This window comes from Motacilla alba, chromosome 4, assembly GCF_015832195.1.
Source record: "Motacilla alba alba isolate MOTALB_02 chromosome 4, Motacilla_alba_V1.0_pri, whole genome shotgun sequence".
Classification (NCBI taxonomy): domain Eukaryota; kingdom Metazoa; phylum Chordata; class Aves; order Passeriformes; family Motacillidae; genus Motacilla; species Motacilla alba.
In genome coordinates, this window is record NC_052019.1 from 26,965,266 (window position 1) to 27,037,354 (window position 72,089).

The 72,089-nt window shown below is 42.4% G+C and overlaps 1 protein-coding gene across 1 annotated transcript; it reads right to left on the reverse strand.

The window, feature by feature from the left end:
- Window positions 1-12,763: 12,763 nt before the first annotated feature.
- Window positions 12,764-43,379, reverse strand: KDR (kinase insert domain receptor). The gene is made up of 30 exons (XM_038136062.1): window positions 43,141-43,379; window positions 41,782-41,872; window positions 41,080-41,276; window positions 39,808-39,932; window positions 39,350-39,518; window positions 37,964-38,103; window positions 37,587-37,755; window positions 36,078-36,189; window positions 35,822-35,985; window positions 34,860-35,016; window positions 33,632-33,752; window positions 32,924-33,032; window positions 31,816-32,160; window positions 30,760-30,906; window positions 30,483-30,614; window positions 28,691-28,797; window positions 28,126-28,261; window positions 27,758-27,862; window positions 27,016-27,129; window positions 25,703-25,791; window positions 23,827-23,983; window positions 22,252-22,352; window positions 20,851-20,973; window positions 20,599-20,710; window positions 20,124-20,223; window positions 19,905-20,010; window positions 18,670-18,821; window positions 15,366-15,462; window positions 15,180-15,268; window positions 12,764-14,305 (listed from the first exon to the last, which is right to left on the reverse strand). The coding sequence occupies exons 1-30, from the start codon at window positions 43,190-43,192 to the stop codon at window positions 14,101-14,103; spliced, it is 4,023 nt and encodes a 1,340-aa protein (XP_037991990.1). The 5' UTR covers window positions 43,193-43,379; the 3' UTR covers window positions 12,764-14,100.
- Between the last annotated feature and the right edge of the window lie 28,710 nt (window positions 43,380-72,089).

Consider the following 72,089-nt stretch of genomic DNA (forward strand, 5'->3'; position numbering starts at 1 on the left):
TTCCAGTATATAAAGATAGATAATATGAGATACTTGCTGAGCAGCAGGCTTAACCTTTGAGGTTAGAAAGTTCAAACCAATTTGTTGAGAAAAGCTAAAGGCTTATATTAACAAGTCTTAGAAAAGGTCTGGACAAGGAGAGGAACCTGAACTAACAGTGATTTGGAAACTCCTGCAATCAAGACCAGTATTTAGGGTATACTGACCTTAGCATTTTGTTCTTTTTTTAAAGGAGCATTTTGAAAGCAAATCTTCCTCTCCTGCCCATTCTGAATTCTTTGATACCATTATAGCACGTGTAAAGCAGGATCCCTTCAGATGATGCCAGACAAAAGGGTGAGATCGAGAAACACAACAGACATGTCCCAGCCACTTACAGCCATTCAGGCTCCGAGTCAGATTAGAAATGGTTCAAAGCAACCTCCTCACCCCACATACAGTTTGGTCACCAAGTCCTTGGTACCAGCTGATGAATCATGCTACAGAGTTGCATTGATGCTAATGCTGACATAGTTTTAGAGACAATTCCTGTTGGTCAGCAAATCCAAGAGTACTTATTTACAAGAAATTACCCAGGTACAATGGCAAAAAACCAAGAGATACTCTCCAGGATGACAAAAGGCTTACCCATCTTCTAATAGATTAAATTTGAGCCTGCACCTTTCCTTATGCATCATTGGCATTTGCAAAGGAGGATATTTCCCACATAGCAGAATGTTTCCCAATGGGCCTGTCCTTCCTCTGCAAAAAGGCTCTCAGAAAAATCTTGAGCCAAATAAAACCAGGTATGCCTTTTCCATGGATCATAACTGCGTGGGGAAGCCCTAGCACTTCAAAGTGTTTAGGCACGTTTTCTGAGCTTTCCAAGGAGCTACATATGAAATTACATGTACTGGTCTCCTCCCCAGTACCTGAAAGGCAATAGGGTCTGTGTAATGGGGTAATGCAAGTAAGGATGTAACAGTGACTCTGGCTGGGCTGGCTGCTGCTTTCTACATTGACTAAAGCAGAAAGCTCTCAAAAGTCAGTGCAGAGTCCAAACAGACTCCAAAGGTAGAAAATCCAAGAATAAGCATTGTTGGTATGAGTGGGTGATGAATAATCCAGCATTAATTTCTAAAATGTTACAGTCATCTATGGATGGAAAGAGGAATTTACCCCCTGGCACATGGTGTGACTCTTTGGGATGGTCCTGCACATGGCCAGAATTTGGACTCAATGATCCTTGTGGGACCCTTCCAAGTCAGCATAGTCTGTGATTCTGTGATACAGACATTTTACACTTGGGTTGTGAATAGCTATATACCTCCTTCCTCAGGACATCCCAGTTGTTTCCCAGTTATTCCTGCTGTAGATATTTAGGCATATGTAAGCGTATTTCCTGTTGTGTGGATTGAGGCATCTAGCTAGCTTTTAGGTTTTAGTATTGAATCCTCTCTAAATGAAAGGATCATCTCCTTTGAGTCAACATATCACCTGGACAGGAGCAACAGAAACTTAAGAGTCAGGTGTCATCTGTAGTTTGATCCTTTAAGCTTGCTGCTTGATGTCTCTTAATCATCATAGCTAGAGCCTTCATTTCTCATCTTGTATCATATAGACATATTGAATAGAAAATGTAAGAAACCCCTGTGGTAGCCCCCAGAAGATATCACAGGGCTGAAGACCAACCACCTCAAAATATTTTCTTGGCTTTCAGGGGTTAAAGGATTGAAATGACTCTGGTCCCTCAAGAAGTTGTAGCTACAGTCCACTGAGATGCAAGGTTCCCTCTATATGATCTTTGAAAAGTCAGAGAAACTGGGAGAGGCTTCTTTCTAGTGACTGGAGAAAAGCAAATACTACAGACACATGGTCAAAACAGACCAAAAAGGGCAATCCAGTGCACTGCAGTCAGTCAGTCTCACTTTGATCCATGGGAAAATTTTGAAACAAGTACTCTCGGAAGATGTTTTTGGGCATATAAAGGAATCAAGGTGATTGGTATCAGTTTGCATGGACTTAAGAGTGGTAAGTCATGCCTTATCAACCTGATTTCTCCTGTGATAAAATAACTGGCTTTGCAGGTGAGGCTTTTGAGGCTGAGACTCACAATGATCTTGTATTCCATGTTAGAACTCTACAGTCTGGATGAGTGGATAACTAGAGGGCTGAAATTTGGTTGGATAATCAGGTTTTGAGGGTTAATGGGTCATCCTCCACCTAGAAGCTGGTAACAAGGCAGGTACCACAGGTGTTCTTCTTGTAAACTCTTGTTGTGTTTAACATCTTCATCGATGTCTCAAAGAGGGTGGTGAAGTCCACTTTCATCTAATCTCAGAGCTGGCCATGCTTCAGCAGGAGGCTAAAGGAGAGACCTTCTGTAGTGCCTTCAAACCCCAGTTATCCCAAGATCCTGTGAGAAGATATTAAATGCAATTCAGGCTGTTCTTTCAGAGAGTATTAACGTTTAAAATATAGCATGCATCAGCATTCTTTGCACTTCATCACAGTGCCTGCTGCAGGCAATTTCCCTTTCTGTTTTTCCATGTTCTGGGTATGTCCATCACAGTAGACCATGGTGGGTCAAATGGCTTTGTTGCTTACAGTTCACATGCTGAAGCTGTGGTTTGGTTTTCTCTCAGACTTTACTCATGCAATGAATGTCAGTACTCAGCTATCACTACATATATTCTAGCTCTCACTATGATTTCAAATCAGCACAAGGTTTTCCACTAAAGGGTTAAAAAGAGAAGCAATATTCCAGCACTAATGAGTCAAATACTATAGCTGAAAAAGGACTGTGTGTCCTGAAATAGATTGGAGAGGATCAGTGCTGTAACCAAGTTTCCGTGTGAACCTCTGACTTTTATAAATACCAGAGACTCTTTCCTTTCAGATCCCAAGTTTACCTTCCTCATCTGGCTTGTTGCTTCCTTTAGCTGCATTGGGAGGGGACTGCTGTTTTGCAGGGAGAAGCCTGGGTTATTGTTGTCTAATTGGCCTTGTTTTTTTCCACAGATACTGTCCCATGAGCTTCAGAAACTGTGAGGCCAGTGAAAGGTGATTTTTCGATGCACAGCTCTTGCCGAGACAGCAATACTTAAAATATTGGCTGGTTTAAAATCCAAGGTGAAACACTCTTGGGTTTCAATGAGGACAAATTTCCACACAGTCCTACCTGCAGGATGATGTTCCTCACAAGGAGGAGGTTTACATGAGGGCAAAACTCCTGTGAACTTCAGGGAAAACTGGTTCCCTGGACTCTCTAAAAAAATGTATTCAGTCGTTGTGGTATAATATGTATGGCATTTAACTTTTTGCATAACATCACTCCAATGGCTCTTGCGGACCCTGGGCAGGAAGTCACTCTAATGTGATCACACTGTCTGGCTGTCCTCCCTTCCTGCCCCCTGCAGTAACCTTTTAAGTCAACTTGAGTCTACTCATTTTCCATTTTAGTATTTTATATATAGTCTAGTGCAGGAGAAAGACTTCAGATGGAGTTTGTGACTTAGTAGGCACAACAAAATCTGACGGCAAGAGCAGGAGCCACATGCTAGTTCAACTTTACTGTTCTAGACTCAGGGGGCAGATCTGTCTGCTTTCCCCTTTTTTTTCCAGTCTCAGGTAATATTAGCATATTCTTTTTCTAATGAGTTTTATTTCAACATGTCCTTGTCTGCAGAGAGCTGAGTTGAGAGAAAATCAGATGTGACTGGAGTTTTCTCTACTGCTTTTCTAGCAGAACAGCAAATGTTTGCTCCCAGGGGCTGGTTAGTTCCTGCTTTGACAATGCCAGTCACAGCCTTGCTTGCATCTCCATCTATTCCCAACAATAACTAAGGAAAGCTATACCAGGTTTCCAGAGTCTTGCTCTAAAGCTAGCTAAGAGGATGACTGAAATGTTAAGGTGTCAGAGTGTATGTGAAACAAGGGAATAAGGAAGAAAAAACCTATTTGAGTAGTTAACACCTATGGTCTAATCCTAAAGTTTTAAGGTAGAGTATATTTAAGGGAGAGTAAAGTAAGTTGTGTCTGAAATTTCCTGTGGCACCACACCAGATTTACAGTGATATTTGCAGAAGAAACTTGTTTACAAGCTCATATCATACCTCTCACATGGGAGAAGACTTAAAACGAGCCAGTGACTTGCTGGAAAAGGACACTGGATCTTAGTGACCCAGCAGAAACAAGGAGCTGAGTTTCCCAGAGGGCAGCTTTATCAGGCTGTCTGTTCTGTTCCTTCCCTGCCATTTCTCCCCTTCTTCAGCCTTATGGGAAAGGCTTGGAAGTCAGACAGGCTAACTGCTGTATTACAGCCTTGTGAAGGCATCTTACCTGTACCTGCAGGACATGGTTTGTACAGCCCATGGATGCAGATCTCTCACATACCTGCTGTGCATGGGCTGACAGAGCTGTAGCAGCACTGCCAGATATTTGGTGCTTGTCTGCACTAAATACCAAGCTGCAAATCTGACAGGTTGTTTCTGCTCAGGCTCATATTCAGGGCAGTTATTCATTTGTTTGCAGAGAGGCTGTGGATGCACAAGTCCCACCAGCTGTAGGACTGAGCTCAGTGTATCCAGCTACGTTTTCTCACCGGGGATTTTCCCAATATTGACTATCTCTTAAAGGTTGATGCCACAGGGCAACATCCAAAGACACCAAAGTAAACAGCCTTTCCATGTCATGGACTTTCAGCAGTTGTTTGGAATTTCCATGTTTTAGCCTCGAGGAAATTTTTCCTTGTAAAATTACTAACTACGCAGGTATCCCAATGGTGTCAATGAGCTTTCCCTCTCTGTGCATTGCTGAGCACGGTGTCGTGTTGTGTTCAGTGAACTTTGAGCTAGAAACATGGAGTGATAACAAAAATGTGATTTAGTTTTTCCTTTATGAATTACCAATTTACATTCACCTTTTGGTTTTTTTCCATCTTAAAAAAAAAATGGTAAACAGGTTGACTTCTTCACCAAGATTGTGTGGAAATACAGGATATATATATTTAGCACCAGTCAATCTGTTCTGAATGAGTAGGAAACCCATCAGTTCCTGAGGCTGTAATAGATTTCCTCTGCACAACATGTCAGCAGCCTGATGGAGCTGAGGATATTCTGCCTGTGTACTTGAAATGTCAGGAATGCAGTGTTTATTTGCAGCAAAAAGGCTGAAAATCAGGGCCTTAAGTCTCTCACCCAGAGGTTACATGACTCTTCAACAAGCTGCTGAGAGAGATACAAGCTGTGCAGCTGGTACTTGGTGGCGATGAAGCATCACTGAAATCAAGCTGCAGGCTGCAGCCACCCGTGTGAGGTGCCTGTGACAGTGTCTGGTCCACTGCCCTTCACCCTCTCTATAGACACATTCATTTTCCAAGGGCTTGGAACCACTTACAGCAATTTTAGCAGAATTTGTTTTACCCATGTATACGGCGCTCTTGGCAGAGCACTTTAAGCATGTGTTGGAAAACACACATTTGTCATCTTTTATGTGCAGCTCAAAAACTGTAACTCTTGCATAGAATTGGTGTCAAGACACTGTTTTAGTTAACAATAAGAGCTTACAAGTTCACTTATAAAAGCTTCAGGGGGTCATATTGCAGTGCACCAAAGCACCCTTCTAGGAGCTTTAGCAGTCGACAGTGGAATCCAAACTAACAGTAAATCAGCAGGATAAGCACATAGAAAACTTCTCCCAAACACCCTGTCTCAGTTTCCTATGATTTGCAGCTCAGAGATTTACTGAACTTGTGATGTGTTTTATATATTTACTACCTCTGAATGCTTTCTTCTTCCATTAATTTGCTTAACAGTTTGCTCAACTGATGTAAATTTTTGCAACCTGTGGAAAATAATTTTACAAATTTACTGAGCACAGATGAAAGCTATATTAATGTATTTGCAGCTGATGCCCGCTAGTTCTTATGCCGGAAGAGACAGAAAAACAGTTCTTCCCTACAACTCTATTTCTGTAAGACATAACCTCTGTGAGGCGTGAGCAAAGTATTATCTGTTCTCTGTATTATCTTGTAACACAAGTAAAAGAAATGCAGAGAACTCTTTTGATGAAGACTTTTACACATCTGAAGGAATATATTCAGGTTTACTTGAAGTTCCTTCAGCTACTGAAGAAAACACAAGAACAGAGTGGACGGAGGCAAATGTCTTTCTTACCGTTTCAGAAAATGCCTCAGAATGAAGCAGTGGGTGACTCTCCCCCATTTGCAGCTCACAGTCACATTGACACACTGTGCTACATCTGAAAAAGGTTACAGTGGTTTTAGTTTCACAAGCAGTGTTAGCTGGAGGAAGGACTGAAGCTGTGCCTCCACTGCTGCCAGCGTCCACAGCTTTCCCTCCTGCAGCTGCCACATCCCTTTTTAGAGCTGTGATGCTCAGTAAACTGTGTCCTAGGAGCTGAGCTCAAAATAACCTGAGAAAACCAATCAACCAACCAAACAACCCCACTCCAATTTGTTTTTCAGTCATCTCTATCCTCTGCTGGCACAAAAAAATCCCTCAGAACGTGGGGTAAGGGTTAAGCCCAAGAGTCCTAAGCCAAAGTTAGGGAGTTTCTTCTGATGAAGGAACTGCCCAACTCTGACACTTAATGTCAGAGTAAGTGCCAGAGCAATGCTGGGTTGAGCTGTACTGAAAGTATATGCACTGCAAGTACAGCCTGGGAAACAAGGGCTGCCTGAGATGTACCTTGCATTTTTTTACCATGATATTTAAGCTCTGATGAACTCTAATATGCCCAAACCTAGGAATATGCTCTTAAAAGAGAAAAAGCATCATATAATAAAAAATAAAAAGCACTTCATGAACTCAGATGAGAAATCTATTACAGACACTTATGTGGCAAAGTGTCTTCATTAGCTAGTGATTTTTTTGATTAATTGACAAATATGTTTATGGCATGGTGAATCAAATATACATGTTTAGATTAATATATTGATTCCTTGAAAGCTACGTAGTGGTCAGAAATTTTAATGATATTTAGGAGTCAGAAGGGGAAAAATGTTTTTAAACATACGGAAATGTTTTTCTACAGTCTGCTTGTTAAACTGTTAATTGAATGCAAAGATTTAAGACTGTGGACAGATTTTGCAACCTTTTCTTCAATGTCTAAAACATCTATCTCATCATGCAAAGCCCAGTTGTAGCAGAATTATAAAGATTCCTCTTTATTTGATTTCAAAGCTGGCCCCATAACAGATTCTACAAACTACAGCTATTAAGGGACTCTACATGATACAATATTGATTTCTCTAATAGCTATATAATTATACTGAGAAGCAAATTGCTAATAAAACTCAATAATCCTCCTGAAAAATTAGCAACATTAGCCCGGGAGCAGGCTTGAAATGACTAAAGCCATTGTTCTGATAGCTTTAGCAAACAGACATTAATAATTGTATTGCTTTAGCTGCACACTCCCTGCTGTTTTAGTATTTAACTAAACTGAAATGCTAAATAGTTGTTGCCAGTTTAAGAAGTTTATCAGACAATATAAAGATGTCTTTGTGATTGTAATACAAAACTACACATAAGTGCACCTAAAAAGTTCTGCTGGTGAAGTTATCTGCTAAGAGCTCCGTTTATGGGTATTACCCAGAGTTTAAAGAGAGCTTTTATACCCCTGAGTCTTAACTCAGTAAGTAACTGATAAGATAGGCCTGGCTTTCCCTCTCTTTGGCTGGTTCACGGTGCTGCTGTTTGTGCTGCATTTCAGTTATCCAGCCCCTGCCTTCTGCCTCTTATCCCTGCCCGCAGCCAGCCAGGAGCCAGCACAAACAGCCTGGGAACAGGGCAACACTGCACACGGGAGACAAATCCAGCCCAGCCCCTTTCACCAGCCAAAAATAGCAGTGCTGAGAAGATGCCTGCAAAGTCGGGTCTTGACATTGACTGATGCTCGCCAACGCTGTGGGCCATCTGTCACGCAAAGCGCTCGACAAAACACGGTCCTCTGCTGCCTGTCCCACACCTTCCTTCGTCCCCACGGAAGCTGGGTATCTTGTGGAGACCTGCTTGGGAATCATGCCAGGAAGATGTCACCTTCTCACCAAGAGGCCCTGTTTACAGGTTTGGGGAGATGCAAACACATTTTTCAGGAATACTCTGACTTCAAAGGGAAAGACTGGGGGATAGCTGTCCATAAAATCCATGATGAAACTGAGTAGGGAAAACTTGATCAATGTGCTGGAAAATAGCTTGGGCTGTCAAGTGAAAATCTGCATGCAAACAGCTCTTGCTGTGGGATGTTGCAGATGTTATGGGTTACACACGAGTTCAAAAAGGGGAAAATCCATCAACAGATATTAAACATAAGGGTCTGTTGCTGGTTCAGTTGCCTTGCCCAACTGATCAGCTCTTAAACCATAGCCTGAACATGGTGAACAGAGAAATAAATGGAGCAGGTCTACAAGTGAAAACCCGGAAAACTTCAGGAATTATCCTTCCTAGGAATAAAGGAGTATATTTCCGTGTGAAATATGCACTATGAAGCAGCCTCTAAATAACTAGCAGAAAGCAGTGCTGGTCTTCCAACCCAACAGTGTGACCTGAAGGTCTCTAATGAGCAAAACCCCTTTGTTCTTCCTTGGGTCCTGGAGCACAACTCTCCAGGACCTATGCATATTTGAAAAGGATATACACAATTATTAAAACTTTCTTCCTGTAATTGGCTCCTCTCCCCTGCTCCATGCAACACAGCACTACCAAGCCCAGGCAGAGTGTCAGTCCCAAAACCAAGGCCACTGCTGCCTGCTGGCCCCCATCAGCTGCAGAGTTAACCAGGGTCTGGTACGCTGGGAATGAGTTCTGGAAAACAACCTGCCATCTTCAGCCTCAAGCGAGTCTGATAGAGGTGAAACATGACAGATAACCTTTGCTGCTGCAGTACATGACACAGTAGGGGAGTGGAATACACCAAGAAGTGCAAGAAGCTCCAGCAACCAGACATTCCTCTGGTTATTTCCAAATGGGGAGATGCTGCAGCTGAAGGTGAGCCTTCAGCACACACAGAGGTTACCCTGTGGCTGACATCCTGCTGGTGAGCTTGGTGGCAGCAGCACAGACTTTGCTGTGCCCCACTGTCATGGCACCATCACAATAATGGGCAATGCTGGGCCAAGCAGAAGTCCAGGCTGCCAAACCCTCACTGGTACTGCTGCTTAGCTGGGCAGGATGAAAACTACCTTATGTCTATCTACAATGAGTGGCAATCATGCTGTAGTGTGAAAACAGACCAAGACAAATAAAACTAAACTCTCTTTGTGAAACCATTGTTAATCACACCACTTAGCATGACCATAATGAAAGAGAGAGCAGCATGGAGCCCAGGGAAACAGCTTTGTAGGATGGTGAACAGACTCAGCTTTTCTTGGAAAAGATAACTGAACTTCATTTCATATGTTCCACCTTTTGAGAAAGTATTTTTTTTTTTTGACTAGGACTTAGGAAACCACATGGCACTGCCATTTTATGTGGCACCAGAGGCTGTGTCTGACATTACTGCTGGGTCTGGAAATTGAATTCATTTCCCCCCTACTCCACCCCAAAAGTTACAGAGCAGTTATCATTCACCATAACATGTCATCCCAACAAGCTGCAAGGCAGAGATACCTCACATTTGAACCAACTGGTGGCAGCCAGTGAACAATGTCTAGGTAACCAGAACACCCTTCATCATGAATCTGATATGTTTAACAGCTAATTAAACCTGTGTAGGGATTAGGCTTTACATTGTACAGTTTTATGGCAACAAAACCTGAGCTTCCTAAGATTACACTGAGCAGCTCCTTATCTCTGATGCCGAGATGTTTATCAGCACCATATGTTACAAGCTCCTGCTATGTTTCCCAATGACCTTCTGGGACTTAATCAGCCTGAATGTCAGGGGTTGAGGAGCTGAGGAAATATATTACAACACAGAATGCAACACTCAGCCAGGCAGAATAAAAATACAGGGCTGAAGTCCAAAGAAAAGGTCTTTGTTGGTTAACTTCTGTCCCTAATAAATTTGTCAATTAGAAAGAACAAACGTTAACTTTGTTTTCCTTGCCCTTGCTGCTGCTCTGTGAGGTCCCACACTGCGAGGTAACACAGGGTGTGTACTCAAGTATCAGTGATGAGGGGAAACCTCAGATGATTCATGGTTTGGGAATGTTTCACATAAAAATAGCAAATTCCAGCTTTATATCTGGAGGCTATCCATGCTACCCAGTTATGTTTTCCAGTCTTGGAACTATAAAAAGAGATGCCATGAAGAGAAAATTTTTGTCCCCAATGTCAGCAGCTCTGATTGTAGTGATTTTAGTCACACACTGCTTTTAATAAGCACTATGAATTAATAAGCACTCAAGAATTAATAAGCACTCTGTCCCAAAAGTATCCAGGCATGGTCTTTTGGGATGACCACATCGGAAGACATGGAGTATCATCCTAACACTTTTTTTCTCATGTGAAATGCACTTGTTTCTAATTAGAGATGCATTAATAAGAAAAGCTTAGGCAAAGATTGGATTTGCCAAGACATTTCCATGCAAATGATGAGATATATTTTACAGTATCTCTTGCAGGGAGAAGGACCTACCTACTATTCTTGAACACCCCTGCATTCTTCAGGTGGGCTGTGTTTACATTGATAAGGGCTCACATGAGTCATTTCCAAGCCATGAAACTGCCTATTTCTGGCATGGCTGTGCTTGATTCTCCACATCCTATCCCACCAGCAATTACTGCTCACTCTGGCAGTTCCTCTGAACAAGAGAAGTCAATCCCATCACTGTTTCTCCTCACTCCAACCCAGCTGCTCACAGTGATATGTTTGGATACATAATTTTGTAAGTGTCCCTTCTATTTATTCTAGCTCACCAGGCTCAGATCCAGGCTGAATTTCATGGATAAGGATGCTGATCCAAATGTTGACACTTTGCTGCATGGCTGCAGGATAGAGATAAAGCTGGGACTGGTTTGCAAGGCATTTGCAAATCTGTGCATTATATGTCTGTTGTTTCATTGAAAATAACCCTTTTGGAATTTAAAGCATCTCAAAGACAGATGTGGCATGACTAGGGTTTAGCTGAATGTGCTGTATTCAGAATACAACAAAAAAGTCCAGGTGTTTTAAAGGATGTAATGGCCATGGTTCAAGAAAAGAATTGTGTTGCTGGATGCCAAAGATATGAACACATTTATAGAACCTTTGCTTGCTTCTGACAGTGATTATATGGTTTGGGTTGATTTTTTTTAGAAACTAATTTCCTTTCCTCAAGCAGGTGTGTGCTAGTTGCCATATTTTCCAGGCATATTTAAAACTACTTGGACCTAGAAGAGAGTTTAATTGGCTGACAAGGATTGTAAGTGTGAACTTAGTAACTGACATGGTTATGTCTTGAAACTTCATTAGTCTGTATTGTGGTGGGAGGCTGTTTCAAAGGTACTGTGAACACACAGATATCTGTGTGTATGTGGCACATATCGTGTGTTACACTAAGCTGGAGAGGGAAAAACTACGAAATGAGATGTCTAACTTGAACATCCCAAACCTTGAGGAATGCAGGTCTAGGGTAGATGGATATCAATGACACATCTTCATCTCCACCTCAGTGTCAAGACTCTCCAACATATGGCTCATCAAGGTCCTGCCAGTGTCAGTATTTCATGCCCATTGTGCAATAGAAGAGCACTTTCACTAAAGACATTGAAAAATATTGCAGAGGAGGGATGTTCAAGGATGTAGCATTGTCTGTTGAGCATACTCTGCTGGCTAGACTCTTGCCTGGGAAGCAAGGCAAATGTCAAATATACATGTGAAATCCTTCCTAGAAGCCCTTACACATGATCTAGGAAGCCTCTTCTTTTTTTCTGTCTGACCTCCCTGCTCCTGATTTCCTGGCTATAAAATGCTTTACATTTAGGGGGAGAAACAGCTTGACATCTCATAGCTTTGCATTTGGGTAACGCACATAATGCGTAGAGAGCATTAGTCCCATGTTCAGCCTGAGAAGAATTTAGCAGTGAGATCTCTCATTTCCTAGACAAATGTTCTCACTATGCAGTAGCCTGTCTCATTTCAAACTGCAATAAAGAGAAGCTGAATTAATCTGCAGTTTGTTAATTAATCTGCTTAACTTCCCTTGCACTGTTTTTTAGCATAAGCTGTTATGTCCCTAGCAGTGGACAGCCTTGCCCTCAGAACAAAGGCCTGCACAGTGCAGAAAAGAAAGTCAAATGTTGGACAACAGAGTGAAAAGGTAGGAGCCTTAAGTACAGGTTTAAGATAAAGGAAGACTTCACTGCACAAGAGCACGGACAACATTTAGTCTGTGAGAAGTGAGCTAGGAGAAAAAAAAGTGGGAAGAGATGAATAAGGCATTAAGGGAAAATGCCACTCCCCAGGCAAAAGCCACAAAACAATTAGATCAACCATCCCCAAACAAACATAATAAACCCTTTCAGAGGAGATTCAGCTCATACAGAGAGGAAGCAGTCTCCTCCTCTCACCATTTCTCTAAAGGTATTTATTGCCAACTGCTAAAAATCACTGAAGTTTCTTTACTACACGTGCCTAATACACATTTGTAGACTTGAAACAAGTAGTACTTTAGAATCTTCCCTGTCAACAGATATAGCAAAAGAAAACAAACCTACTTGTAACCCCCAGCTCTAAATTTCCAGTCCCTTTTAATAAAATGAAAAGTTTTAGCTATTAAAAATTTTTGTGACCTTTGCAATGCTACAGAACACAGATACAAAATGTGAACAGTAAAATATCTGTTATATAATATATATTTATATTTTAATATATTACATTTATTTCTACATAAAGAGGCTATAAATACTGTATATGCCTTATATTCATGGATCCCAGCATTTGACATTATAGTAAGTACAAACAAAAAAATACTTATAAAAATACAAAAAGAACTCAGTAGAAATAGCTTTACATTTTAAAATCTTGTAGTCCTCATTGTGTCTATCAATAGAGTTCTGGGACTACAAGAGCACAGGTAAGAAGTTGTCCAACAATTAGGCACAATTTCATCACTCGGAGAAGATCAGAGCTGCCATGAAACCAGTCACGGATTCCTAAGGCTACATAAACTGAGATCTCTGCCACTGCAAACAGACTTTGAGTTTTCAAAGTGAAAGAGTCAGACCTAAATCTGAGGGAGGGGGAATGAGATGAGAACGTGGGGTGCCCTCAGGATGCCCCACCAGAACCCCAGTGTTTCCTGTGGTCCTGGGGTAAATGACATTGCCTTTTCTACCTGTTGCAGAGGCTGCCCAAGTGGTGGTCTGGGGGGAGGGGAGTATTTTCTGCAGCAGTTTCAGGCAGCTCAGAGGCAGGTAGGCATCTGGCATGAGTGAGGGTGCTGGGGATGAAAGGGGAGCAGAGCCATCCTCAAAGGTCAGGCATGGCCCTGCTATTTGAGTCCCATTACTTGGCTCAGTGCTCTGCCTTCTCCCTACTAACCAACTTCACTGAGAAAATGCAACTCATGAGGACTTGTACAGCAGCCTTTTTCCTCTGCCAAGGACAGAGACCATCGCCCCCACCTATATTTAGCCCAGCCTATGTTTAGTCTCAGGCCGTCAGAGTGCCAGAGCCTTGAGCTGGAGGTTCCTTTTTTTGTTTGTGAAGGTACAAGCAAGGAATAACTCTGAGAAACAAGAAGCCAGTGCCGTGCTGTTTCCTTCCTGGAGTCCAGCCACAAGGGGAAAAACAAACAAAAAAAACCCCACAAAATCAGGGATGTGCCATTATTTCGTACAAGTAGGAACAGCTAAGTCGAATGCCATGATGCCGCCTGCATCAGGCAAATGCTCGACATCACCAGGCTCAGCCTCTGCCATGGGGTTGGCACAGCTCACACACCACGGCCAGGGCTCTGCACCCTCAGCCACCTTGTGGCTGAGTCTCTTGAGGAAAGAGCCCCAGCCTGGCACAGCGCAGTTTTGCTGCCAGATGCTTCTGCATCATCTTCAGGAAAAATAAGTGTCTTTTCTTGGTCCCATGGATGCCATCTTTCAATACATCAAACCCGAATACCACCAGCCCAGGCACTGAAGGCACATCCCAGGGGGAGCTGGAGCTGCCAGCTTCAGCCTAGAGCGGCGCGGGGCTCTCGTAGGGGAGCCCATGAGCGCGGCAGAGCGGGGGCGAAGCCTCCTGGGCACACAAGAGTTCAGTTTCCTCGCTGGAGTAGACAGTGGTGTCCATGTCATCCGAGTGGTATCCTGACTGGTACCCACTGGTCTGGTTGGAGGCTTCGGACATGACAGATTCGTTACTCTTGCTGGGCACCAGCGTGCTGCAAAAAACAATCAGAAACAGGGCTGAGAGAGCTGTATCTGCTGGAGGGCAGGTGGGCGACTCTGGGTGGCAGCTGCTTTCCATCATAGCAACAACCAAAGCAAAAGGTTGTACTTAAACCTGGCTTCAAGCCTTTTTAAACATGCATTTGATTATAAGGAAAGACCTTTTCATATGCCCTAACTTCACTAATGCATGAAAAAGATGTTTAATTTTATGACAATACAAGGAGTTAGATTGCGACCGCAGATGAAATGGAGGAAAAGCTTTTAGAGGCTTTGCTTCAGCTGTGGTGCAATTGTAACTGCAGTATATCTTCATCTGCATGAAGTTGTCTTGGAAAAAATAATTCCTGAGAAGCTCTCAGAGAGCATACATGAGATTTCAGCCCCATGAGTGCCACTGTGCTTCCTGTGAGCTGCACAACGAAACCCCTGTACAATGCTCTGAAAATACACCCAGGTACATCCTGAAAACTTGAGCGCCAGCTATTAGGGAAAAAAAAAAAAAAAAAAAAAAAAAAAAAAGGGGAAAAAAAAAAGTAAAAGCTGTTCATCAGTTCAGAGAGGTCCTCATGTGCTCAGTTGTGTGCACCAGCTCAGTACCTTCAACGAGTGGTTGATGCTATTGCAGCTAATAAATCCAAGTCCTTTCTGGGTGCTGACTGAGGCTTCCAAAAGCTCTATGACCTCCCCTCTCCTAATACCAAATGAAGATGACCAGGCATATTTGGTACAATTTTGCTTTCTGTTTTTGAAAATACTTTAGGAAAAGATTTTTTTCTTCCAAACAATTTTAGAAACCAATCATCAGTCTTCTGACACACTGCAGTAAAAGGTCATATTCAATTCTATGGGCAGCCCAAGCCTTACCTAAAGGGTATTTTCACTTGTTTTTCACTCTCTTCCAATGCCTTCAGCTCTTCAGATGCAAGAATCATCCCACTATCTGTCTGATTTTCCTGCAAAGGTGTTGGAAACACATTAAATGGAAAAATATTAAAACCACCAAAAAAAAGTATCAACAGAAGGAAAGTATGTATAAATAGACAAACTCACCTCCTGAACAACTTTTACAGTGGTTACCAATGGGACATCTTCAAATGTTTTCACGCTGGCAGGGCGGCTTTTTCTCTTGCTACCTTGTCGGTACTGACTGCAAAGAAAAGAAAAGAAAAGAAAACAAAATTTGTGTCTGCTATCCACAACTTGGCTGCAAACAGCACAATGATATCAGAATCCTTTTATCTCTCTTCAGAGAAGTTAATCCTTTTGTCAAAACATATTATGCAAACTTCAAAATATCTATTTATTGAAAGGGATGAACAGCCTAGAAAGTGGCACATTTCTGACCTTTTGCTCCTGACAATATTGATCTCTGAGCAAATTCTAAGAAATGGCTTTGAGAAAACAGCTTCTTTCCTCATTTACACTGGAGGGCTTAACTTCCTGCAAGCTTTGCTTAGAACTATAATAAACAAAGAAGCTTGGAGCACAGACGTGTGTCTCTTTCTTTGGACTGCACTTCTGAGACCCCTGGCTGGACCTAGGACAACAACAGCAGACTCAGCACACTGCTGCCCTTAAGCCGTTGGGATCAGGACAGGGAGTGCTAAATCTCTCTTGAAGGCTCTTCTCCAAAAGAAGCCCTCTGGTTCAGGATGACTTCCATAAAAAATATTGGACAAAAAAATAAAATTGACTTTCATGGAGATACTAATACAGCAAACAAAACAGCACCCTCAGCTTTCTGCCTAAATGAAAATGGAATGAAATTGATGGTGTCCCAGTTAAATGGGGCAAATTTATGTTCTTAACAGCTAATGAAGGAAAAGCCATGGAGTTAGTAGAGTAACCTGCATCCACTTGAAGTGCAAAGCTGGAGACAATTAAAAGCATCATTCCCCCTTTTTCCATTCTAGCTATGCTGAATCCTGCTTATCTCCAATAGACATTTATTTAAATTGTTGGGGATTTTACAAATTCCTTGAGTAGCCTGCTCAGGTACTCAATCAAAATTCAAAACATTTTTCAAACATTAAACCCAAATATTTGCTTAAATAAAATTTGTCCTAATGCTGGGGACACAGAACAATTATTTAACATCCTCTTTGGAGCAAATTTTCATATACTGAAAATGATTACTATATTCCCTCTCCCTTTTCTCTTCCTAAACTTAACAAAACCAGTTCTTTCAAGCTCTCTGCACTGGCCATGTCTTCTGCTCCTCTGAAGTGGTATCTAATCTATTTCCCTTCCAACACTTCCAGGACCAAGCCATCAAATGGACAATCTAGTCCATGCACCCTCCTGGACAACCCAGTCTTCTGCAACTAGAAGTTCACTCCACAACTTGCCTTCTGTGTTTGGAAGCTCCCTGTGTGCCTGCATTAAAGGCACACATAGGCATACAACTGCAGGGCCAGTTTTCCACAGTGGTGAGGGCTGAGAAGCCCAGCCTCTTGATTTGAGTGATCTCCCAAGTATGGGAGACCCACTCTGCTCAGCCCAGACAAGAGCCAGCCTACAAGGGTTGTTGTAGATGCATCAAAATGCATCTTTTCTGCTATCATCCAGGTCAATTATTCTCCCTAAAAATGAAACTTAGATTATTGTGACTTGATTTGTTCTTGATAAATCCATGCTGGCCATTTGTAGTTAATTTGTTTTCCTGTAGGCATTTGAGATTATTTATCTGAATATTTATTCCAGGATTGTTCCTAGAATTCAAATCAAACTCATTGCAGAATTACACTTTTTCTGTTCCTTCTAAGAGTAGGCATTACTTTTATACTTTACACTAACTTTTCTATACCTCACCTGACTGTTTTTAATGACAATCTTTCAAGGTTCAGAAATCGCATCTCTTTCCTATGCCGAATGGGCCAGATGTTAGGAGGTCCTGCTGATTTCAATTTATATCAACAATCTAAACATTCTTTAATATTCTCCATGTTTCTCCTGTGCTTGCTATCCTCCTCTAGCTTTGATTTAGAGATTATATTTTTTCATAGTTAGTACTTTTGTGAAGATTGAAAAAGACATCTCTGAACAGATCAATCTTTTCCACTACCAGCATAGCAAGTTCCATGCCTGCAAAATCATTTTCAGCTACCAGAACATAAGAATAAAGCCCCTAAGCTCCTTACTTTGCCTCTCCTAGTACGGTTGCCACAAGTGCTTTCACAATCCTGTCACAACGTAAGATGAGGGAAAAGAGATTCAAAGTCTCCTTAAAATGTCTACAGAGTGCTTTTACTTCTGTTCATAACAGGAAATGGGGACAGGAAAAGCCATATAGGAAGCATTAAAAGTGGTAAATAAATGTGATATTTTCAGTGCTAAATCATGCCTTTTTTCTTTTAAACATGTATAGTTTGAACTGCCCCGCTACTAAAACATGGGGTTGAGACTTCAGCTGCAGGACTGTAAGTTCACCTGCAGGGTGAAATGCATTGTGCCTACATAGCCTTTTCTAGGACCACATAAAAATGTTATCCTGTTCTATTCCAAGTCTGTGGTGGTTATGATACAAGCAGTGAGGCAGAGGGCTCTGCTTCATGGAAACCCCATGAAACCTGTGAATAGAGTCCATCTCCACCCCGGTCACACTGCTCTTTCTACCCTCCTTCTTCTGAGATGGCACTGAACAATCCAGAGCTCCCAGCATCTCAGTGGCTGCATTGGATGAGAAAATTCCTTTCTCTCTTACATCCCCTGCCAGAGGTCCTCAAAGGGTCCAACATTAGGTCTCTGAAGTGCATTAGTACAAATTCCTTACTGGAAAGTCACCTCTGCCATGATACCCAGCAGCATCTACCATTGTGAATGCCCTATGAAGAAGGAAGGAAGTGGGCAAAAAACAGTGACAACACTATTTTTGTCACATTTCTCAAGGATATCAATTCATGAGCTGTTTCCCAATGTTTCACTTTAGGAGAAGAAATGCCAGAGGGATTATTAATGATAGCTCTATCATCATTAATGTTCTTGGCAGCTGCAACACAAGAACACTGTGACCACAACTGAATTGGATCAGTAAAACCTTCTATATGTTCTAGTTCTTAAAAAGAAACAGATATTTTCTTGGGTTTTGCCTTTTTTGTTTGTTTGTTTTTGAATGACAATACCAAGTCTTGAAAGGGTAGCAACAATAATAATAAATAAGATAATCTAATTTACTAATTGGAAAGGTAAGAAACTAACTTTTTGCCTACAAAAGCTTTACAAATTCCTTCTTATCCCTATGGAGAAGGTTAAATATGGACCAGGCAGCTGAAGTCTCTTCCTTTCATTTTCCCTTCCCCCAGCATGAACAAAACCTTCCCAGAGGCCCCAGTAGGATGTCCACCATATAAAATACCTAATTCCTGCTGTGTTGTCATAATGGAATTTAGGATCACAGACTTCCTCTTCCTCCCTACAGGAAGCAGGTGAAGTTGGGAGAGAGAGACCTGAATCCTCTTCCATATTCAATGCTACTGACAAAGGAAGGACAACGTAGTCTTTACCATCCTGTAGAATGCAGTGAAAAACCACAAAAATTAAATGGGCTACAGAGACACACAGACATAAAAAGATACATGCATGGACATGAGGAATGCATCAGCCCAACAGGGTGGGTGTTTTATTAAACTATGAACATTATACCGCCTTTGCAGGAGCAGCTACATTAAAAGAAGGAAGACTAATAAGAACCACTTCCAAGTAGATTTAAATTTTTAATAGATTTTTATATTATATACTGTACCATAATGTATAAACTGGACTTTTTATTGATGCCTTTGAAAAAGGACATAAATAAAAGTAGATCTCATTAATGTTTGAATCCCAATGCCACAAAGAAAATGAACCTGACAGTTTAGAAGGGCAGTGTGAGTCCCATTATTACCGAGAGGTTGGAAAGGGAGAATCTGTCTTAAATGGAGCACACGGCCAAATCCATTCTCCTTCATTCAGTGGGCTCATATCTATGGCCCTGGCCTTGTCCACTTCCATAGTTACTGAAGAGGAAGCCACAAGATGCAGAGCATGGAAGGGAGGCCCACATCCCCACATGGTCACAGCGGGCTCTGTTACTGCAATGCCTGCACACAGGTCGTGCCTTACCACATTAATCTGCATGGAGCTGCTCACAGGCAATGCAGTTCTTGTATCCTTGTTTTCCAGGATAGCCATTAAAAGCACTGCAGCCCACACCCTCTCATACACAAAGATAACCATCTTTGGCACAGTAAGATCAACAGGAGCTACCTGCTGGAATGTGTCTGCAGCATGCAGAGAAATCAGCAGCAGAGCAGGGAACTGAGCCTGTGCCAACAACTCCCCAGCAAAGACAGAAGCAGTGTCACAGGAAGCCTTGCTGGCAGGGCAGAGTGGCTTTTGGTTACCACAACACAACCTCTGGGATCTTTACACCACAAGTCACTCTCTGCTAGTCAGAGATCCAACTGCTGGTCAGTAATTGGAGCAGGAGCAGAAGCCCAGGTCCCTGACAGCTCCAGCAGACAGTACCCAACTACGAAATACTGTGATGGCTGGCAGGGCAGGACAGATTCAGCCAGTGGTTTTAGCAACCAGAGAATACAGGTCACATACCTGACGAACATTGGCTTGCAGTAAATTCCCCAAGTGCTCCACCAGCTCTGAAAAAGTTGGTCTCTGCTTAGGATCTCCATGCCAGCAATCCAACATTGTTTGATACCTGGAATGACAGAACCAATTAAAATACCAGCGTGAAGAAAACTGCACCCATTGCTTGCTTCTGCACCTGCTAATAGTGTGCGGTAATTGCGGGCAGATGGAAGAGTTTCTCACATTTCTGGTGTTGTATAGTCTGGTGCTCTCATTCTTGTTCCTTCTTTCAGTCTTCTGCAAAATTCCTCATCAATTTTCACTCCAGGATACGGTGATGCACCTAAAATGAAAGCAACAGTAATTTTAATGCATTAGACTCTTCAATTTTGGGATTAATTTTCAAGCAAATAACTTACTATGGTTTGTGTTAATAAGATGATTTGGTGTATTTGGATATGTAAACAATTTATATTTATGATGGAAACATCTGAGTAAATGAGTAAATGAGGCACATCATCATATACTGAAATAGTATGAAGAAGCATTTCAAGCTTATGTTCCTACATTTGCATTTTAAAGAAAATTTGAGTATTTTATTTTGATGGAGAAAATACACAGGAATTTTTCAAGAAGTATAAAGAAAATGCTACAGATTCAACTGCTTTCTTCAGACTCTTTTGTTTAGAGATGGCTCAGTAAAATTAAAGTGACTCACCTAATGAAAATATTTCCCACAGCAGAACTCCAAAGGACCACACATCACTCTGAATGGTATATACTCTATCAAAAATGGTTTCCGGTGCCATCCATTTCAGGGGTAGTCTGGCCTAAAAGCATTTCCATAAACAAAATGGTATCACAGTTTAGCAAAACACTGAGTTTCCAAAAATCTCTTTAAGGGAAAAAAAGAAAAAAGAAGTCCTGATTTTATATTAATTCCCTATCAAATGGATAATCTGAAACTTACATCTCCTTTCCTGACGTAATCTGGGTCCTTGTAGATGTCTCGAGCCAAGCCAAAATCACAGATTTTGACCACGTTATTGTCTGACAAGAGGATATTACGAGCAGCCAGGTCCCTGTGGATGCACTGCAAAGAGAAGTAAACAACTTCATGTGCTGCCTGTCGTCACAGCTCTGTCCACAGGGCTGATTTCTTTCACATATGTGCTCTCCTACCCTCAAAGGCCAGATAATTCTTAAAACCTTTTAAGAAAAAGAAACCTCAGCATCAACAGTTGCTGATTTTAAGTGCTTTTTTGATGGTCACAACTGATTTGGCTCAGGGAGACTTGTGTTCCCAAGTCCAAACATACGTCTGTTTATCCACTGTGCAGAGAGGGCCTTTGAAGTTAGCTAATTAATTATCCTAAGAAGCTAACACAAAACAGGTTCAGATCTGATTACCTTTAGATTTACTTAGGTTCACTCAAATCTGTGTACTCCACTATTTCTATGAAAAACACCACACTAAAATGCTGACTTGATTCCAGCACAAACTAATCTTTACTACAGAGAAAGAAGTCCACATCTCTACCTATGCAGAACAGCAGCTTAGTTAACAACCCAAACACTTCAAAACTCAAGCCTCAATAGCTCTGCAAGCAGGTATTCTTACATTTGCACATCAATCGGGATGTATATGAGAGGCAGACAAAAGGATGTTTTTAGAAAAAGACTCTGAAGTCCACTCTTGAACACCTAGCCTGCACTCTACAGCAGTGCTGTATTTCCTGCTTCTATTTTATATTCCCATTTCTAAGTGGCTTTTGTTTTTATACAGCTGCAGGCAATTCCTCACTCTTGCTGGAATTGTCATCCTTTGAAATATGTACTCTACATATTTAGATTCAAACCACAGAAAAATACTTCTAGGAGAAAATGCAGGTGAGGTGCTGTTGGCTGACAGGGTGTCCTTGGCAAGAGATTCTCCAAGGAGTCATCCATACAAGTTTCAAGGCTGAGTATTGTCTCTCCTCATATTGCCCTTCCAATCCCAGTGCACAAGGTACAAGCAACCTCCTCAGAGCAACATCTTTTACTCTTTTTTGGCTCCTCTCACCAGGGATTTGTCCCTAATTCCTTCAATTGTCTTTTTAAGTCAGTTCCCCTCCTCCAACCACTTAACCATTCCTCTATGAACTGGTGGCCCATAAACCTTACACAGATCAGTAACATTTGTGTCAATAAATGCATGGGCTGTTTCACTCTGTAGTATTACTGATTTGGGAATGTCTTAGAGCAAAAAGAAAATGTTGCGGATGACTGCCAGTCCAAAGATGAACATGCTGTTTCCTTCTACAGACCTACAGCATAACTTCCTGCAGTCAAATAAATAACATGCCACTCTTCCTGAGAAGTTCCTTACTTTGCGTGAAGCCAAGAACTCCATTCCTCTTGCCACCTGGAAGCTATAACAGATGAGGTCCTCCATGGTCAAAGGGTTCTTGCAAAGGTCTTCAGGACCAGCTGCAAAGAATCAGATGACAGTCAAACATGCCCTTTGTCACTGATTTCACCAATAACTGCTTGTTAGGTAAAAGTCCATCCAAACCTTATGCCACACTGGACTGGAAGAGCAAATCAAACACTTTATTTTTCAGCTATATAATTATCACTAGCAACCCATTTTACATCAAACTAGTCTTGTGCAAAATAAACTTTGAGATGACGGGTTATACCTTAGGCCTCCTTGCTTATTTCCAGAGGAAAGATTTGCAAAACAATCCCAAAAGAAAAAGAACCGAAATCCAGCTCACAAATTCCGAGGACAGTAAAGCTTTCTCTGGTTTCAGCAGATGAATTTAGAAGGAGAGGGAGAAGAGAGGAGGCCCCACCAAGGAGAGGGAGGCCCCACCTAGTCTTCATGAGGAAAGAATATGCCACAGGGAGAAAGACTTTGATTTGGCAAGAAGCCCTGCTAATGTAATGTAGAAGAACCCTAAACTCATCATCTGGTGACCTGGAGGAAAAATGTACTGAAATAGCCAAAGATACCTAGGCATTTAGTTCCTGCTGAGATAAACAACTCCGTGACTATGTTCAGCTTTTGATTTTAAGCAGACATCTACCAAGAACTACAACACTGGTGGCTAAAACCTTCACCATAAGGGCTCCTTCAGGTCTACATACTTCATGTAACGCTCCAGCTCAGAGGGTCAATGTTTACACTAGGGAGTACTGGAAAGGGACCAAGACAGTGTGGAAATGCATGAAGTGCATGCCTGACATTACCTATTAGATTGGATTGAAACTGCAAGATCATTCTCCCTGTTCACATAACTGATGTATTCTTTGCACTAAATGATTTTTAGTAGCAGTAGAAGTACAGGAAGTAGAGCTTTCCTCACAACTGGTCTGATCTCACCCCTAGGTGAAATTAGCAGCACTGAGCATTTCATGCTGCATCTGCCAAAGGAGAACATGGCAAATGCATCAGTGAAACCACTGCAGAGGATATGTGCATCCTGGGGAGGCTTTGAATAAGTGGATAATTCAGGCTTCCTGTTCCTGGCAGACCACCTGGGCAGAGGGAAGGCAAAGCAAGCTCTCTGCTAATAAGCAGCGAATCAAATAGCATTTCACAGTATTTAACTTTTGGGTAGACATTAGGAAATTCAGTTGGCATGCTGGTGCATCCCCCCTCTGCACTGCCTTCAGAGTTTGTACTCTGCAATTTCCCCTGAAAATATTGGGATATTAAATAGACATATCTCCAAAAACTTCACACTAAAAACAGACCTTTTTCATACAGGACATTATCTGGGGTTGGGCTGAGGGGTTTGGGATGCTGATCTAGATAATCCACACTCAGGAGTTTCGGTCATCCAGAGAATACCCCACACAGAGTTTTGAGGGAGCTTCAGAAATCACACAGTCCCCAATGCCCTCATCCACCCCACCAATGACACATGTTCCAACACCAGAAGAAGATGTATCCTACCATCCTCCTCTTCCACGTCACTCAGGGACCTCTCCTCCACAAAGCCAGAGCTTGCTGAGCTCTGGCTGCTCGTGATGCTGTCCAACCGTTGCTTCAGGTCAGAAGAGACATCGCCAACATAGTTCTCCTTCCCCTGCCTAAATCTGGCACATTTGGTCTAGAAATATGAGAGGAGGGTGAGAAAAGTCAGAAGCCGAAAGCATGCCAGAAGTTTCTGCTGGAGAGGCAGTGATGGTCCCTATGGTCTGTGCCAAGGTCACCAGGGAAGGCAGGGAGAGCAACCCAGTGAAGGCATGATCAGCTGCTCTGCTCCAAGGCAGCTCTGGCTGGAGTAGCAGGCTGGTGCACTGATGATACCAGCAAAACCCAACCCATGGCCATGCAGGCTCACTAGCTGGAGCACCCTCTGCCACTCCACAGCACAACTTCCTCCTGCTTTCACAACCTCCCAGCCAAACCCCAGCAGCATCTCCACATGCAGGTGACTAAATGCACAGTGAGGAGCTGGTGTCCTCAGCCCCTGGTGTCCTGGTGAAAAACATGTAGATGGATGCTGCCAAACCCTCTCGTACACTCCAGCCTCTCTGTACTGCTGTGGCTTTACCTCCTGCTGCTGCAAAGGCCCTTTGCTAAACCTCTACCTTGGCCAAAACCCTAATAGTCATCAAAATCTGACTTATTTCCTTCTTCCCCTAAGTCACTGCATGCCTCTAAGGAGGAATCCAGCCCCACAGGTATCCTCCAAAACCTTTCAATTTTCTCCTGCTTTGGTTTGGTGATGTTTTCCCTGGCAGGGCTGGTTTTTAACACTGCCAAATCCCATTCCCACTGCTTGTGTAAGCAAGGGTCAGCACTTTCATGAAAATTTGTCCCTTACTTCAAGGCCTCTCAAGATATGTTTATCTTTTTACCTCACAAGAAGATGCAGCGAGTTGCCTTTGCCAATACAAAATAGTAAACAATGTCTCCAAGGATAAAGAAAAATAACCCCCTGGAGAGCCAACAAGCAGTGGGAAGAAGCTCTGATCTAAACACAGCAGCTGCAGGAAGGCTCAAGTGTACCAATATGGCTGAGAACAGCCCAGGGGCCTCCTTCTTGGCTGTGGGTGGAAAAGGGTAGGGTCCTAGGGTGACCCTGAGTGCTGGGTACACACAGCCAAGTTCTTCAAACAGCAACCTGACACCCTCAGAGGGCATGGATCCTCCAGATGGATGCCCGCCATAAATAAGACTTCTCTCAGAGGTGTCCAGAATTGAGTTTGAAAATGCCAGTCTCCATCTTCCCACTTCTTTCAAACCAGGGTGTAGAAGAGGTGCTGTAATGGAGCTCCTTTTTGCAAAGGACCCAGGAGGTGAAAAGCTGAATGTAAACTCATGGGCTACATCAATTATACAAGACTATGAGCAGCAGAAGAAACGTGTAGCCTCGTTCAACAATGAGCCAAGGGGACAGTAGAACAGATAATCATGTGACAGCAGATACCTATGGATATCTGATGGATATATACACTAAGCAAGGAGTGCAGTTATTTAAGGTGGTCTGGAGCTTAACTAAGAGAGGAAAAAATTCAGGCTGATAATCAGAAAAAACTTCCTGAAAGATACAGCCAAGTGTAGAACAGTCTGCCAAAGGAAATAGTGGAAGCCCAGTTCCTTTGCACATTTTAAGCTAACAATAACAAAACAACTACATTGCAGGGGCCAGGGGAAAGACTAAATGACCTCTGATGTCTTTGCCATCTCTCATTCCCATGAGAAGTGCTAAGACATTCAGTGTCCCCAAGGACTGCCGCTTCAGTCCACACTAGAAAAAGAAACATTGCGTGTGGAAAAAACCCACCAAACCAAACATTTACCGTTAACCTTGACTCCTTACCTTGTACGGGATAAATTCACTCCTCTTGCTCCGTAGGTAAGCTGACAGATTTCCAAACTTGCAATATTCCACAATCACCATGAGTGGCCCTGTACAACACATAAAGCAATTCATTAGACCATTTATATCCCACCTTATCTCTCAGCATAAATTCTGGCTAGAAATGCATACAGTTCAAAGAGCATTCCAATAACAAAAGGTTTTTTAAAATATCAGTGATAAAAAAAATCTAATAAATGCACCAAAATTATTCATTTTTCTGCCATTTGAGGGAAGAGAACAAAGCACATCATTTTGAAAATCATGGGCCTAATTTCATATGTCAAAAAGTATAGTGGAGCACTTATATTTGAAGTGCCAATAACAGCCAAATTAATTAAAATTGTAAGGATGCAACATAAATATTTGAAAGAGCTTCAGTGCAATTAACCTCTGCAATAGAATACACATGATTATCCATGCGTTTTTCTACAGGTGATTAAAGTACTAAAAATTTAAAACAGGAAACTTCATTTCAGACATAGATGCCTTAATGCACAATCTAAATATGGTATTTCATGTTCAAATTTATTTCATATAGGCACATGCTATGGTGATAAATTTTCATCCTGGCTTCCACATATTGGCCATCTCTATTTTTTTATGGAATAAACAAGGAAATAAATATTTATGGATTATGTTTCCTTCAACTACTGACTTCTGTCATGGAACTTTACAAATTAAATTTTCATCCCACAGTAAGCCAACAAGTCAGCTTCCCTGAAAAATTATTACTGAGTTACTTTACATTGAATTACTTCCAAATTAGTTTGTAGCACTGGATTTGCTAAACAAAACATCTGTCTCTGATTATACAGTGAAATAGATTCATCCACCCAGAGCTGGACTCCAAATTGCAATCTCCCCTCCTACACACACACACACATAGGCACCAACAGCCCATCCAAAGACAGAGAGAGGAAGTCCCAACTCGCAATCACCCTGTAGCTGGTGATAAGAGTAAGAGTAACTTGTTAAATCTGGTATTAGTTTGGAAGTCTGTTACACATGGATCTCAAGTAAAGAAAAGCAAAGTGATACAACAAATAACAGATGCAGCTACATGGCCCTTATTCCACCCTTACTTCACCTTTATTACACCTCTGTATCTGCTCACTCTTACTAGACTTTTGTGTGTGTGTGTGTGTGTGTGTGTGTGTGTTATAAAGAACTACTCTTTCCAATCCTTAATTTTGAATTTCAATTGTCTATGCAGCAGAAATGGTAGAAATAGGTAGAAATAGCACCTTCTCACCCACTAAGAAGTCACTCACCTCCTGGCTTTGTGCAGGCTCCAAGTAAATTGACAACATTGAGATGATGGCCAATATGAATGAGTATCTTCAGCTCTGACATAAGTGCTCTGTGCTCACTATGGGTTGCCCCTTCTGCAGAGGTAAAGCAACATAGGTCAGGAGCATCACAGACAGAAAGATTTTGCCCTCCTCCTCATTCTCTTCTGGTATATAACCAGCCCATCAAGTGAGGAGCCTTGTGGGCTGGTAGGCTGTGTTAGCTGTGCCAGTACAACAGGGGGTGGAATACAGCCCCCAGCTGCTGGCAGCCCCATTTTGCTGCCCCATTACGTCTTCTTTAGGAACAATGTGTCTGGGAACCACACATTTCATTTTTTCTGTGGCAAGTGTGAGGCAGTGTAATATGATTTAAAGTGAGGAGAAAGCTATTCCAAGCTACAACTCAGTTTGGAGTGTGCCTAAGCCATTGTCTTGAGACTTGCAGAAAGCTTCCAACAAGGATGCTTAAGGGACATGTGAAAATTGATTGCAGGAGCAACTTTACATTCTGAACCTAAGTAGAATTATAAAGCAATGGCAAGGAAAGCACAGCTGCATTGTTGCAGTTATCAATGAGGGAAAGGCATATATTTATGCTAATCATTGCTTCGTGATAACAGCCATTAAGCTTAACTTTTACAATGATGGGTACAATGGCTATAGTGTTGACAAATACCCCTATATTGTATATTCAAGTTGAAGTTCTAGTCATTATTTTTACCTTTAAGCATTTTCACTGCTACTGTTTTGCAGGTAGCAGTTTTGTCAATCCCAAATGCATCTGCTTCTATGACCTGGCCAAAAGCTCCACGTCCGAGAGGTTTACCTAGAAGTGAGAACACAAACATACTCGCTTGACACAGCAGGAAAAAGCTGTAGAATAAAAAAGCTACTCCAAAATGAGTTCATGAAGAAGAAATTAAGAAGAGGACTTAAAATGTAGATAGGATGCATCAAATCCAATGGGAACACAGAGCCCACCCAGGGATTGTGCAGCAGAGCAGTCCCGTGGGGAGCCAGACCCGAAACAGCCCCCAGCACCGTGCTGGCTGCAATTGCATTGCATTGGCTTATGCAATGAAAACTCACCTAGCTTTAGCCGGTCTCTGGGAAACTCCCACTTGCTGGCATCATATGGGAGCCGCTCACAGTGCTCATCTATAGGGACTTCATCAGGATCCATGATGATTGACAAGTAGCCAGTCTTCATGTCCCCTCCATTGGCCTGGAAAATGATATTAGTTGCAGTTGCACAGTTTTTTGCTGGCAATGTGCAGGCAAAATGCCATTTTCTCACTTTAGAGTATTTCACTAGTTCCCAGAAATGCCAGGCTACCATTTCGCTACACCATGTCATCATGACTGTGATCATTGTTAATTACTTGCACTTTTTTTTCTGTCTCTCTCTCTTTTTTTTTTTTTTTTTTTTAATAAACAGAACCAGATGAAACATTTTTCTCTTGCGAGGGCCTGTTCAATTAAAAACAAATTTCTGCGCCCCCGGTTCCAGGCAAGAATGTTATGGCATGGAGAGAAAAAATGTGTCTGTTGATTTAAGAACAATGGAAAGAAGCAACACAAAAGGCCTCAAGTCAGCTCTCATTTGTCATGCAAGACCAGTGCTGATAGGATGGTATGAGAATTTTTTCATTACCCGCTTAACGGTCCGGAGGATGATTACAAGAAGCAACCAGAAGAACATGGCAATCACTGCAGTGCCAACGAGGATAATGAGCTCCAGATTTGTTTTCTCTTCAGCGCCTGGGAAGAAATAAATGAATATTTGAGTGATAGTTGGAAGCATATTTGTTTTGTTCATTCATTAAAGTAAAGAATGGAGGTCCTTGTTCTGAAGGTTCGTTTTAAAAGTGCAACATGGAGCAAGGAAACGAAAGCAAAACAAAACAAAAAGCTTGGGGGTTTATGTCGGAATATTACAGTTTCATGCTGTTTTACACACCATCACATTTCTCAGCATCAACATTGCTCCGAGAACAGTGTCTGGACCTTTGGAAAATATAAAAAAGTAAAATCCACATTTTGGAAAAAAATAATTGTTTTAGAATACCAAAAAGTAATTACTCTTTCTTTAGAAACCAAAAAACCACCCTCATCATATAGAAAATAAAGAGCTGCAAGAATGACCTAGAGAACAATCTCTCACTTGTCTCTTGACATCATTCAGCTGGGGCATGAAAAATGTGGTTCTACAAGAACACTTGATAATAAGGTCTTATTTACAATAGGATCTTATTCCTTTTCCCATAAAATAGTGGCCAGCAGATACCATTTGAGCACCTTTTAGTGCACAGACGTAGGTCTCCTCTTCAGCCCATGTTTGCCACATCACGCTCCCATATTTCATCCCTTGCACCACTGAGATTTTCCTACACAGCAGCACACTCCATTGCATGACCCCCATGAGCTGCACTATAAACTTTTTGGAGTGAAACAGTACACAAATTTCAAACTTCTACAGATGTGCCCCAGCCATATTTACCACATCAGCTGAAACCTACATCAACATCATCTGCAGATAATTTTCACCCCATTTAAACATTTTGCCCAACATCTAAATATCCTAAAGGGACCTGTAAGAATAGCATGATTTTGCTTTAAGTACCTTAATGGTATGGATCAGACAACCACCCTGACCTTTAAAGATAGAGGTGTATGAAGGACTCAGTGACTAAAGTATGCAAATGTACTAATGAATGAATGGATGAATGAACTAATATCAAGAGCAAGGAGCTTTTTGTTTGAGGCTTCTTGTTGCAACTCTGAGTGGAAAGTCCATCGTGGTCCCAGCTACCCACAACGCAGACTAATCTCTTGCTACCATTTATTGTTTGTCATTGCAAATTTTATTTTGGTGTGCCACAATAGGACTGGAACAAGTGAGAGATGAGTCTCACAAATGCTGCTTTCAGAGTGTGATGGGCCAAGGCTGGAGTCCCCTAACTCAAAATCACTATCTGTTTCACTGAAATGGGACAGCAATCAAAACAGACTGCAAAAAGTCTTCACTATGTTTTTCTTAGATGCTGTGAAAGCAATTACATAATTTTAAAAGGTACAACATATTATGCTAAAAAACATAGTATGACAATTATGTTACCTAGACAACAGAGATGCCCCAGGATATCTGCATGTTTATGTAGCTCTGTTGTATGGGTTTGCATGTAATATAGATTGGCAGAATTTTCTTTGCAACCACAAGTAAGATAGATCCAGTTTTTGTTGAAAAGTTCTAAGCAGCATAGTGGTGAAGAGAGCAGCAACCTCAACAGCTATAACAGCACCCAAATTGAGCTTGATAGGAATGGTCAGGAGTTTTCACAAATTTCATAGTATATTTTCAGATCTCCCATCAGGATAGCCAGTAGATTTTCCTTCTAGTTATTCTAAAGATTTTAGGCACAATCTGGGAAGAAGCTAACACCAACCTTCCACTGAAAAAAAAGCCACTGCTTTGGTGCATCCAAGGACATTGCAAGCAAGGCAGGCGTACAGCCCTCCATCTTCTTTCCTCACTCGACGGATGGTTAGTGTTTTGTTTCCGTCTTTCAAAACAATACCTGGGAAAAAATATGATTCTTAGTTTTGCTATTTTTATGCCACTTTTTGTTAAGAATTCAAAATGAAACTTTTCATGGTGAAAATCAGCAGTCAGTCCCACAAAAGAAAGGCTTTTAATGATAATAGTAAATGAGTAATCCTCACCTGAATCTTCCACAAGTGTCTCATTATTTTTAAACCACATGATGCTTGGAGGAGGAATGCCATTCACTGCACATGACACTTCTATAGTTTCCCCAATATTTGTTGTTTGATTTTCCAGATTTCCAACAAGTGTGGGTGCCATGGGCTCTGTTGGTTTGAAAATACAGTAAAATTACTGTTTATTAAGAAAAAGATCCATTTTTTTCAGTAGTAGCAGTTCATGTCCCAGTAACAAAGTCTCAAATCCTTTTATTACACCAAGAGCCACAGTGTTCATGTTAAGATCATGGTTCAACTTTCACATGACATGAAAAAATAATAATAGCCAAGAAAATTTCAACAGTATTGATATAACCTGCTTTAGCTGATTTCATTTTTAACTGCTCAGGCTGCTGAGGGAAGAGGGAGTAGTTGAGAAATTGCTTCCCTTGCATTTCTGTGTCCAGACTCCTTATGAGATGTTTGACACTCTTGTTGCATTAAATGACCATTCAGAACAGGCCATGAACATGCATAAGTATTTTCCTGAATCTGCCTAATCAATCTAGACATCTAGGTCCCAAAGCAAAGTCATCACTGCTTGTGTGGGAAGCTGACTGATTATCAGCTTACATTGCTTGTGCCTGAATGGCAGTGGCAGTTTTAAACTACAGGCATATCACCCATGGCAGTTTTAAACTACAGGCACTTCTCCAAACTCAAGAGCCAGTCACACAAAGCAGCAGCATTAACGCTATGAGTACACATGCATGTAGACAGCTACAGAGGAAAATGCGTTCTGAAAAGTAGAGAAGTTACTGAACTAAACACATTACTTGAGCAGAAGCCAAACACATCTCCTTGCACAGTGTTTCCTCACTGGTGTTGATGAAACAGTGCCTGCTGCCTGGACAAACCCCAGAAGAGTGTGTTACAACAACTGGTTTAAATCTATTTAACAAACTGAGCACACCATTAATCCAACACATGCAAAGCCTGAACATACCAAAAACTGCCACTACTGCAATTGTTTTCATACACAACCACTCATTTTACTTTGAAGTAAGAGACCCATACCTTGAACAGTGAGGTGCTTCACCAGGCAGTGCTGTGTTTTAGCCTTTTTGTCCTGAGCAATGCAAACATAGTCCCCTCCATCTTGGAGGGAGATGTTACGAAGGATGAGCTCTAAGGTGACGTTTTCACCATTGGTATTTGAGACTGTCTCATTCAGCTTCTGGAGAGCATTGAGGTTCTTGCAAACAGGCATGGGCAGCCCTCCGAAGGGAGTCTGCGAAACGTGAGCACTGAGCTTGTACCATGACAGCTTCTCAAAGGTGAACTTGTCTGCTGTGCATCGCAAGGACATATTATCCTTCTCTGTCAGCTGATTCTGAGGCTGGACATTAATTTCAAGACCCCCTGCAAGTTAAAAAAGTAAAATAAATTCCTATTTGATTGTGCATTTTGTGGCTAACATTTACTTGAAAAAGTCATTTTGGAAATATAGATCTTGTCATCCTATCTGGTTGAAAATAAGGAAAAGAAACACTGAGAAAGATCAATCAAATCAGTCAGTCAGTCAACTAATCAATTATCCATTATCTATGGAGTACAATCTCATTAAAAATTATACATTTCAAATGGATCACATGAAGGACTGTGCTACTAATACAGTCACTCTTCCTGTAGAAACTTACAGCAGCTTAAGAAGATTCTCAGCACTATCTTATAGGTAATTTTTAGATTTGGATTAAAATAAAATTTTGGCACATGAATATGATTGATTTTTAAGGAGACAGAAGTTCTTTGCCACTGGTTTGGAAAATTTTAGCCTTAGCTCTTACAGTAAATCTTTACTCATTTTGTGACACTACCATAATTTCTCCATTGCTCTTTTAAGTGACTGCTAAAGCTCAACAGTAGTCACTCTTGGGACAACAGTGCCCATCTTGCATCACTTTCACTGGCCTGGAACTCCACTGATACTGGTACAACTAATCACCTGGCTGAAATTAGTGGCAACTTTAAAGGCTGCCTAAAGAAACCCCTAAGTAAACCTAAAATCCAAAAGAATTAAAGGATTTAATAAAGCTCAGGAATCAGGTAACATCACTGAAGTGCCTTTCATCAGCAAACAGACAACATTAATTTAACATAGCTGTCCTTGGCAGGGTGCACTTACTGGTCACATGGAAGGAGATCACTCTCTCACTTGACCCAGCCCTGTTTATGGCCATACATTTGTACAAAGCAGATACATTTGCCGCTTGAATCACGAGGGTGCTCACAGTCTACAAAAGAACAATCAAGCAATTTCATACCACATCAGTGCTAAAGTAACGCCCAATCATCTCAACAGCTCAGCAAAGGGCTCTGCAGATATCTGCACAACCAAAAATCCCTCCAAAGCACAAATTCATCCCATGGCAGAAACATAGTCCCCTTCTGAAGTTTACATTTTTGTCCTTAAGTGTGTAAAAAACAGGTAAAAGAAAATGGGAAGAAGTAGAAGGTGGACTTTGGTATATATATTAAAAAGGCTGCACCCACAATTTCTTCTGCTTTTCAGTCTCCCCAATGTCTATTACAGTTAATTTGAAATATTAACTCATCTAACTTTACACCAGTTATTGAAAGCTAAGTCAGTTATATTCCTCAGTGGAGATTCACTTCGGATCAGTGTTCAAAGAACCTGAAAATGTGTGTCTCTACCTCTTGGCTTCAGCAGGAGCTTGCTCATCTAGCTGAGAGTAGATCCCTGAGTTTAACAACAGGTGAAAAGAGTCTCATTTCTAGTGATGTATTTCACTAAGTTTCACTAAATTAAGTACACATGGACTGCTGAACAGGGCTAATCATCCCCAGCCAAGAGAAAAGAAAATGTGCTCACCTTTGTTTTCCCAGCAATAGTAACGACCCGGTGCTTAATTTCAACCTGATTCCCACCCTTTCTCTCTGAGATCGCTTTCCATTTCTTGCATGCATATGGATTGGCTCCTGAGCGAACTTTCCTGAAAAGTAAGTAGAGATACATGCATTAGATAAGAGGAATATTTGCCCTTCAATAGAGGTATTTTAGGTTCTACTTATAATATGAACATATTTATAAGTCAGATGCATCACTGGCCACAGCTTGCATCTATGAGGGAAGCGTATGCTTCTGGAAATATTTCTATTAAATTTCACCATATTTAGGGTCCTGAGACCTTCATACTCTTTAAAGTAAAGGACCCCCAAGCCTAAAGGTGAATTTCCTAATTAATCTGACTGTGTCAGCTCAGTTGGGATGGCTGGAGCAAAGCAGCTATTCTGGGAACAAACCTCCATTCATAAGTGGATGATTCAAGTTGATTTAGTTCAAAGGAAGACAGAGAGACATAAAAATCGCCGAACTCCCTACAAGAATTTCTTGAGGACAGTAGCCATTGTGTAGGAAGCAACCAGGCACCAAAGGAAGAAACTTGTGGATTCATTTTAAAAACAACAACAGGAAAGAAGAATGCCTTTTTTTTTTTTACTCTGGACTTTTTTTTTTTTTTTTTGTTAAAGGAAATCTGGGCTTATGGCAGGTCCAGATAAGGGAAGCTGCGTGAATCTCAGTCAGGCACTCTCTCTATCATTCCCCAACATCAATCAGTGCACTTCCTCTGAGATACACTTTCACACAGATAAAGAGCCCCATCACACTCAGCGCTTGAGCACAAGGGAAAAAAACACCACAAGGAAGCATCATTAGTATAAACAGTAAATTTCCTCTGTTTGGGATGGAGTTTTGGGCCTGCAGCCCACGGGGGGATCTGAGGGAAGGGCATGCAAACAGCTGCATTTGAGACCCCATGCAAGTCGAGATGCCCTTTAAGAGAGCACAACAGCAACATGCCAGCACTGCTGGATCCTCTCTGCGGGTGGCCCTCGCCTCTGCCAACAACAGTGACCTTGGCAGAGCCTGCCTGCAGCAATCTGCAAATTAAGTACAACAATCTCTTTCTTCATTGGCCTTTGGGTTTGCAATCAGTAACGAGCCTGGATGAGGGAGGCACCGGACAAACCCCAACCCAACACAAATATCCCTCAAGACCTACATAAGCTCCAGAAGACAACAAGGACTTGGCACTCACTGGGGGCTGAAAGTGCACTCCTCCTCCAGCTGCCAGTGCCAGAGCACGGTGGTGGGCGGTGGCACGGCGTAGACGGTGCAGGTGAGCGCTTGCGTCGAGCCGTACTTGTAGGAGTCCACGGGGGCCATCAGAGCATTCTCACCGATCTGGGGGGGCACTGCAGGAGAGAGCAGCAGGTCACAGCTCCTGCTGAAGGCTCCAGTGGGCATGCTTTAGACCCACGGTGACCAATTCACACCATGCCCCAATACCAGCGCTACAGAGCATCTCCAAGGACATGTGGGGAAGCAGTGAACCTGGCCCAACGCTTTGAGGATCAGGATACTTAGGATCTCCTACAAAATCCCCTTTCAGTACTCCATGGTTTAAAATGCAGATCCTGGATCCTCACCACCATTCCCAGCCATTAAATATACATTATTCTCCAGGCCTGATCCCACTGCACGTAGCCTTGCTGCCCTTTCCAAGACCTGCTGTCTTCAAAGCATAGGCTGTTTCCTGGGGAGCAGAAAGGAGGAGGTAGGGGAGGAGGAGGAAGGTTGTAGAGGGCAGGGCAGAAGAGGAGGGATAGCCTGTGTGGGGCAGGAAGGATGGGTGAGGCAGGACAGGGCCAGGATGGAGCGGGGTGGAGGAGGACTCCAGCAGCATAGCCAGCAAGAAGGGCAGGAAAAGAGCAGGACACAGAGGCAAAGAATAATATACAGAAAAAACCCAAAACAAAACAAAAAACCCTACCCCACACAAAGTATCATCACAACACCAACACCAGGAGTCTGCAGCCTCTTGACTGACACATCCTAGAGCCAGGAGAGACCTGTCACCTCTGCCCTCCCAGGGCTGAGGGTTGAGGATTGTTCTTGTTCAGTACTTTAATCTTCATAGGTAGGGGATGAATTAAGACTAAGGATGGTAATATACCAAATCCACACATGAAAGAAAGGCACCTGTGTTATCCCACTTACCATTTACCAGCAGGGTAAATGTATGCCTTTTCTGCATCTTGTTAATGGGGTTTGTAAGGACAACCGTGTAATTCCCTGCGTCCTTTTCAGCTGCTTCAGTCATCACTAATGCGTAGCCAAGTTTAACTGTGTGATTTGCATTGATGGCTTTTCCATTTTTATACCTGAAGAAAATACAGAGCGCTTTAAATATTTAATTATTTGCTTTAATTAAGAATTGCTCATTTTTTCAAACACATTATATCCCAAGTCTTACCATTTAACCTCTGGTGGAGGATATCCTTTAAACTTGACAGGAATTTTGACTGTGTCGCCCAGCCTTGTCTCAACAACATTCTCCATTTTCTCCAGGTGAATAAAAGGACTTTCTGGGGAGGAAAAAAGAAAGTAAACTAAACGGTCTTTTCTTACGGACCAAAGAAAAGTGCTTTCCATTTGGGTTAGCACCTAACAAGATGACAAGTGGAAGTTAGTGACAGGACTATGGGTCATTGGTAAAGCACAGCTGGCTCCAAACTGGGCTCTGGAGAGATGCCACCATGAAAGCCTAGGACTTTGCTTCACACAGAGGAACAGACCAGTTCCCTCACTGAGGAGCTCTGGAAAGCAAACACAAGACTTAGCTCTCAGGATAGTGTGCCAACTGTCAGACCTGTATATACATATACATATCATAAAACTCTCTCAATATACTTATTCCAGGAAATCAGACTATTCAAAATTGCAGTGTTAAATAAGATCAAGTTAAATGCTCAAGTATGTATTTCAACCACTGCAGTCACAGTGTATCTTGAAATTATTTACATTACTTGTTATAAGTTATAAACTTGCATTCGGACAGTAGACAGTGATTAGCCTTTTGACTAAATTAGCCTTTCAACTAAGATTTAGGATGATTTAGACTTAGTATCTGGTGTATTCAGTATAGCACATGATCTCATTTTGGCTCCTGAAGAGCAGAACAGAAAGAACCCATGAGAAAATTCAGTATATCTTGAATCACTATGCCCACAATAAGTTTGAAAGTCTTTTGTTTTGTTTTAAAAGTGTCATGAATATTCTGGCCCCTGAAATCAGACCTCAGGAAAATCAGTCTCCTTCAAAATATAAACCTCTTTGTCTCACTCGGTAATTAAAAATGAGCTATTCTCATGCTGGTAATTTTTTTTCTATAAGTAAGTTAGTGGAGCTGGGGCTGTGCCCAAGAGGGGGTTGAGAAAAGGCTGTAGGATGTGGCCTCGTACTTATCTATTCACTTAGCCAAAGCTGTTTCCCTTGCATCATTTCCGTACCACCAAAACTCCATTTGATTCATCTATTCATAATGCAAAAGCTGAACGTTTTATTCTCTTAGCTTCATTCATGCTGACCCAGACTCTTGTGTCACAGAGCCACCAAGATCTAGCCTAAGTTCACCAAGACTAAGAACAGGCAGCCCTTGTACAAAGCCACCTACACAAACTGAGTTTTACAGGACCTTAAGGAGGTCAATGCAGAAGAGGGTCAGAGGCTTATATCAGTTTATTTTACTGCCCACTTTCCTGTGGGATTCTACAGCTTTCAGTAAAATACAGCATCCTTAAAAATCTTATTATTAACTAAGGCTGTGGTATAAAAATAATCCCATACTAGTTGCAAGAGAAATACTGTAGCTGCAGTTTGGTTCATTTCTGTCATTTGATTCATCATCAAGGTGCCTTCTGCATCCCAGTAATTAATCCCAAATCCGAAACAACCAACAAAACTGAAGTGGAAAATGTCATACCATGGATAACAAAGTAACTGCTGTTTTTCATGTTCATACGACCACTGGATGCTGCACAAGTGTATCGACCATTGTCACTTAAGGACACACTGTCAATGGTAAGGGTGCTCACAAACTTCTTTATTTCTCCTGCAGTGGTTTTTACATCCCTAATAGTGGCACGTTTTTCCTGCAATAGACAAAAGACAGAGATGTTTGGAAATGTCATTGTTATTCCTTCTGTCAACCTTTGCACACTGGTATATATTTGTCTATACCAGAAATTTTGTTGTGTATTATTATCTTCTTTCTCAATGTTTTAAAAATTTAAAAATTTATGACTTAAATAAGTCAAATTGCTTTGTGATGAAGGCACCTGTAAGTTAGTACGGCTTTACCTTGATGGAAGGGTAGTCCCATTTAAAATCTATTCCCACGTTCAGCTCTGTCCTTACAGTGCAATTGAGAACAAGTTTTTCTCCCACTGACAGCTCTACTTCATCGTGTGGGTTCATTGTCAGGTCATAAATTCGGTACCCTAGAGAAATACAAAGGCACACATGAAACATGGGGGTAAGAAGAGGTTTCTTTACAGTACTCAGCACCAAATTTCCTGGGTGAATTCACCGCAACTCCCACCAAAACCCCAGCTACAAAAAAGCCCCTTGATGCCCCTGTGCAGCAGGGTAATGGGTGTACAAAGAAACCTGGAGAGAAGAAACGTGCCTGCCCTGAGCACTTCCCAGCTGAGACCCATGTCAGACAGTGACACAGCAGGATGTGTGCACTTGATCAGAGCCCCTCCAGTGGCGGGAGCAAGCAAGAGACAGTGACTCACACAGTTCCTCTGCCTTAGACACCTACTTTTTATCCTTGTGAGACCTAAAACTAAGGGAGATTGTACACCCAGTCCCAGCACTAAGCAGGAACTTTATAGACAATAATGGTGGGGCAGTAGCAAAATTATCCAAAGTTTACTTTGTGCAGTACAACATTTCCAGACAGAATATTCTGAATGCAGAAATTCTACAGATATTCTGAAATTCCTCCAAATCAGAGTGAGGATTTGTGAATTTGGTGGAGAAGTAAAAAAAACCTTCCACACAGAGTAAAGAGGGAAGGCTATGCCTTCCTGACAAGCCAGGAGAGACCGCCTTGGTGCCATTTGGATTTTTGAAAGGGTCACTTTGTCCTCAGCTGAAAGAGAAAGAGCTGCTGAGTTTCAGTTCAGGCTTAAGCTTCCACAGAACTATTACATTATTTCTGGGGAAATAATTTATGAGGAACACTATTTATGAGGAACAACTGATAAAATGTACCAGGAAAGCATAAAACCCTGTGAGAGTCGAGACACAGGTCTTTAGGGAGACAAGACAACCCAGCTCACAGTGAGACCTTCAGATCCACCCTTCCCTTGGTACCCACTCAAAGCAATTTCTTTTCATCTGCTGCTGATGGTTGCTTGCCTCTCATTTCCTTCCACTGTGACTGAGAATGTGGATAAGTGATTTTAGAAAAAAGGTTTGCATTGTGAGAAAAAAAAAATTAAAATCCCTGGCATCAATGTAAAACACTAAAAATAGAAGCACTTATCCCAACAACCAACCAGAAAGAACACAATACATTGCATTTAAAAGAAAAGTGATATAAATCTCAACATCCATTTTGCATTAGCTGCATTGTCAGTATTGAATAACCTAGTGTCCAACCAAATGTAATTGGTTCAGTATGCTGTAGAAAGCAAAAGAACATTGGTTATAGAGAAATAAAAACCTTTGGCTTACCTACAACTGCAACTATGTATATCACAGACTGGTAGCTTTCATCATCTATTTTAGCTTCGCAGAAGACCATGCCTGCATAGTTGATTAAATGACTGGGTATAGTGAAGCCTTTCTTATTATTCCATGAAATGGATTTACCATCAGGAACAAATATCTTTTCTGGATATTTCTGTTTGGAATATTGATAAGATACATAGTCAGAATTCAAAAATTGAACAACCCTGAATTGTCACCTCCAGCATTTTCCCCAACTGCAGGGCCCCCATTTCAACATTCTAGCTCAGGGAATAAGTGCATGCTTTGAGAGTACAGGAACAGCACTCATCTTGTAATCACAGGCTATAAATCTCACAATGATGGAAAAGAGTTTTTAAGAAATGTATTTTTTCTTCAAACAACATATTTATGCCAGAGTGACTTCAACTAACTCTTGAAAAAATAGCAGGCTTTTTCCTTACCGCATGTAGAGATACATTGAGATTCGATACGGTTCCAAGGCACGGCACTACCACAGTTTTGTTCTTAGTGATGTATACAATGCCAAGCTGATCACTAACTGAAGTCACAAATGGTGATCTGTAATCTAGAATAATGTTCAATTGATAAGTGGGTATTATTCATCACATGATTATGGAAACTGGAAACCTTTCCAGTTTTCTTATTTCCCTGTCTACTTTTTCACAAGTCAGTTGCATTATTTTCCATGTCATAAAGCACTGAAATAATGAGACTAAATAGGGGAGGTACATATTTTTATAGACACCCCACCCCCCAGATTTAGAATATCATTATTCTCAAAACAGTTATCAGCAGCAGAGTGCACTTTGGAGAATGGCTTCCTGCTACAGCAGTCCTTTTGTCGACAAAAAACTGATTTACCCTAGTGTGACTTTCCTTGCATAAGTATGACAGGAAATATCAGTTAAAAATTGTGACATGTTACACTGACTCCCCTGATGGCAGCATCCTTTTCAAAGTCAGACCAGAACACCAAAAAAATAGCTCCATGATATTATAAAACAAGCTAAGTCATGTACTTAATTACATCTCATTTCTCAAAATGGTAACTATAAGTTAACAATAAAGAGGAAACAGGATGCATATGGAAACGAGGGTGAAGCCATCAGTGCAAAAAGGCAGATGCCTCAATGAATGCACTTATTGAAGCTGAGTGTGTAACTGGAGGCTTTGCAGTGTCTGCGACACTCGGCTGAAAACTGAGCTCTTACAGCCTACATAGATTTTACCACCAGAGTCAGCAAATGTATGAAAGTTTATGTTTTGGGGTTCGGGTGGTTTTTGGGGTTTTTTTTAATGGTATCAGTACAAATCGTACACGAGATTGGATCTGTAATTTTTAACAAATACAAAACCTCTGTAATCCTGTCTCATATGAAACTCCTGCTGAGGTCAGTAATAGCTCTGCATTCATGAGGACAGGCTCAGAGCTCAGCAGAGATACGTATGCTAAATTCTGGGTGGAGAACAGCAGACCACGTACTGCATATGGCAGTATGGCAGTTCAGAATTACAGGTACAAAGGCTTTTATGTTGATGGTAACTAGCATACCTGAATTTAATTACTCAACATGAAAACAAGAAAAATGTTTCATAGGATCAAATATTCTAGGATTAATAAATTTTAGCATCAAAACTGTTTTGAGGCACTATATTCCTTTCTTCTCTTGGCACTAGGGAAAGAGACACCTGAGAGCTGTGTAAGCACTTACCTTGAACATAAACATAAATGGTTGTAGCTGCCTGGTTGTCCCTGTAAAGGCACTTGTAGTCCCCTGTGTCATTGCCAATGACTTTGCTCAGAGTCAGTGTCTTGCAGTAGGGGCCATCACTGCATTCTGTCACGGAGATACGCCTCTCAGCATTGCTCTGCTTGCTTGGCCACGACCACTCCAGTGGTCTCTGACCTCTGGGAAAGCAAATGTTAGAGCAGCAGACACTTCTGACATGAACCCCAGCCCCACCAGTCTCTGTGGCTATGGAGAGGGAAGGGCTTTACCCCATGACATAGAGAGAGCATCAAACCATCTAGGACAAATTCGCACACACACAACCTACTGCCAACAGCTACATTGAAGCTACTTGAGATTTACATTCTGTTGAATCTAAGTGGCAAATCACCCAAAAGAGAGTGTTGAGAGTATGGCTCAGCAGCAGCATCCCCAAGGACACAGCCGATGCTTCCTCCCCCAGCCACCCTACACTCCCCAGCTCTCTCTTGCTGCAGCCCTCCCACATTTCTAAAACTTGTCAGGGAAAAGTGAGGCAGAAGGCACAAAGGGAGTGGAGAGGAAACAGGAGGCCTGACAGGAGAGAGATCACATTATTCTGTACAAAAGCTGTGTGATTCTGTACAAGAGCTCACTACATAAATTACCAACCATCAAAATCATGCTGAACAGACTTGTCCTTACCTGCAAGTAATATTTAGTGTGTTGTTTGCCATTATTGTGAGGACATCTTTTTGGATGCTAAGGGTTGGCTGATCCAGGGAAATTAATGAACCTGCAAAAACATGTATGAAACCTCTCTAATAAACCAAATAAACAAGTAAATGCTACTCAATCAGAAAAGTATTATATACAGGAATATTCATCAGGTTCTAAGTGGACACTTTCACATCGCTATTTAGCAGCAAAGGGTAAATCATGATTTTTCACACATCCCAGAAAGTTCAAAAATTCTGTCATAACAGGAAGCAAAGGCAGATGGTCAGGAGCTAGCTGCAGAGCACTACAATTCAGCCAGCCAGGGTGGAGTTCCTGTTTTCTTGCATTGCCAACTTCAAGGTCTAACAAGAGGATGTGGGACATTGAAACGAAGTGAACCTTCATCTGATGATCTCACTCCCTTGGGGATTACCAACTTTTCTTATAATAAATTGAATATACTTCTTTGAGACTACTGATCAATGAATTATGCAAAGAAACTATTTTTACAGTTTGTCACAAGTCTGAAATCCCATTAATTTATTTTATGCCACGATTTTCCAAGCTTATCTCTTTGCTCCTAAGAAGTTAGGCAAAACTCTATTACTGCCAGACTATCGGCAGCGTGGCTTGCATCGCACCCGCCCGCAGCCACTGGCGCTTGTGAGGGCTGTGATCTGGGTGCCAGTGCTTGCTCTGAGGCACCAGCCCAGCTGGTGCAACATTTGGGAGTACCACAGGGAAAGATTTTCACTCCTCCCTAGCGGCTGCCATCACCTTCAGGAATCCCGGCTCACCGGGCCGAGCCGCAGCCCCGGCCGTGACAGCCCGGCCGGGCAACGAGAAAGCGTGGCCAGACCGGGACATTCCCCATTTCCCTAGCGTTTCCCCGTGCTTTAATCACTCGCATTCCGAGCAGGTTCTTCCCATGACAGGTTTCCCGCGTTTGGCTCCAGGGACATTTTGCTCTCGGAAACGACGGCTGCTGCTGGAGCCAAGCGGGCAGGACACTGTGCCGTGGCAGGCAGCCCTCTCCGACGGGCCAGCACCGGCCGGCCGGACAGGAGAGGCCAAGAGCGCAGGACAGGAGGGGTCAGCAAGCCCGCAGCCACGGGCGTTCCGTCCCAGCCGGACGGAACAGTCTCCCCCGGCCGAGCAGCCCCGACAAACCCATAGGAAAGCCGCACCGCGCCCTCCGCGGCACCCGCGCATCCCCACGGCCCCTCTCCCCGGGGTCCCGCGGAGCTGTCGGACCCCGGCGGCTCCCCGACAGACCGGACCCGGCTAACGCGGGGCTCCCCGACAGACCGGACCCGGCTAACGCGGGGCTCCCCGAGGGCTCACCTGGAGCCAGGCACAGCAGGACCGCCAGCAGCCGCGCCGCGCCGAGCTCCATCCCGCGGCCGCCGGGGCTGCGGGGCGCGGGGCGAACCCTCTGCCCGACGGCAGCCGCGTCTCCTCCAGCCGAGCCAAGCCGAACCGAACCTAACCGAGCCCAGCCAGGCCGAGCCGAGCCGAGCCGAGCCGAGCCGAGCCGAGCCGAGCCGAGCCGAGCCGAGCCGAGCCGAGCCGAGCCGAGCCGAGCGCTCCGCACGCCCCGCACCGCCCGGCGGGGATGCGGGACCCCGGCGAACGGTGCCGCCCCTCTTGTGCCCGGGGCGGGGCCCGGGGCAGAGCCCCCGCCCTCCCCAGCACGATCCCGCCCCCCTTCCCGGCCCCAGGGCCCCCCTGCGCATCCCGCCGGGATGCTCCCTTCGGACGGGCGGCGGGAGCTCTCCCTCTTCCCTGCTCGGCGGCAAGAGGGCCTCAGCAGTAAGATTCAGCGTCGTCTGGCGCTTCATCGTGCTTTTTGGGGGTTTCTTAGAATCTCCCCAACAGAAAAGATCCCAAAGGCCAGCCACATGAGGTACTGCAAGGGAGACACAGCCGTGTTCCTGCTGGCAGCGACTGTACCCCCGGGTTTGAGGCGTCTGGCAGCGTCAGTGCTGAGGTCACAACGTGGAGTCCCCTGACCATGCTGCATGTACCCAGCCTCCCCAACTGGCCACATCCCAGCTAATGGGATCCAACGAGTGCCTGCCGCAGCTGCCCTTCCCGCCTTTTAATCAAAATTATTAACTAGTGACTGTTGAAGAGAAGTTTGTGAGGTACTCCTTTGGGAAAAATAAACACACATTAATGGTGGTGGTAATTAATAGTCATTAATGTGTTATCCATACGCACAATACAAATCCTGTGGGCTAGATAGATCAGTAAAGAGAGGTATATAGATAAAAAGGTAGGTAATCGGGTAGAAAGAAATACACAGCTGGGTACATAACTCTGCATGCATATACATATGTGTACCTCTACATGCCACCTTTTCCTCTTTCCCTGCAAATTGTATGGGAGCTTGTCCACAAATGACTAAGTTAATGAAGCAGTGATTTTATTTTGCATGCAATGCAATTCCAGCTGTTTTACTGTACTGGGGAAAGAGTGTAATTTCCTTTGAAATTACACCCCTGTTGCTCACAGAAAGATACAGGGAATGGGAGAAGCCAAAGTTTTCCAAGAGATCAAATAAAATCCATGAAAAGTCAAATAAGACTCATGTGATTCAAGTGGCAGCAAGTCAACACCCTGCAAATAAAAACTGCACTTGCTATTCTTATGAGCTCTTAAACCAGAATATTGGCAGCCTTCATTAATACCCCCACCTCCATCATACTGTGGGTCAGGTCATTGGTATTGCTGAGTGGTTTGGGGAACTCTGGCAGTGAGTTCAACTACTGACCTTGCTAAAACTAGGCTGCATGTAAGTGCTAGTGAGTTAGTGACAAATACTTAGTGAAAAAGTTTACTGCTAAAAAAGCCAGTTTTAGTAACTTTATTTGTGGTGATGCTGGTTTTGTTGGGTTTGACTACAAAGAGAAAAAAAAACTGATAAGGGTTGGATGACCTGCAAGAAGTGTTTGCCTCAAAAGCAGTTTAGGCAGTCAACAAAGAAAATTAAATTACAGGGGTAAGTTAAAAACTATTTGCATGGAATTGTTACTGGATCCATAGAAAATAGTAAAGTCACTGGCAGCACACTTTAATGCTTTCTGCATTCCTACGAGAGCTTCCAAAATGCAGCTGTAGAAAACATGCCCCTATATTGATTTCAACAAGTAACTTTTCTAAAATTTAGTCAGATGATGTGCAGCTACAGCTTACTGCAATACCACTTGGGCTCTGTTTTCATGCACAGTCACTGCTGTTAAGTGAGTGGTTTGGAAGGGGGGGCTGCATTCATTGTTGAAAATTATTGTGGTGCCTGAGCTTTATGGAAACAAATACCTACTGTTTGTCCTAAGCACATCTAAGCCAAGACAGATGAATGCCGGCCCTCTACAGGCCCTTTGGCATTTGCCATGTCCCCTGCCTCCTCCTGCCCTGCAGTGTCCTGAAGAAGGGAAGTAGAGAGAGGGGCTGACCCTTCAAACACACAAACCTGGTGAGTGCACACATCCAGCTGAGCAGCTGGCAGCAAGGAGCTTGCACATTGTGACTGTAGCTCATCCACAGGGAACTCCACATTTCAAAAGCACAAAATTGTTTTTATCTCCCTGAGTGATCCCAGTGAGATCTCAGTTTTTACACTGTGCTTCCTAAATGGGACACCATCCTTCAGCACTTTGCCTGGCTGTCAGTATAATCTTGGAAACTAGAATAATTCTGCAGGAACTGCTGCCTCAGTGCATGAATTGCCATCCCTGTAGTACTAGGGACATTTGTGGTATCAATGAGAACACAAAGGCAACTTCTTTGAATGGGGCCCTAACCCTGTAAACATTTAAGCACAAAAGTCACTTTATTCTGAAGAGTCAGTCAACAGACACAGGATTTTCATCTGATTCAAATTGCTTATATGAGACTAATACTCTAGGAAGATCAAATAAAAACTAGAGCCAAGTATCACTGAAAATGGTAGATGTTTGGGGAAGCGAGAATTGGAAAAGATGGGGGTGACTTTATCAATACATAGTGTATGATGTCATATGTACTTTGCTAAACTGATTTTTCTATTTTGAGCTTCAGTGGGGCTTTTACAAGTGGATTTTTGCTTGAAGATGCCATGGGGAACCTCTGAGAGAAAAATCAACCAGAGCATGGAAGAAAGACAATGACCTAGACTCCAAGCAAAAGATTCATGTAAATATATTGTTCCTGTGATGGCTATGGGACACAGGTGTCTAGTTACAAAAACAAAACCCCAGTGGTTTAAGGGATGGGAGCTCTCTCATCCTGCTGTTTAGGCTGTGATCTCTGCACAGCCTTTGTGTCATCCTTCAGACTTGTAGAATATCTAGCACAGCCCGGATTGCACCAGAGACTATCAGTGCTGAACTACAGGGATCTAGTGAGAAAAGCTGAACATATTAATGTAGCTCAGTGAGCACAGGATGGGATTTCCTCCCCCTCCAGAGACAGTGTGAATGTGGAGAACTTCCTGGGATCTAAATCCAGCCCGGGATCTAAATCCATCAATGGCTTCCAAAGATACTCTACCCTCTGTCTCAGCATTCTTACCTGCCCCAAATAACAGGAAAACCCATCAAGACTTTTTAAATTTAAATAAATTACTTCAAAAAAGTGCCTCTGCCTTGGCCAGACAATAGCAGCAAAGAAAGGTGGGGCTAGAAAGAGCTCTATGAAACTTCAGCCGTCCTGCCACACTGAGCAGATCTCAGCTCAGCATGAGCCCAGACCTGGGGAGCTGTGGAAGAACTGGTGGCTGACAGACAGAATGCAATCAAACCCTGTGCATCTCTCCGTGCTTCATCAGATTGATTCCCAGTTCACAGAGCATCTTCCAGAGCCCCTGGGAGAGCGGTTTCCATTCTGAAATCAGTGTGTTCCCGGTGTCTGGGCTCATCAGCCTCTTTGTGCTGCAGCCTGCACGCAGGGGAAGCTCCGTGTCCATGAGCGGTCCCTGGGAATGGTCGGAGCGATGGGAGGGGGCACCAAGCCTTGCCTTGGCCAAGCAGGGACGGCGAGCCTTTGTTTGTGCATCTGCTCCTCTGATCGCCAAAAGCTCATTAAAAACAGGACACAAAGAAGCAGCAGAGGAACCGGACAAGCCCCCTCCCGTCTCCTCCCCGACCTGTCACGACTCCCCCAGGCTCTCTGGCCCTGTCAGGGCTTCCCGGGCAGCCCTGCCCACGAGTCCGACTAGGGGACAGAGCCGCAGCAGCCAAGCGGCCCTTTGTTTGCTTAATTATTCAAATAACAACCTGGGCGAGATAAGGACTGGCCCTGGTAACACCGATTATGTGCTTTCCTGCTCCTGTAGCTCAACAAGTTTACCAGGGGTCAGCATCCCGTGCAGAACACCTCTGGAATGCGGCAGCCAGCTGCTGTGCCGCCGCCCGGGCGCTCCTCTGTGCCGCAGCCGCGGCTGCGAGCACCTCAGCATCTCACGCAGGAGTGGATGCTCCCTTCAGCTCTGTCTGCACTGCAGACTGCACCACTGCAGCAGCCTGCAGCCTTGGCCCCAGTGTGGCTCTCAGCAGGCATGCATCCCCAGCACACCGATAAACTTTGATGAGGCAGACACGAGGTACATACAGGATGCTGCTTCAAGAAAATGAGATGGAATTCATGTAAACGGTATGCAAGATCAGAAATACATTTGCCACAACATACACTTCATGTGCAGACTCCACAAAAACCTGTTGGTTTGCAATGGGCATTACAAAGGACAAAATCTAACCTTCCAGCTAGAAATAAAATATTGTCTCAGGTGAGAACAGATGTGGAAGTAGGAATGAGGTGGCATATACCCACTAATATTCACACAGTTGCCTAAAGGTAGAGAAGTGAATGCTTCTATTTTCAGAGTATGCCAAAAACACTGGTACCTTTGCTGGAATCTAGGGATATGTGCTTTGTATTTGGCTTTGTCCATCTATAAACAGGAGGTGTGAGTTTGGTGTGCATGGACGTCCCCAAAGCAGCTCTATTCTAGCTTGGCTAGATACTGATAGTAGCAAAACTGGAGGAGCAGGTTCACTGCTGTCAAGCCCCAGAGTAGTCTAAAGTACCCAGGATAGGTCTCTTCACTCCTCGGCATGTAATTATGGTTCCAGGCACGTGGAATTTTAGGGATGCACCTTAGAAAAACTCATTTTATATAATTGTTTACTTGTCCCTGTTGTGTCTTAAAACTCTGCATAATTACTCCTGGCAGGACGACAGTGCCCTATATACCCTTCATTCAAGGAGCTGTTCCTTTTTTTACCCTATCTAGTTGTGTTTTCCCACCAAACTCTTTGCGAGGCAAGGGCTCTGTGAAGAAGGGACAAATGCCTTTGTTGTTTGTGTGGCTGAAGTCTACGGATTCCCTGTTGCTTGCAGCAGGAAGCAGCTCTGAAGCATCACTTTCTGAGCAGGAAGCAGAGGGTGTCTGGGGCCCCGGTCAGTTTGGCTAATGGATGGGCAACTGGTGACAGGGATAAGCTACAGATTCTTACACAGAAGTGGCATGCAATATTTTTTTTCCTTGTTGGTTCTTTTTTTTTGGTTCTTTTTTTCCCCCTTGATTTTTCTTTTTACTTTTTGAGGCTCAAAAAGAAAAAGTTGAAAGTCTGCAAGTTTGAAAGTTGAAAGTCTGAAAAAGGTCTCAAGGCCTAGGTTGAAAAAACTGCTGGAGAAAGACAAAATCTTTTTTTTTCTGTTAATTGCCTAGTGCAGCATGTTTTCCCTGCATCCCCTCCTGTGAAGAGATTTGCATTCACAAGAATATCCTCACCTCCATGCTGCAGGAATAGAAAGCAGCATCTTTAGGCACTTTGTCCAAATGGCTGTGTATTACACAAATTCCCTTAACATTCACGGAAGGAAAACAAAGGAGCAAGTATCACACTACTCACAGAGAGGGTCCTGGAGCAAAGACCTGGATTGTGGACTATGTGCCTGCAAATATGGAAGGAGTTTGATGGAGGTAGAACAGCACCATCGGGAAACCTGAAATGGCCACCTGTTATGGCATGGTGTCTGAGGCTTTCTAGTGACACAAAGCCAAGCCTCCCACAGCTGAATTTCCATGGTAGTAGAAGTCTAACTTTGGGAAACAGTCTGCCACACATGTATGTTACTGATTTTTTATGAAATAAAGAAAAATTATGAATGTATCTGACGGGGAGCCAGCTAATCCAACATATTCTCACGAGTCATCATTGTGTTAGGGGGAGAAGCAATGTACCCCAGCTCCCAGGGTGTTTGTGTGTCCCATACTGCATAAGAAAAAATCTTAAGGGTTTTGTGTTGTTTGCAGCACTTTTCTGCTATGGAGGTGCCAAAAATCTGCCAAGGATTTTGTCATGTTGCAGCCTTTCACTGGTGAGCACTCTAATCAGATGTCTCTCCTACACCTTACCACTTCTTAAATGAAATAAATAAGGACCTAATATCTTAGAGATGTTTAAACACTGTCATGTTTGCTTGAAACTGGCAGAAGAATTAAAAAATTATGAGTCAAGTAGATAGAAAAAGTAAACAGCCAGACATAAAATGTGATTAGTAAGTCCTATTTTCCTAGGGAACCAGCCTAAAATTTACTGGTCACAACAACTGGAAAAAACTGCCAGCAGTTTGTAGGACAGCATTAAGAGTTGAAACTGGAGGAAACTCAAAGAAGAGCAAAAGGTTGTCAGGAATTGTGAAAACTCAGCCTACAAGGAAAGGCTGACAGATCTGAGACGGTTCAATCTTGAAGAAGAGGAGACCAGTCAGACAGGCATGATAACAGTCTTCCAGTGGGGACAGGCTGGAGGTCCCTGATCAATTATCCTTATAGTCACCAAAGGTAAAAGAGGAAATAATCAGTCTAATTTTCTGGACAGGAGATCCATCTCAGATAGTGGGGTACATTTTCTGATTTTCAGGGCAGTTAAGCGCTGAATAATGTTGCCTGGAGGGTCTGGGACTGACATCAGTTGAGGTATTTCAGATCAAGTCTGTCAAATCTTTGTAAGGGATGAATTTAATTCTAATTTGCAATAGAAGTGGGTATTAGAGAGTCTTCTCAGGTTTATTCAAGTCACATGAATTCATAATTAATAGGAAAACAATTTGTGGTTTCCCATTCTTTAATAAAACAGCCCAAAATTAAGTACTTCTTTATTGGGTCAAGTGTAATATTTCATCCAGCCTACAACAACATTTCAGCATTCCTTTTCAGCTAGAAGAACTAATGTGATCAGTTTGAGTTGATACCTCTTCTACACCTTTTTTTTGGAAGCTATCTTGAAGTGACAGGATCTCCTGTCATTTTTTGTGTGTTCGGCAACACAACTGAAAGAAATCCAAAACACCCAACCTCCAAAACATTATTTACATCACCCTTCTTCCAGCTAGGAACTCGTGGGAGACATCTGAGGGCAAAAATTGGTGAGGACTTCTGAAATGTGTCAACAGTTGCCAAAGTTCAAGTAAAGTTTTATAAAGATGGTTCAAAATTATATCAAACAACTTTCCCAAATGAGAGCCAATGGCACAGAGCATGTGACATCTCTTTCCCAACTAATACTTGCTAGTACACTTAAACTGCATTTGGGAAGACTTCCAAATTGGTTCCTTCCAGGTGAATTTTCCATACCAATTTTCCGTTTTCCATTTTCCTTCCATTTTCTTCCCAAATATTTTCACAGCCAGGATAACTAAATAGTAACAGTATTATGGGACTTAATGTAGGGACTTCAGAACACAAAGAACTCTGAGATCCACAAAAGACACAGCAAGGGCTCCTACAGATATAGGAGGGATCTCCATCACTCCACCATTCTTCTAAAGACTTTTTCAGGTACTAGCACACCTGGCTCTCACAGTCCCTCGGAAGAACTATTTTTATCTCAACAGTGAGGAGCCCTTGTTTTTACGGTCAAAATTTACTTGCATGGCAGATAACTTAAATGCGATTAAACCCTTTAAAGTTATAATATGGGAGTTGATTTTTAACACCTATATCTCAAAAGCCTTTTCTTACAAAGTGTAATAGTTCATCATAATTTGTGACTTTTCATTTTAGTATTTTTCTTTCTTTTGCTTCATACCCATGTTCACGAGATAATGGCCATCATTTGTTCCAAAGAAATGAACTGTTCCACTAAGGGCAAGTTCAGCTTCTGTTCAGGCCTCCCTTCCAGGACACAAATCAGTCAGGTTTGAAAGGGAACAGGGACAGTATCACAGCTTCTTTGCTGATCAAAGCTCTCTTTACAGGGGTACAAATCATGTTTCAACAGTCTGGGGAAGCAGACTACGTCAATTCTCACAATAAAATTCTTTACCCCAAATCCAGAAACCCTAACCCAAAGCTCTGTTTTCTATGTATTTTACCTTTGTGAACAAGCTGACTGATTGATTACACTGTTTTTGATCATCTGACTATTTTCTCATAACTCTCATCCAAGAAGAAAAATCATAGCGAATATTGTACCAGCTCCTCCTTGTTTTCTGCTGTGGCTGTAGCTAAATGAATCCTCTGAACATTTAGGGGCTGATGTGTGGCAATATGGGATCAGCAGAAAAGCATCAACAGGAAAGGAAAGGAAGTGACCAGGCACTGACCGTATTCTTCACTGGGTTTGTCTCACCAAGGCTTGTCACCAACCAAAGGTTAAAAAATACATTCCACATTGTTTTCTGGAGGGGGACGTGAGAGGGCCATGCACAAAATTCATAGAATAATCATTAAGGACAAAAGGAAATATTGGGACATGTTGTCTGACCTCTGAAAACCACAGGCAGCCAAGGGAGCCCACTGGGACACAATGCTTCATTATTGAAGTACAAATTCTGCTAGAAGAGAAGAGGAATATTTACTAGAAGCTTGAGCCTGGCTGAAGTTAGAGCCAGACAAAGGGCTCAGAGCCTGAATGTTATTCAGGAGGATTTGGGGATCATATATAATAGCAACCTTAGCACTGTGTTGAGATTATTCTAAAAAGACAAACTGTATAATCATATATATGGGGGCTATAATATATACATTTATATTTATACATATATATCTATACTTTGTGAGAGGTCAGGAATATTTCTGGAATTCTATTAGTATAACATTTGTTAACTACACAGTAAACATAGCTGATAAGCATTTTGAAAGTATTTGATTTCACTGAATTGCTGATTCAGTGCTTGTAATACATTTCCATTCCCACCTTTCAGCTGTGGGAGTCACCAAGGTGACCCTTCCTTGTAACACTCACAGCAAGCAATGAGGACACTTTTTTCCTCCTGCCCAGACTCAGAAGGAGCTGACTAAGGTTAGCAGTGCCAAGGAAACAATAAGGAAAGCACAGAACCTTGGGAGGGGCTGGAGGGTTTCCTAGAGAACCATCCTGCAGCTGAGGGAGCAGCCAGGGAAAGAGCCCAGCTGTGTTCTTTTCCACAGTCAGCATCACATTTTCCAGGCAAGCCCTGGATACAGAACACCACAGACTGGGAAAACTGATCCACGGGAGACTGCGTGGTGGAGGCTGCCAGGATGTCCTCTGGGGCATTGCTTTCTCTGCAGAGGTTATAATTCTCATTTTCAGCTGAGACCAGCAGTGAAATGCCAGGCAATGGAGAAGAGGTGAGATGGGAATTGTGAGTCCAAGAACGACATGGTGCAAACTACACAGGTGCAGATATAGACAGGGATGCCAAATCTCCAGGTTTAAATTGGTAGGAAGGACTTTTTTCCTGAAGCGACAACTATCAACATTAGAAATGAGCGGTGAAAGCAACCATCTGGGTGAAAAGGGTGAAAACCTTATGAAAGTGACATGGACCTCAGATTATCTGGGTTTGGACTTTTGTCCATAAAATGCCACAGGATGTGAGTCAGCAGGAATTCTCCATAAGCCTGAAATTAGACCTTTATTGCAGGAAATACTATGCCAACACTGAAGTGTTGGCACCACACATGACACACCTCCTTATTCTTTGACATCTGCAGACTGTCATGTGCCAAGAAAAAGGTAACTGAGCAGTTCAAGGAAGGAAGATATTGAGATCAGGGTCACTGATATCTGCCAAGAAGACTTATTTTATTTCAGACTTAGAAATACAGGAATATTTGATTTATAAAGGGTGAGAACCTAAGTATAAAATTATTATTTCTAAATTCTTAAAAATCATAATGTTTTTAACCCAAAAAATATAGCAACAAGTGTCAGAGAAGAACAAATCTGTCTAATGTCCACAGATGTATGAACAGTCTATGTAGAATAAGTCTCTTCATTCCTTTCTCTCTGCCTGATTTATAATGGTATTTACTGTATTCTCACACAGTTTAACTGCGAATTTGCTCTCCTCTTGCTATCATTTCAGTCACTAGATTTTTGTGTGTGTGTGAACCTGTGAAAATATTTTGATTGAACTGGTGCAAAAATATTTCAGGCAAATCCAAGGTATGGATGTCAAAACATGCTAGGAGAATAACACACCTACTGGTATATAATAACATTATCCCGTTATTAAAGGAAGCAAGTGGGAAAATATAGGTATATAGTTTCCAGCTAGTAGGAAAAAAAAAAGAAAAAGACAGATCCTGATTAAAAGTTGTTAAATGACTTTGAAAACTGCTTCCCTTCCTTAATCCATTGGCCAACAAAACTTGGTCCCAGCTGGCCTGGAGAACGCACAGGTAGGCAGCTTTGCCACACTCGCCTGGTGCAGTCAGCGAAAGTCACTTTCCGTAGCCTCCGGCCTTCCTCTTGGATATGCGTGTCATCAGGAAAACTCAGCCCAGGCTCCCTACTTTCTCTTCCGCCCCTTTAGCTCCACATGTTTCCTGACCCTTGGCTCCTCTGCTGCGAGGGCTTGCCACCTGCACGCCGGTTCTGCTAGCACAACCACATCCTGTACTTTCCCATGGCCAGGGGTCGGTATTTTCATCGGCCCCTAGGATAGCTGTGGGATGGGAAGGTATTTGGGTTCAAACGACCCTGGCGAATGAAAACAAACCAGCATTTCCATTGCAGGGTGCAGCAGGGAGAGCTGAGTAGTGAAAAAGGAACCAAAGACTGTAGGATCAGGCTGGTTGCCTCTTTGGGCAGGATGATGAATGCCTCATGGGCGTTCATCATCCTCAGTCCAGGTAGAGCTCAGCATGGGCCTTTTCTTGCCCTTATTGATCCACCTCCCAGATGGCTGCTATTCTGGTGCTACAGCAAATGGAATTACTGCCCACTTGCAGTTATCAGGCTGTATCAGGCTGTATCATCAGGCTGTATCAGGCTGTATCACTGTATCAGGACAGTGACTGAACAGTGGAAACAGGTCCTCCCACATGAGTCCCCAGGGCTGTGTTCTCCAAGAGGACAAGGCAGGCCAAGGAGCAGCACAACACTCTCTGGCCATGTGGTGACTTTGGAACACCATGGAACCCCAGAACATGCTAATGAGGGCTACAACAAAATTCAGTGTGTTAATGTGTTACTATGTTCCAATGTACTTCAGGTGCCAAATGCTAAAGTGGCTTGGATTTATTTCTTGCAAATCGTAGAAAAATGGAAGGCCAGTGCCTTCCAGAAAGAAACCACGGTGTTTCCAAAGCCCAGTTCTGACCTCCTGTGCACTGGTGCAGACTGGAAAAGCCTGCATGAACATCCTTCACTGGTTAATGTAAGGTATCTAAAATGCCGCTTAAAACTAACTTGACCTAAGAATGCCGAAAGACAGAGAAAAAAAATTCTCAACTTCCCCGATAGGATTGTTCAACTTAATAATCCTTTTGACAGCAACCCAAATTCAGTAACCCCTAATTTCTCTGAAGCTGATAGTGACTTCTGCTCAGTGTGATGAAAGAAGAAATGACAAGTAGTTCTTCATCTGAGATACGATCTTCTGATTGCAGTGTAAAGAGTCCTCACACAGAACCATAACTTCCATCAGTGAGTAAAAAATAATTTTACCCATGAGCTGATGTCAGATCTATTTTCTTAAACACAATGGTCAGTGTTCCATGCAAGAAAGAAGCTACACAAAGAACACCAACTTACATTCATCAGGTGGTGTTTGCACAGCCTATAGAAATCTATTAGTTTTATAAAAAACACAACTGCAAAAGTTATGTGCTCGGGGCAGGAACACATCCTTGGAATTCAGCTACAATTGGTTTGAATAAATGGTAAGACTATTTCCACCAGTAAAGTTAATCTGGATTTCTTCAGTATGAACAGGTTAGATTTACTTCTTAATGGTTAGATTTTACCAATTATCTACCTGAAGTCATTACTTTTAGAACTGTAATAGAGAAAGATATAATCTTCTACTGTGAGTGTGGCAGGGCTTTTTATGCAGTAGGAACAGAGACATCATTTTCTTCAAAGTGGACATCAACACATAGTGATAGACAATGAAATTCCAATACAGGGAAAAACTTGTGTCAAATTTTGGAGGTGGCATTTGGAGACAGCCTTAACCTGGAAGAGATTTACTTTGGGAGACGACACAACAACAAATCAGGCTTTTCACACTTTATCCATCACACTGAAAGGTTTGTACATTGTCCTCTTCCAGAGGTGAATGAAACTGCCCCTTATCTTTGGATCAACTTCAGTAATAGCTGCATAGTACTTTGGAATTGCAGCCTTTATACCCTAGAGGACTTGTAATTTACTGGATAAGAAAGAACTTCCAGTTGATGTCAAACACCAGGAAAGGCTCTGCATATGCATTTTTATGAAGGCTGGAAGTGTCTGGGTTTGGTATGTTTAGTGGTAGAAAAATGCTCTAGTTGTGAGAGAGGATGTTATAGTGGGAAGATAAAGCAGTATCTGAAGAGACAATCTTCTGAACATGTAAGAGAGAGAAGTACCTCAAGAGCTCTCACCTAATTGATAAAGGCACAGAAATTCTTCCTTCTGTGAAATACTTCGCAAAATTACCATTGTCAATCCAGGGGTCGCAGTCTGTAAATGTTTAGGTCTTTCTTAGGTTTTGTTAGAGCCTGGCAGTCTTAATCCAGTGTTAGCAAATACAGTTTTGAGTTACCATGAACAAGAAAGGGCATAAAACCCAAGCCACCCGTTCTTGGCTAGGCAAGTTGACTACTGTGTTGTATAACAAATGGGCTACCATGGTGGGTTTTCTGAAAATAAAGGCCCTATAGTCATATTATAGCCCAGTGCAGCCAGCACAGGAACAGAGGTCACTTTGCCTAGTTTCTGAATCACAGTGGAGGAGAGGGAACTGCTGCAGCCAGCATCACTCTGGCTATAGAGGCAGCACAGCAAGCAGATACAATTTTCGGGCCCAACAGGGACATCCAGGCCATCTCAGATGGTAGACTGGAGTGGTTGATCAATGGAAGTATTTTTAAATCTTTGGATGGAGAATCCATGTAAATCCTGTTTGAGGTGAATAAGTCCTTTTTGTGTTCCTGGTCCTTTGATGCACAAAGGATTTAAAGACCAGCAGTGTATTTATTTTACAACGCATTCAGCGTGTATACTTCTAAATGATAAGATGGTTTATCTGTTGTTTGCCTAATCTTTTCCTGTCATTCATGGAGATTAAGCACCATTTTCATTGTAAACATTCTCTCTGCTCCCCTCATAATTCCCTAAGGATGCACTACTTCAGATATCCCTTCAAATAATGAACAGGCAAGGACCAATAAATATTTCACACATAAAAGGAACCTTGTAGCAAAGGCTCTAACAGCCCCCTTCATTATGGGGAATATTTCCATCTGATTTTTACTCCTTGAATCTTTTCTTATAACTCAGAGACAAACATGGATTTCCAGTGAAAGTGGCAAGCACAGCCAGACCTAGATAAAATAAAATGACGGAAAATTAACTGTCAGGAAGCAGAGCACTTATTTTGTGTGCCCATCCCACTTCCTATAATGCATTTTAAAGCGGGGGCTGTTCTATATCCCAGCCCAATGAAGTTTACTACACATTTTTCCATTTTGATCTAAAGTAGACTGTGCTTTTAAGACTAAAGATTAAGTAAAGGGAAATTGAAAACCTAATACATGGTGAAATTTCTGTACTTATCAAATCTGAGTTAAAAAAAAATATCTAGAGAAGAAAAATACCAGAAAGCTCATATTGTTTTCCCTCAGCTGGTTTTTAAGTAAGGGTTGCCAGTCTATTCCATTTCTAGTCATCAGAGAGTAATTAACTAGTAAGGCATAAGGTGTTTCATTTCAATGGTTCTGATAAATTCCCAATGCCCAGTCTGGGCAGAAATCATGCCATCTTTGGTGTTTCTTCACACATCTTGAAGGTATTGCTTCCTTTATTTTGTTTACCACCCAAATACTCGGAGAAAAAAAACCCAAACAACAAAACAGGAGAAGAAGCTGTGTGTGTCTAAATATGTACTTCCTTTTTACCAAAAATCAGTAACTTTACTTGAGGGAAATAAGTCCCCAGATCCCAAGTTTTATGCATAGTTTCTTCTTTTAAAAGAAATGTAAACTGTTAAGAAAACAGAAACTGTGGTTTTTCTTTGAAAAAGGTCTAATTTATGAACTGCAAAAAAAATCGTGGTGATTTCAGTCACCCATTTCTTAAAAGCTGTTACTTTTGCTGTAGGACATCTCATTGGCCTCTGTGAATCCATGGGGTTTACAGTCCAGCAAAATCTCAGAATGAGTGCTTATTCTGTGAAAAGATTATAAACTGCAATGGTTCAGTAAGGGCAATATCCTTCAAGAAAGAAGACTGAAGACAGGGACCTGGACACCTAAATCCATCACCTCTGCCTAGGTGTATACCCTGCTTTTGAGGTCTTCCACACCATGGACTTAGCTGGTCATGCAATACATGGCCAGTCCCGTGATACTTGCATCCAGACCCTTCTATAGGAAGGGGATGATGGAGCACCATTGAACACAGAAGTGGCTTTGGAGCTTCCCCTTCCACTTTCTTACCAAGTCATGCCTACCATTTGCTAAAAAAACCGCTCAGCAATCCGTCACTGCCAACATGGGCACAAGACCTCTGTGTTCACTCTGAGCTGTGCTGTTGATGCCGTGGCTTGATCCCTCATCTTCCTTTCATGTGGTGAGTGCCACTGTGCTCTCTGCCATGGTAAATGAAACTGCACAAGTAGGAAGTTCTCTCTTCTGACAGCTAAATAGGTTTTGACCACATAGTTGTAGCAATAGCGAAAGCTGCTGGATAGTCAGCTTTCAAAATCTTGAGCTTGAATCATTCGCCATGACACATATGTACTGATAGTAGTGAAAAACTTTAGTTTGGGAATTAGAGTGTTTTATCTACTGCTGAGTATTCATCTCAACCAGAGACAAGAAAATTTAACTTGCATTACCCATAAACACAGCAGATTCAGGCCCTGATGTTGTGCTTCACATCTGGGCTGAGCTGCACAACTACTTCTGAGAAAGATGGTCCCAGCCTCTTGCCCAGACATCCCTGTGTCTTTCTTAGGGCCAGCATTAGTGCTGCAGTCCTAGAGAAAACACAGATCCTGCCCTCCCTCAACAAAGCATTTGTTCAAATCTGACTATTGCTGGCCAGCTGGTGCCTCAGACATGGCATATGAAAATGAAGCTGAATATTTCACCTTTTCCAGTCTGATCCAGGGGCACTGGAAGGGATCCCATGCTACACCTCCAGGCATAAGTTGTCAGTTCTCTTTACTGACATAATCTTACAGTTACAGTGAGTTGGTCAATTGAGTTCATCTGGCAGAAAACAGATCCAATTCCAAGAAACAGCCTTCCATCAGCTCAGATCAACAGACCAACACAACCCATAATCATGCAATTATTAGAGAGTAGAGAACTCATGGTAAAAGCTGGGAAGTATGGATCAACTCCTTGCTGGCAGTAAGCACTCAGGTCTAATTTGGTAAATCATGAAATTGCACCAGAATGCTGCTGCCTCAACTGAGTCTAGTAGATCATGTTCTCTGCAAAGCTTCCTGTTTTCCAAAAAGTCATCTTCAGAACTGGCATAAGCAGCAGTGTCACTTGCCTCTGCAGACTGAATCACATTCTCAATTCCCTCTTTGTATTCTCCCATTCCTTCCTGAGGGCACAGAGTCTGGAGGATTGCCCTGGAGTTTTCACCAGCCTTAACTTCATACAAGTTTTGGTTTTCTTTCTGCATTTTGGAAGCTGTTGATTAAAAAAAGCTCACACCTACTAAAAAGGAAAGTCCTGATCTGATACAATCACATTTCAAGACTATGTCAGGTTTTGACCACTTGTGAGGACCTTGCCCGCAGTGACCTTGTTCAGAATGCCAGCAGGCTTTCAAATGGAGAGGAAACCTTTCCAGCAAGCTCTCAGCGAGGTGTGCAGGGAAGGCAAGAGCAGATGGGGAGAGAAACAGCTCTGGGGCTCTGGCCCGTTTGATCGAAATGAAAAAACATCAGCAAATTTGTAAGAGCTGACTGAGGCCTTTTTCAAAGAAGCACAACAGCTGCAGGGCTGACTTTGAGGCTGTCATCCTGTGCTGTGCGGTGCACTTTGACCACACTCTCACAAACACCATCTTCCAATTACAGGCAGGCTGGGTCACTTTGCTGCAGAAAATGTGGGGTGAAATGATACACCAGCATTGCAAGACACATAGCAGTGAGCAACAAGCAGATCTACAGTAAGAGTAATAACAATGAGGATGTTCATAATTAATAAAAGCAACATGACAGCTCAGGAGAAGAGGTGAGAGAAGTCATAAAATTTCAAAAGGTTCATTGACAAAACCCTATATTTCAATATGCAACTTTCTTTGCTAAATAAGGTAATTTGATTTGGACATCACCTCTAAAAACAGTTGTGATTTGACCTCACATAGGTCCAGTTGCTTATGGTTAGTTTTAGTTCAGTCTTCCAAGGTCCTGCCCTTGCTATTCCTGAAGAGGTTTCAGCTTGTGTCCTCAGTTTTAAGCATGTATGTATCTCCCATGGCTCTCCCAAACAGGAGGAGTGTTTTGAGGCTGGCACGCACTATGTTGACTTGCACTATGGGACTGCAGCCTGGACACTCATCTGCAGCACGTTGTGAGATCAAGCTTTGCACGATTTAAGCTGTCACTCAACATGTTGTCCTTTACTATGGTCTCATTGGGCTCGAGGAGCTGACCCTAGGCCGGGTGTCATTTGGAGAAAAGCGACTTTTGCAGTGAGAGCAGGAATATGTCTTAGGGAGTGAATAATTTTGCTGTGTTCTGCAGTTTCCACCACAGTGCTTTACTTCAAGTGCTGCTTCTTGCCTCAGGGAATATTTTCCCACTCTTTGGTGTTTATAATGATGAAAAGGCTGGTCTTGATTTGGAAAGAGCAATGTGCCAGATAAGATAAAATTGCTGCTGAGGAACTAAGAGCAGTCCTTTCTTTGCATTACCGTTTGCTGAAGGCCAGCGTCTCATACCCAGCCTCCCTCTATCTCAGGAGCAAGCAGCAGAGCCCAGTGCTGTATATGCTGTTCAGCCAGTTTCCCAGACATCAGGAAATGAACGTTTTGACAACTTAGCCAAAATAACAAAATAGCTAAAGTTAACAGGATAGCAGCTGTGAGGACTTATTTCTCACATGGGGCTTACTGACAACTGTTATTGCATGCTGAGGTGGAAGGATGGGACACCAAATTTCCCCTTAATTTTACATATTTATTAATAGAAATATCTTTTATGGCAGGCTCACACTCTTAAAGTATTAGGTCTGAAGCGCTCTGATTGCTTACAGAGAAAAGACACAGGCAGTCTTTATTGCAACACTAGCATTTTCTGTCATTATCCAGGTGAACACATTTGGAAAGGGAAGATTAAATTTTACTACAGTTTTAAGTCAGTCCTAAGTCTAAAGATTTCAGCAATGGGGTTTGTATTTGCTGTTGGATTAGGTTTCTTTAGAAAAGGGGACAAACAGGAAGCGGGGATCTCTCCTGCACGAAGCTGTGCTCCTGCTGAGCTGTTCCACCCCACTGCACCAGGCAGGAGCAGGGCAGTCCCCACTCCCCACCTCCCTGTGGCAGCAAGATGAATGATGAGGTCCCAAGGCTGCAGCTCAAAAGGCAAAGACCAGGAAAATCCTGCATCCCTGTGAATCATGAAGACAAGATAGGAGCGCAAAGCCTTTTGTTGAAGGGCTGGGAAAGTCGGTGTACATCAGGACTGTCTAAACCAACATAGGACATCTGGTCTCCCTGACAGACAAAATGGGCCAACATGGTCTCTTACTATACCAGTAATCATAGCAGGATTTGTGGCCATCCATGCAGCTGTAATGGAAAGCAGATCCATGAACACATGGCATCACCATGAGTGACCGTCATTCCCACCCAAAGTGGCTGGAGAATGAAACACTGAATCAATGAGTTTTGCCCAGGAGTAGAAATTTAAATTGCTGGAAAATTGTGCAAGTGTTTAGCCTAGAGCTCTGGAATTATCCTGAAGCTGTACAATGGAAGTGGGATGCAAAATGCTCCTTATTACCTCCAGATGAGCAGGTCTGCCTGCACTGCCACTGGAGAGGGCTTCTAGTGGGACTCAGGGTGTTCTCATTCCCAAGGTTGTGATGCCTAGCCTGGGTATTTCTGTACTGGGCTCCAAAGCACAGCATGCTCCTAGGAGATTTTTTGTTTATCCTAAAAAAATCAAGACAGGTGCCTTTCTGAGGTAATCAGTTTTACAAAAGGACAAATTTTCACTTATAATGGAGGAAGAGAAGTGCCATGGGATAAAGCTGGAGTTGGTATAAACTGGTGTTATTTATTCAAAGTCACTGAAACCATCTCCATTTATACCAAGTGATTTGGCCTTTGAGGTATGAGAGAAGAATTTAGCCAGTGGGCAGCTCAGTTAGAAGAACTGACAAGTGGAAGGCAGAGTACAAAGCTGTTTATGGGATTGCCTTTATGAAATTCTCCCAACAGTTCTCAAACATTAATGAGAAACATATCATGAGGTGACAGTGTTGACAAGTGTTATTCTTGGTCCTAGTTATGCTATAATGCAGAGAGCAGAAGCAAAGGCAGTGTTTGTGATGCTACAGGACTTTTGTAAAGCAGGAAGCCTTTATGAAATGTATGGCTTGATCATTCTAGACTTGCAGAAGCTCTCACTGAGGTTTTGTAAATATTTGGTATTGATAACTCTGGTCCTTTACACGCCTTGTACCTTAGGCTTTTCATAATGCCATTGTCCTCAAGACAAACCACAGCCCCCTTCAGAACAGGTTGTCGCTCTGGTAATTTTTGCTACCAGCTCTAGAAAAGAAAGTTGTATTTCTTTCTATGAAGAAATAGCTGCTGTGTGGCATGATCCTACACCAAGAGAAGAAAAATCCCTCAAAAAGGTTTTTACAAATAGCGGGCTTTTATCGCCATGGCATGTCCTTTCCTTTAACTTGGTAAAATGATGAAATTGTATCTCAAACATCTCAGAACTCCGCTTAGACCCAGCCAGGTGCTTGTCCCATACTGACTGGGGATGCAAATGGAGTGCAGTGTTTTGGGAGTGATAGAGAAGGTGAAGAGACCCCAGGGCTCAGGGAGCACAGCCCTCCCCAAAGTCACTGGGGTTTTGCTGCTGAGCAGGAGAGTGGGGCAGGTGTTGGCTGAGCAGGGGTAGATGTGCCACAAGCATGGGGCCAGGTCAGGAGCAAGCACTGTGGCATCATTTTGAGGACCAAGAAGGGACACCCATTTTCTCTTGATCATATAGTCTTAAAACAACTTTTATTGCTTTTGCTCTTACACGTGCTCAAATTAACTTTGACTTGGCTTCTGGGGAACTAATCTTGTCCTTGAAGTTAAGCACAGGTATAAGTGTATTTTCTGGAGCAGACATAGTGTACAAAGCCCCTGGCAGGATCAACTATACGCTACAAAGGATCTACAGAATCCTTCTATACACTCAAGAATCTGCAGAAAGTAAATATGCCTTTTATGCACACAAGAGTTTCTACAAGAAACCTGATTCTAGGAGCTATATTCATTTAGCTAAGAGTGCAGAAATTTCTCATGTGGCCTACAGCAAATCATCTCAGATGTCAAATATTAATTGCAAACTATTTGCAAATAGTCTGCAGCCAAGACTCATGTGCAGAAATTACACAGCTAAAAATTTATAACAAATAAATCTGTTTACCAGTCATTTCTCTGGGAAATAATGGGGCAAGTTCAGCGAGTCTTTCAAATGATTTCATATAACTTTATTTCTAAACAAAGGTGGTTGCTGTCATGCTGAGAATGTCAGAACAATGCCCAAACCAGGTGTGCAAACAGGACTATAAGCAGAAGTATGGGCTGGGCCAGAAGGAGATTCTCAGAATGTGAGGAAAGATTTAATCATAATTAAAATCATAAAGAAATGAGAAAAGTCATAAGAAGGCAAGACTTGGATGGCTGAAATAAATTTGGGTTTTCTTATTTTAACTCCCCGTGCTTTCTGGTACCAAAATGTATTTTATTTAATTGATCTTGACAATGTAACTGTATTTATTCTAATTAGGCTCTTGCTCTAATGCATATTCTACTAATATCATGTCCAGAACTGCAAAAACACAGGTTTGCCCAAGTTCATCTCCAGTTGTCCTTGAGAAACAACAGTAACTGCAGCCCATAGGTCCTTCCCTTCTTGTGTCAGCTGGATCCTCCCTGAGAACCTCCTGTGGCCTTCAGAGTTGCTTTATGCACTACAGACAGGATGCTGCTGTCTGTCCCACAGTAACAGCCTGTGTCTGCTCCTGCCTGGAGAGGCCTTCAAGAGTCAGCTGGGACCCATTAGGCATTTCACAGGATTATATTCTCTGCTTGGAGTCCTAGAGAAACTTGTATTCATTCTAGTGGTGAAAGCAACTGATGCTTTCACACTCATGGTGCTGCTCATCTCTGGTAGGGCGACCACCACTGGGTCCCTGCAGCCTGGCATGAGGGTGTGGCTGAGAGGATGACATGAGGAGGTGAGCAGATGGCCAAGGAAGGGTCTGGGTGAGCCAGAAAAGCCTTTTCTCCAGCAGTTCACACAGCCTGTGCAGAAGGCAGCAGTTGTTTTTCCTGCACATAATCTGAAATGCAGGTGTGATGCAGCTGCACGAGAGGCTTGGACCATATGGGGATACATTTTATTACCAAATAACCTTGACACACTTTACTGGCAGTTACTGTCTGGTGTTGGCTAATTAGTCACTTTTCCCTTCTTGGAATATGGCAAGAAGTGTTAATGAAGAGGGTCTAATTTCACCATCTTTCCCAGCAGCCATCCTAACTCCAGTGCATGCCCACTGGAGATGGCCTTGCTCACTGTCTGCCAATTGAGTGCCTGTTTAGTCATCACTTTGCTGATACTTACAGGAAAGAGCCATTGTTTCTGGGCTTCCTTGTCGATAGCACAAGTTCCTGAATTTCTACTTGTAAGTTAAAGAAAACACCTCTGAATAAAGCCTTGGTTCTGATCCATAACTGTCAACATTTTCTGACTATAAACTGCATGAATTGGTTTGTTTTTTTCACTCATAGCTTCTGAAGCAGCAAGGGGGATTTAAGCAAACATCTTTGGGCAGAATTATGGTGCAGCTCACAAGAACTGAAATGCCAAAACAATAGCAACCAGCAAAATTATGTGACTGCCTGGAGGATCCTTCAGTTTTTAGAGCTGCTCAGCCCTGCACTGCTGTTTGGAAGAGGAAGGCAAGGAAGGCTCCTCAAAGGGTATTTTCAATATAGCCAACATATTTATCAGGTTAGATCACAGGAAAGGAACATGGGCAAAAAGAAATAATTTTAATTAATTGAGTTGATAAGCAAAATAGCTGCCTGGTTCAACATAATAAGGGACAGAAATTATTCAGTCATTTGACAGTACCCATGTGGTACATTTGACTGGTTTATAATGTAAGTATTGCTGTTCATCTAGGAAGGGAAAGAAATTACATCTTCTGGAAATTAGAAAGAAGAGAAGCAAAGCATAGAAAATAGAAAGCTGGGGAGGCATCAAGGTGTCTAAAAAATCACTAGAATAGATGGGAATCTGAAAATGTTGGGTAAAAATAAGACTTTTTTAATAAAGCAGAGACCCATGTGGGTACATTGCTTTTTCTGTAGGCTGTGTCATGAATATGCAGTAGCCTTCTTTATCTAGCTAACATTGTAAGGAGAGATGGAATTTACCTGGTTAAATGTGCCTAGATAATAAGAGCTTTTCATGTAAGTGCTGCTCTGTAATAGACATGGCCTTCGCTGAGATAATGAGTGATTTAGATAAAAGATGGACATACTGTATTAACTTTGAAGACGTAATCTTCTCTAGGAAATTCTGAAAACTGAAACTAAATTAGCATTCTAGTAATTGTACATGTCCAGGAACATTTCAGTAGATAAGTGCAACACCAGCAGCTGAAAGCTGTTGAACTCTTTGGCTGCTAAAAATGTCATCTACATGACATCTACATAAAATTACAGACTCATGTCACCCATGAGAAGTGAAAAAAAAATGGAGTAATATTTTAAAACCTTTTGACCTTGCTTTGGGTATTTGCATTAGTAAAGGTTAGGAGTTAAGGCTTTTATAGACTCAAGTCATAGCTCTGACTGTTTTCCTCTCCGACAGACACAATTGCATCTGTGCAGCCCTGTGCACACCCAGATGAATAGCACAGCATGGGCACAGCAAGGCTGGCACATACAGTGTGATTTATCTGTAGGTGTGCAAGAAACATTTTTCCTGACAGCTGCCAGCCTGCACTCCCAAGCCTCTAGAACAGTGGGACTGTAAAAATACAGGAAAGGACATATCCCGTATGCTTGTCATGGTTAACGGGAGCTGGCCAGGCAGTACAGGAAATCCTATGCAATATGAGCAGTGCAGCAACCCTGGCACTACCTAACATGCCTTGGGAGCTTGAATGCAGGGAAGGGGGGCTGAACCTGGGGTGCAAAACCATGAGCTCATAGTTTGGGGTGGTACTGTCTCTGCCTCCTCGGGGTACAGCTGCACCGGTGCCTAAGCATCCTTCTCCAGGAGCCAGCAGCTCACTCTGCTGCTCTCACTGACTTGAAGGAAGCTACTCATATGCTTAGAATTAGCCCTGGAGCAGGGCCCTGGAGCAGGGCCAGACTTCTCAGCACATTATGGGACAGAACTGTTGACAGACGATCTTAACTCTCTGGGTTGTGAGAAGTTTGTACACACGCTCGGCGGAGCTGCAGGACCAAGGTCTTGGCCTCACATTCTTGCTGAAAAGCCCATGGTGCTTTTCATGAGAATTAAGGTATCAGGATCATCAATCTGACCAGATCAAATGCTGATGCCAGCAAAACCCTCCTGCCCTATCCTCCCTGGGTATCTGTAAACAGCTGTGGTGAACCAGTCTGCCACAACCCAGCCCAAGCAGTGAGACTTTGAAACAGTTTGGTATTAATTTGACTTCAATGCTGAAAATATTAACCAAGAAAGGAAATACTCAGAGACAGATATTCCTAACTGCTATCTATGTTCACGTGTTCTGTGTTTGTACAGAGACAAATCAGGGAGTACAGCTGAGGCAATCACAAAATGCAAGGTGTTCCTGTGGTGGGATTATGCCAGCAAGCAAGCAGATGAGTGGAAAAGTTAAACTGGAGTAATATTTTGTTGGGTTGCTTGGCAGATTTTTCTTCTGCTACTAGTTTGGGCAGAATAATCTGGTAAGGATGCTCTGGTTAAGAAAGAAGACCAAAGGAAGGAAAGCAAAATGCTTGGCCCCAACAGGACAGCAGAGTTTTGTCTTGCTAACCTTTATAATACTGATGTTACAATGAGGTGGCAAGGCTGAAGTGCCACGTGAGGCAGCCCCTGACCACAACAAAAAAATAAGACTGTCTGAATTAGCAGTATGGAGCATGTTACATTTCCTGGGCATCTTCTTTTCTTTATCTTACTTGGGGTTTTGATCTATGGATGAGCAAGTCAGGAAGTGGCCTGGAAACACCCCTTTAGCCTCATGCATGGAAATTTTGTAATTACAGGGCTACATCAACAGGCTCCCACTCCTGTCATGACACTTGGCATGGTTTATGTGGTTTAAACAAGAGAGGGAAAGAACTCACCTCCCCAAACCAGTGAAATAATGAGGAACAAAATGCACTCTTTTATCTTTTTGTCAAGTGAGGCAAGTCTATTATCTGCCCAAGGCGGTCTGCCCCAGAGCAGCATTTTACAGGCTGATTAGTGTATAGCTTCCTGCAGTAAACTGCCTGCAGGGACCAGAACACAGGAGAGGAAAGAGAAATTCAGGAATGAGATTTAAGCTCCAGCCTTAGTTTTTGTTGCCTATTCTGTATATCAATACATATTTAACTGATAATTCATGGGTACTATATGACATGCACGTACGAACAAGCATGCAAGCACAAAATAGCCTACATCAACCCCAGGAGTCACTGCTGACTCTGAACCCAGAACAATGCTAAATCAGGAAGGACTGAACCATCTGGCTTTGGAAAAAGGCAGCCCTGGAGGAGGTTGGTAGTAAGGTCCTACAAGTTTCTAGGACAGTGCTGGAGTTCTGTAGAGCCATGGCCTTCAGATTTGAAAAGACCCAGAGTCAATGCAGTTGAAAAGAGTTTCTGCTACACTAAAAAAACTATTAGGTCTTACTATTTTATATTCTTGGAAAGTAATTAGGCCATGTTGAATTTTTAAAGGATTTCCATGCATAATCTTGTTATTATTCAGTTAGAGATGGCTGTTAAAATGGCTATTTATATAGATAAAACCAGATAAATGTATTTGTGACAACAGGAAGAACCAACCCCTTGTTAAGTGTCTAATTTGGATGGCAAAGTAGTGATACGACAGTAAATTTCCTACACCTCCAAACTGCTAATGCTTTATTGCATTGTGTAAAGAAGGACAAAGCTGGACAGTCATCAGGATCTTTTGGGTTTAGTGATTAAGAATATTTGAAGGACTTGGAAGTAGTATTTGCTGTCAGAGTGTAGGACTGTAGGGAGTGCATAAGCACTGTAACAGAAGAACTGACACAAATGATTAGCAAGAAAGTGGCATTATTCCTAAAACAGCTTTCTGAAGGTGTCTCAGCAATGGAAAGAGGTGACTTGAAGGCTCACTGGGAGCTTGTAGCACATCTCTTTGTATGAGCCAATGCACAGCCCACTCAAACCAGCTCTGGCTCTGCAGAGGCAGCTGCAGTGCAGGGTTAGCAGGAGGAGTTTGTCTTCGCTGAAACCAGGAAGATAATCAGCTTTTAGATCCCGGATGTGATTTTGTTAGGTGCATTGATCTTGATTTGGAGATACACTTCAAATGAGCCTTTGTAATAGAATTTAAAGAGCCCAGAACCCTGCTGTCTTTTATTTATTTATTATTAGCAACATTATGCACTTTATTTGCTTAGACGTAAATATTTATTCCAGGTAAATGGGATAACCTTGGAAAAGCACAGTGATGATACTGTGTGCATTAACTCTGTGCTTTGTGCAAATCTGATTTATTTCAAATATTTTTGTATCATCTTTGCTGAGATTGTTACAAAAATTAACTGTTTTGGTTTCCTGGATGAAGGTGAGTTAACTCCCACTATCCAGCTAAATCCAGTGGGCTACCAGGATTATAGAGGAGACAGCTTGGGTGCAGACCCTGATCTCTCAGCTCCCTGGGAGGTGTTGAGAGATGCTTCCTCACAAAACAGAGATAAATGAAAAAAAGAGCAGAAAGATAATGAAAAAGATAAAATTACACAAACCTTCTCCTTCACCCTCTCAAGGAGCCTTAACATCCATTGAACTTGAGCCAGTCAAGCATGTAAACCTTTCACACATCCAGTAAAGAATTACAGACCATACAATCAGCTGTTGTGAGGAAGATGAGCTGTCCTAGATCAACTATCACTTTTCACAAGGAAGAACTGTTGCAGATATTGCAGCTCTGGCAGGTAGCTGGACTGGGCATTCCCTTCATGTTGTCATTTGGCACCACTCTTAAATTGCCATTAGTATTTTCCATGAAGAACAGGCATTTTTTTAAAGCATATTATTTGCACCAGTAGATTTTCCCAATCTAGAAAATTCTCTAGTCATCAGACTACTGTCAGAACCATACTGAGGGACACTTGCAAGCAAGGTGTGATACAAGGAAGGCAAATTTAACTTTAAAAGTCTGCCAAGGCAGATCTGCATCACCAGAGGTCTGTGTTGTCTCCCTGTGTCAACTCCAAGCATTACCCTGTTCACTACAGAGGCATAGCATGAGTGTCAGCAGCTCCTGCAGAGCAGCCAGCATGCTGCTGTCATTGTGATAACCAGCTCATGGTTGGCCCTCACTCATCTTAAACCAGAGAGAGCAGGTACAAGGAGAACAGTACATCCAATTTTTTTTTCCCTTTTAATTTCCCCAAAGCAGGGCAAGCGTTATAGCAGGATGGGGCACCATTAGCAGTCAGAGCAGAGGACTGCAGCCCAGGGATCTCACATCCATCCATGCTTGTACTCACTATCACTGCCTCACATTCCCTGGCTGCAAAACAGGAGCCGTGGTGCACACCCAGCTCTGTGGAAAATGACCTTCAGACCAACACACCTGAATGGCAGCAGAGGTGCTGTGAGCTACTTAATAATTTTAACTTTTCTTACTTCAATATGAAATGAGATTTTTAAAAAAATAACTGCTGAGCAAGTACAGAGGCTGATGAGTGAAATCACGAAGATCCCTTCAGTGCAGCTGAAATGGATGATACACTTGGCACAGGTAAGGTTGGAGGCAGTACAAAAAGCACTCCAAAGAATACTCAAAAGGTGTCAGCTCAGAAGAGGATAAAAGCCCAGTTTTGTCAGGGCAGAGGGGAAAGAAGGAACTGTAGAGAAGGGAACATGTGTGAGGATCGCAAGGTGAAGACAAAATCCAGTCCAACGAAAGACTCATGAATCCCAATGAATAGAAAAGGGAAAACATTACTTTTTTATCTCTCTCACATATGAAACAGAATAGAAAATAAGTTAAAAATTAGACATATCAGTTTTAAAACATAACTTCATTTGCAAACTCAATATATGAACTGAAACTGCATCTGCTGTAACTTTTTTTCCAATGGAATGAAGAAGTTATTGGTGATTTGACTGACAGTGCAATGGAGACTTTCAGAAAATGAAGAAAACATTAATCACTTATCAATCCTGCCCTTGCTATGGTACAGGACTAGAAAAAAGCGTGTGGACAAAAGCTTGTCTGAAGCCATCAGAATGTGATCCTAAGAAACCATTTTTAGCAACCCCCTATTCAATTGGTTCCTGCCCAATAATAAAGTTCCTTATTGCCTCCTTGTTCTGCACATGGCCAGTAAAGGATCGGGGATTTACAGCTCTTTGTGATGCATCCCTGAATCACTCCCCATCATCATAGAAATTACAACGTGTATGCTAAATGCATAATTTTTTCAGCTGTATAATACAGAGTCAGATCCCTCTCCAACCTAGTGAGTAGAAGAGAGTGCTTTATTTCAAGTTATAGTTGAAAAAATGCCTTCATTTGCAAAGTATCAGGGACTGCAAAAGGACAACTGATGATAAGACATTTCTTACCTAGCTCCTCCTAAACTGGAGTGGCAGCAAAACTAGAAAGAATTCCTTCAATTCACAAAGCCTCTCTGTGTCTTGACTGTACCTCAGATTTAAGCATTTAAGTCATAGCATGGCATTAGGTGGGAGAAGACAGAAGTAGTAGGAAGCTTTCTTCAGTTAGATTCATTCATCACAGATCTGATAAAATGAAGGATTAGGATATAGAATAAAAGTTTATATTTGGCACATAAAAATGGTCAACAATCACTGTGATAAGTTGCAGTGGATAGTTACATTCTGAAATGAAGGCTTTATGCCATTTTTCTTTGGGGAACAATTTATAGATATGACTAACTGGTTCAATACTTACTGTAGAGATCAAATCAACACTTTTTTTTTTTTTTTGTGGCCACCTGGTGCCAGATCCCAGTGATGGGGGAGCGTCCTATGAGGGCTACCGAGCCCACTGCAGTAACTGAGGCTGTGCCAGACTCCACACCTCAGCACAGGGACTAGAAGCATTGAGTTTCAGATAGTGCTATATGATGAATAACAAAACAAATTTTAAAAAGAACAAAAAAAAAAAACCACAAAAAAACCACAAAAAAACCAAACCCCAACCCAAAAAAAACCCTAAAACCAAACCAAACCAAAAAAAAACCCCACAAAGCAAAGCAAAGCAAAGCAAAGCAAAGCAAAGCAAAGCAAACCAAACAAAAACAAACAAACAAACAAACAAACCACAAAAAAACCCAAAAAACAAAAAAACCACCAATCCCTCCTCAAAAAAGAGGAGGGTTAACAAATAAGGAGAGATCTTGTTTCTGGTACCTGCAACTGCAACCCATCATCTTCCTCCCTCATCTCCACATGCTTACTGCTACCTCATGAGGCTCTATGAAGAGGTGTTTTCCTGCCAGCATTTTGTAGCTTGCAATATATAGTTTGACGTCAAATCCACTTTCAGAAATGCCTATTTTTTTTCTACTTAGGTGCTTACACTGGCAACAAGGAAGGTTGCTCTTAAGTGATGTCAGTTTATTCTGTGTGATACTCAATTTGAATTAGAAACTGACAATGTGATCTCCAGAAAATGCTTCGATCTCCTTTGGGATTTCTGCTCTTTTGTGTTTTATGTAAACTGCACTTATGCCTGGATCTGGTGATGGGAAGTGTACAGGATCTTTCTCTTTTTAAAACAAAATTAATTTAGGTCCAGCAGGAAGAGCTTAACTATGGAAGAGTCTATATTTAGATTATTTTCCTTTTGTGTACAGCTGAGTGTATTTCCAGATACCTTGAGTGTCCGTCATGCTGTGGACAGCTACAAAACATATTCTACCCTTGAAAGTCATTCCAAAGAAGGAAGACAAAAAAGAATAACTAGCTGCAATGATCACAGAACTTAAGAAGAAGTCTCTTCCATCCTCAGAACACAAATTTACCTTGTTTGACAGCACTGTTGTTGAATTACTTTCAATAATTTGTCATAAGTGCTAAAATTCACCCATAAAAGCACAAAACCATTGAATAATTTAAGTTAGAAAGGATTTCTGGAGATCATCTTGTTCTCCACTCAGAGCAGCACCTGGATCAGACCTAACATAAAAATTGGATCAGGTTCTCAGGGCCTTGTCTAGTCCAGTTTTTAATATCTTTGAGAACAGAAATTACATGGCCTTTCTGGACAGCTTATCCAAGTTTCTGGTTATCCACAGAGTGAAAAATTGAAACATTGCTTGAACAAAGTCTAAAAAAAAAGGACAGATTTAAATATAAATAAACCATTTGGTG

Coding starts and splice junctions, on each gene's coding strand:
- KDR (XM_038136062.1), bottom strand. CDS start 43,192: ATGGAGCTCGGCGCGGCGCGGCTGCTGGCGGTCCTGCTGTGCCTGGCT. Junction 41,873..43,140: donor CCTGCTGTGCCTGGCTCCAG/GTGAGCCCTCGG, acceptor ATGTTTTTGCAG/GTTCATTAATTTCCCTGGAT. Junction 33,753..34,859: donor GAGTGCACTTTCAGCCCCCA/GTGAGTGCCAAG, acceptor CTTACTTTTCAG/GAAAGTTCGCTCAGGAGCCA.